At 46.9% G+C, this 70,731-nt stretch overlaps 2 protein-coding genes across 2 annotated transcripts; one reads left to right on the top strand and one right to left on the bottom strand.

The window, feature by feature from the left end:
* Positions 1-4,351: 4,351 nt before the first annotated feature.
* Positions 4,352-14,811, bottom strand: MRPS11 (mitochondrial ribosomal protein S11). Its single transcript, XM_059371607.1, has 6 exons — positions 14,476-14,811; positions 14,245-14,367; positions 8,716-8,814; positions 6,486-6,615; positions 5,432-5,497; positions 4,352-4,739 (listed from the first exon to the last, which is right to left on the bottom strand). The coding sequence occupies exons 1-6, from the start codon at positions 14,538-14,540 to the stop codon at positions 4,632-4,634; spliced, it is 591 nt and encodes a 196-aa protein (XP_059227590.1). The 5' UTR covers positions 14,541-14,811; the 3' UTR covers positions 4,352-4,631.
* A 68-nt stretch (positions 14,812-14,879) lies between these two features.
* MRPL46 (mitochondrial ribosomal protein L46) lies at positions 14,880-23,839 on the top strand. Its single transcript, XM_059371608.1, has 4 exons — positions 14,880-15,140; positions 16,419-16,608; positions 17,353-17,526; positions 23,489-23,839. Exons 1-4 carry the CDS (start codon positions 14,913-14,915, stop codon positions 23,737-23,739), a joined length of 843 nt encoding a protein of 280 aa, XP_059227591.1. The 5' UTR covers positions 14,880-14,912; the 3' UTR covers positions 23,740-23,839.
* Positions 23,840-70,731: the final 46,892 nt, after the last annotated feature.

Here is a 70,731-nt window from a genome sequence, read left to right on the forward strand (position 1 = left end):
TGTGTGTGGGGGCAATGTCCCCTGGGTGCTGTTTGCAAGGACGTTCTGTTCCTGTTGTTGGTGACCAGTTGAACCCTGCTGTCCCTAGCTTCCAGGGGGCACGCCTGTCACTGGGAGTCTCCCCACTGAGACTTCCTTTGCCCGTGCTGAGGGCAGCCTCTTCCCAGATCCAAGCCACCTCCCTCTCCTCCCTGAGGCCAGGGCGCCTCCCCACCCTGAGTCCCGGCCCTGCCATGTCTCAGGGGACAGTGCTGGTGTCCTGGCACATTCCCTGTTACCATGACACAGCCTTTACTGGAAGGAAGGCTCGCACGGCCTCTTTCCTCCCCTCCCCCTCTCTCCCAGTCGCTCTCCCTTCGGCAGGTGGTGACCTCTGCGTTGCCAAGTGCAGGTGGCCTTGCCCAGTCCCCATCTGGCTAGAGCTCTCAGCCACAGCCTACACTCTGTGCCTCGGCTTCCAAGACACCACCCGCTGCCTCTCTGATCACTCTGTCCCCACCTTGTTTGCAGCCTTGTCTCCCTCTGGCATTTGTAACTCAGCCTCTCCTTTTCCTGGGCAGTCTCACCCCTGCAGTGGCTTTGATTGGCATCATTTGGGGAATGACGGGCATTTTAATTCCCGTTTCTTGATTACTAGTGAGATTGAGCATCTTTTTTTTTTTTTTTTTAAAGAATATTTTATTTATTTGACACAGAGAGACTGAGACAAAGAGTGAGCGCACAGGCAGGCAGAGCAGCAGGCAGAGGGAGAGGGAGAAGCAGGCTCCCCCCTGAGCAGAGAGTCCGATGTAGTGCTGGATCCCAGGACTCTGGGATCACCTGAGCCGAAGACAAAAGCTTAACTGACTGGCACCCCAAGACAGAGCATGTTTTCATAGTTTCTGATCTTTGTGTTCCTTATCAAAGCAGGTTAGAAGCAGAACAGGTTCCTGTATAGGCCAGGGACCTAGGTTCCTGGGCAGACTGGAGCTATGGCAGGTCCCTTCCCCGCCCCCTCCAGGTACCACCAGGCCCTTCTGTATGCACCCCTTTTTGCATCAGGCAGCCCTGCCCCAGCTTGTGTCTACCCTGGGATTCTAGCTACCCGCCCGGCCCCTAGAGCTCAGTTCACTCAGCTCTGCACCACCCACGTGCAGCGGCCACGGGTGGGGATCACGCCATCCTTGTCTCTCGGCAACTCCACTTTGCTTGGGGACCTTTGACCTCACAGCCGCCTTCTTCTGTCCCCTTCCCTGACTTCCCTTTGCAGCTTCAGCAGTAAGACTGACCGCTTTCTTTCCCCAAGCTCATGGTTTCTTGCCTTAAACCTCTGGGATTCCTATTCCCACTTGGTTTTAGACGCCTACATACCTCACTTCATCGCCTGTAAAGGAGCGAGCTTCAAAGTCCCTAACGCTCCCGTCCCTTCTTGTCTAGAAACTTCTGCACACCCACCTCCCCTTCTCCACATGTGCTGAACCTGCTCTTCATCCTCGGTGTTTGACTCCTTCCTGTTCTCTCACCCTTCGGTCAGCTTCTCTTTCCAGTTGTCTCCCTGTCTGGTCTGAACCGGGGACCCTCCATGCCAACCAAGCCATACCCCGTAAGCCAGTAACCCCTCCCCCCTTCACCTGGGCGTGTTGCTTCACCAGCTTCCAAGCCTAAGGACACCCGCAGATCCAGTTGCTTCTTTTGCCTGCCACCTCCTCCAGAAAGCCTTCCCAGCATCCCTTAAGCTGAGGGGGCCATTCGTGCTTCTTTCCTGGAACTTCTTTCTGACTAATTCGGCCCCATGTCTGTCCAGCTTCCTTAGACTGTGAGTTGCATACAGGACAGTCAAGCAGTGCCCAACCTGTTTGTGCAAAATAACCTATGTTTGCTTAATTTGGTTGAGTGGACAATTCCTGCCTTGGCAGTGACTGCTCTCCATCACCTGGCACGGATACTACTCAGATTTAAAAAGCAATGTGTCTAGCCAGTACAGGAAGAAGGGAATTGAGAGAAAGCATAAAGGAGCCCAGGGGGAAGGGATTATGCAATTTTTTTGTTGAATGGACATGTCAGAGCACGGTCGCAGGCAGAGGCGACTGGAGAAGGGCTTCCCCTTATGTGCAGTGATACGTGCATCCAGGGACTCTAGTGGTAAGCAGGCTTATTTTGGTGGTGACGGTACTCTTGGGTCAGGTGACGACCTTGGCTCCAAGAAGGGAAAACACAGCATCAATGCAGAAAGGAGAGAAGCTGTATTTGTCCTTTATGGCTTACGTAGAGGCTTCCCTGATGTAGCCAGTCCTGGGCCACCAGCTCCGAGCCTGTAGGAGTAAAGCTGCCCACGTACTCGTGGAAATAATCTGAGCCCCGGGTGCCGGGGAGGGAGGGAGGGATGTATTATGCAAGCTGATGCCAACAGTCTGTGCAAACTCGGGCTCCCCTGCCCAGCTCTGCCTCTTCATTGCCCTCTTCTCTGCCCCGGGCAGGTGCAAGCACACGGCCCTGTGTTCTCGAGGCTGTGAGGAGGGGAGGGTCTGTGGCAGCAGGGGGCAGGGTGGCCAGCATTTTCAGTCAGTGATGACTGCCTTAGTGGGTCAGGGGCCGGCGAATGTACCTCAGTTTTCCCTGGGATGGACTAAGACCTAATGAGGGAGAGGCAATCGTTTCAGAGCACCCCAGCCTCACTGGCCGCTCGGAGCCTGGATGTGGCACCGAGTTCACCATAAGGCAGTGTGTGTTCTCCAGCACCTTGACCCTGGGCACTGGCGGAGGTGCCAGGCATCTGCTTCTGGGCCTGAGACCGTTGATCTTATGCGGCTCCCAGAGTCCTGTCCGTGCTTGAGCATTCCCTTCCGTTTCAAAGCCCTCTCGTAAATTAAAGAACATTTTCTAACACTACAGTGTATGGAGGGTTTCAGGAATGAGAGAGGCCACCATTCCGTGGCCTGGGAGGCTGACCCTCCGGAACCACACCAGCCTGCTCCCCTCCCTGCTGGCTTCAGGGTTCAGCCACCGGGACGCCTGCAGGTGATTGGAGGGTGGGAACAGTCTGGGCATTTCCTTCCTTTCTCAGCCAGGCCAGGGTTTGGCCTCGTGGCCCAGTTCTGGGAACTGTTCCTGCTCCTGTAGGGGGGATACAGAGGGGATGGCTTCCTGCTCTGGCTGGTCCTCGAGTGCTATTTATTCTCTCAACCCTGCTCACACCTCTGTAGAGAAAACCTCATTAACCTTCTCAACCTTGGGAACCATCTTGCTTGGTCCTGCCGGATAAACTCTCCAACTGTCCTCTGTTGCCCCCATAAAGGCTAAACCATATCAAATCGTGAAGTGGTTCTCGGGAGCCGTGTGAGTGAGCGCTCATGTTTTTTCATGAATCATGTTTACGGGTTAGTTTGATGGTGAGACAGCGTAACTCCTTCCAGCAATGGCCTTAACCCGACAGGCTTCCAGCTGGGTTTTAGTCAAGGGTCACAAGTGAACCTTCATAGGTCCTGCCAAGGATGGGAGAGAAGGCAGTAGGGAGACATTTCCCTTTCAAGTTCATGCCCAAGTTGTGGTCTTTCCCCGCTCCAACCCCACATAACCCAGCAGCTTTCCTGTCTAAAAGGGCACCTATGGATGAAGTCCCTGGAGTCCAGGCCAATCGCACTGCCCAGCCAGCTGGGCCCCGATGTGGACCACCGGCCTCTTGGCTCACCTGGCCCGTCCCTGCTCACGTGGGAGGAAGGGCGCTCCTGTGGATGTGCCTGCTCCTTCCTGACTGTGGTGCTCTCAGTTCTGGCCCTTTCTGCCCAAGGAGGTGGGGTCCCTCCTGTCAGGTCTCCGGAACCCTCGCCTTCGGTTCTGAGTGGTGTCCAGGGAGCTCAGAGGCAGTCAGTGAGCAGCTAGTCCTGCCTGGGACTCCCAAGCTGAGCCCACCTGTGTCCCCACCATCCCGGCTCCACACCAACTACTGCTCTTGCCCGTCCCTCCATCCAGGCAGTTTGGAGAGAATCCTTTCTTATTCCCCTCTCCCTCCCCACCTCAGGGTCCCTGGATCTCAGGTGCGGGGACTGCTCAAGTCCCCCAGCGCAGGGGAAGAGGTCACCGCGAGGGAGCTCAGGCAGTCCTCCCACACCGCTGGCACAAACTTAAAATATGCCTGCTAGTGGCGGAATTCCCACCACCAGAGCATTCCAGAGGGAGGAGGCAAGAAGCTCTCCATTTGGGGCCCAAAAGGGAACACCTGGGAGCAGGGAGGAGGCTGTTGGGTAAGCGGCGGCTCGAGTGTATGTTCCCCCCTCTGCCTGGGGTCTCACGCCTCCATTCACAGTCACCTTACATTCAGAAGTCAGCGGGGATTACTGTTCGCAACTCGGCAGGCAGAAACCTCACAGGTGACTACAGGTGGTAGAAAGTGTTTTATTTCTGCAGAGCAGAGGCAGCATTTACTGGTTTCGGAGTCTGGGCTGCAGGTGCCCTGGGGGTCCTCTCGAGTCCCTTCTGGACACTGGTCTCCAGTTGAATGAACAAGCAAGGCCACCACGTGAGGGGGCAAAGCTCCCCCTTGCTCCCCGAGGGTTCTCCAGCGAGCCCGGCTCCGGAAAGAGCTCCGTGTGCCTTCCACGACGTCCGACTGGACATGGGACTTGAGGACAGTTCAGGGACAGGCTTCCTTTCCATCACAGCCTCCGAGCCTTCCTGGGGCGGCAGCCGTTGTGCGGGATGGGTGTGTTGTCTGTGATTGAGATCACTTCCAGGCCCCCCATGGTGAGTCCCTTGATGGCAGACTGCAAAGAGAAGGAACAGCAGAATGCCATGGTCCCAGACACGATGGTCCAGCACGTGCAGGCAGGGCTTGGAGGGATGGGGTGGGGGCTCTGCTCCCTATGGTCCTGACTGTCTTCTCTCTCCATGGACTCCCAACCAAACCCCGTCACTGTGTCCTCACGGCCGTCCCTTTCTCCAGGAGCACCTGTCACTTCCTACCTTGTGCTTTATGATCCGAAAACTGGGACCACCTGTAAACCCCAACACACCTTAAGCATTACCCTGTGTAGTGTCCTCTGCCTGGAATGTCCCCTCCCTCCCTGCACACCTAACTAATGCCTTGCTGTTCTTGGAAAATCAGTATGGATGTCACCTCTTTGAGGATATACCCAGTGGGCTCCCAGCACCCTGGGCACGAGCTTTACCAGCTGGACCCACCGGTCTGTACTGGGGTACCCACTGTGACAACCCCACGGAGCACCTTCCCATGCCCAGTGCCTGGCACGCAGCAGGCACGCCGTAAGCATCTGATGAATTAGACTCGGTGGCCTGGGCTTGCTTCTGAGAAGCTCAGTGGGTTAGAAGATCAGACAGAAACTCAAGCAGTCCTGGAATTCGAGGAGAGGGTTCTTCCCCTCTCCTGACTCTATGCTCAAGCCCCGTTTCTCTCACTAAGGAAGTGCACATGCCGCAGAGCCTCCCGGCCACTTACCAGGCGCCCTGGGCCCAGGCCCTTCACCACCACTCGGATGTGGGTCACACCCTTTCCTGCAGCTTTCTGGAGAGGAGGAGCAAGTGGTTAGTGCTGGGGGAAAAGGCACCCACATATGTAACCAGACAGCAAACACAGAAGGCAGCAAAGGACAGATGAATGCGGTGCAGGGCAGACACCAGCTAAGCACGGAATGGGAACGTGTCCAACTCTAGATTTACAGCCGCCTGTGTCCCCTGTTAACCCAGGGCAGCACTGCCACCTGATGGAGATTCCTGAACATCGCTCACATTTTTCTCAGTAAAGGCAGAATTTTAAGACCTCACTTAAATAACCCACTTAAAAACCGTTACCATTAAAAAAAAAAAAAAAAGCGTTATTGTTTTAAATTACTGAAAATTTTAAGTGTTATCATTTCAAATTTTCTTTCTTGATTATAAAAGCAGTTAATTACAGAAAGTCTGGAAAACACACAGAAGCCACTGTTAAGACTGACATTTTAAGTGTATACAATCCGTACTATATTTTGATGATCATTAATATACAGCAAATAATGTTTTGGGGCATCGGGCTTTGTTTGAAGGCCAAGGTTCTCCTTCAGGAAGTACTTCCAGTTTGGCAGAGCAGAGCCTCTGTAAGGTGGGCTGCATGGCAGACTGTACACAGGCCAGGGCCCCAGACCAAGGACTCAAAGCAAGTCTTGCTCTGGACCTTCCTTGGCTCTCAAAGACACGCGTAATACAGAGCGTCTTGAGGATTTAAGGTAATGAACGTAAACTGTCTGGCGTACAGCAGATGATCAATAAATATACTAAAATTTGAAGCTACTGCCAATTTGCTTCTAGAAAGGTCTGAATAGCTCACAGTGAAATCGGTGTTGCATGAGAGAAAGAGAGAGACAGACCTCTTCAGACTGCACAGGGTTGGAGTAGCGAACAGGAGTTGTCAGACACCACTGCTTCTGAATGACGTCGAGGAGAATCTTCCTCACGGCGATGAGCCAGGCAGAAAACAGGACACACCACAGAGCGAGCCAGAAAGAACACACACTTACCACCGCGGCAGCTATGCCTGCTGTTTGTGCGGCGATGCCCGTGGCCTTCTTGGCATTCCGGAATCCCTCTGTGCCACAAGAAGTGCGAGTGAGGGGCTGGTGAGCGGCGGAGACCACCTGGATCTGTGTGCTGGGGAGGCAGGGAGAGCGCAGGACATAATGACTGGTCAGGGCAGTTAGAGCACTAAGCCGGGCCCTCAAAAGCCCTCGCGAGAAAGATAAAAGCCCTTGCGAGAAAGATAAAAGCCCTCGCTTGGCTGCTCTCCTTTTAAGCTTCTCCGATAAATGCCTTTTGAGCTCCTACAGAAGGTGTCAGGAAAGGTCAGAATCACCCCCTAAGCCTCATCAAAAACAGACTCGTCATATCATCTGAGGACCGCTCTGTTATGGACTGCATGCTTGTGTCCCCCCAAAAGTCATCTCTGGGAGAGGAGAAGGTGGCAGGGCTGATGGGGCCCCAGAGAGCTCCCTCGCCCCTTCCATCATGAGAGGACACAACGTGAAGCCGGTCCCCTGAAACTCAGAGGACTTCTCACCAGAACCCCCCCATGCTGGCTCCTTGCACTCAGCTTCCAGAACTGTGAGGAATCTATGTCCGTTGTTTAAGCCCCCCGTTTGTGGTATTTTGTTTTAGGGGTCTGAGCTAGGACAAGCTGAGTGGTTAAATGTCAATCCAGAAGAAGTCTGGCACGTTTTCCTCCTGGTGTCTTCCCTGTGGCTGGTGTTTAAAATTAGATTGGATACCCGTGTCGGGCTTTTTTCCCCAAGAAGTTAGATGTTTCACATCAGGTCATTTAAAAAAATAAGGCTTTCATTAGAGAAAGTTTCAAATATACCCAAAAATGAAGAGAAGAGGATATGAACACCCATGGACCCAGCTTCAGGAACCATTAGCTCCGATCCGATTTAGTCTCCTCTATGAACTGTTTCCACTCCCTTCTTCCCCCACAACGGGTTGTTTTGAAGCAAATCCCAGACCCATCATTTCATCAGGAAGTATTTCAGTACCACATTTCTAAAAGATGATGGCTTAAAAAAATCCCATAAAACCATTCTCATACCTAAAAAAAGTGAGCAATAGTCACTATTGGGTCATTTTAATGCTAATGACACTCTGTTCCACGATCAAAAAGCTTTTTTTAAGTGAAACTTCTCTAGTCATCCCCAACTGACTTCAAGAAATACTTAAGATACGTTCGTCATTTCCCCTTGGCCAGTGTCTCTCTATCTTCTGGTCTAGGAGCTCCCTGCGGACTCCCGGTAAAGAGGGAGGTGGAGAAGCAGCTCCGGGGAGGCCGGTGGGTGGTCCCGGGTCCAGACCATCGGCTTGTTGGTCTGGCTACTACTGCCCTTTCCCCCTGGCAGGGCTCCCAGGTTTTCTGTGCCGAATAAAGCACAGGAGAACTGCTTGTCCCCGACACAACTTCAATAGAGACACGTGGGGTGGGCCATCGGCGCTTATACAGAGCGTGCTACCCTGTGTCCTTATCAGTCTGAGAAGGGAAGAAAAAGAAACCCAGTTTCTCTCATTTCGAGCTTATCACATGAATGCTGGACAAATCCTATGGCATCTCAGCTGTGCACACGCCATCCCCGACCCACAGTCCCCTGTACGGTTCTCTGAATCGCTTCCTGGGCAGGCTGAGCCCAGCTCGCAGTGGGGGCTGATCTGCAAAGTTGTCCCCGCGGTTAGCAAGGTTTCTGTTGCCAACATGCAGCTGGGAAGGCCCCGACACTCATCTGGAAGTCACCCGTTAAATCACGACTCTGCGTAGCCCTTCAAGGTTGGAGGTCAGGGCACAGTCGCCCAAAGTCGCTTCCAAGGGACAATACTTACGTGCAGATTTACATTTTGGTGAGTTTGTCAGTAAATCATAGACTCTGAAGCCACCGGTCTCACGTGTATCTCACGCATCCTCTGTCCCCAGTATCCATAACACTTAACACACGCACCCTAATAACTGCTCTCCGACTTCAGAGAACCAGGAAATACTAGTCCTAAGGCAGGCTGAGAAAGCTTAACACTAGGATCTGTCCAACCTAGTTAATGTTTTCATGAAATCTAATGAAATTTTATAAAGGCAGAGGTGGTTTCCCAAAATAAGGAGGAGGGGTGCTGGGGGACCCCTACATCAACATTAACATGCAGAGCGTGGCCCCCTGGGCTTGCCCTCCCCCACGAAGGGGAAAGAAGCCCCCCGAGATCTTCCCAGGTGCTCCTTCCTCTTACTTGTTGTAGGATGCTTTGATGTGTGCGATTGGGATCTCCTCGAATTTCTTCCCTGCCCACCTCAGAGGGCTCTCCTGTCCTGGAACTGGAGGGTAAATGCTGTAATTAAAGAAACACTTTAGGTAAATCCTGATTTTTCTTTTTTTTAAAGATTTTATTTATTTATTTGACAGAGATCACAAGTAGGCAGAGAGGCAGGCAGAGAGAGAGGAGGAAGCAGGCTCCCTGCTGAGCAGAGAGCCTGATGTGGGGCTCGATCCCAGGACCCTGGGATCATGACCTGAGCCAAAGGCAGAGGCTTTAACCCACTGAGCCATCCAGGTGCCCCAATCCCGATTTTTTTTAAGTCAGTGAAAACCAACAGCCCTGGACCCCGGACCTGCTCCCGGGATAGCTGTCCCCAGTCCATCTGGTGCTACTGCTGTTCCCACGAACACTGGGCTGAGGCATTCTTTCCTTAAGTGTCAACTATGGACACACCTAGTGACTTTCCACTAGGAGAAAAAGAGCATTTAATCCACCCTCCCTACCTTCCTGTGTCCCTTCTGGGACATTCAGATCACTGTTTTCAATTCTCTATGGGCCACTCTTTCTGCGACTAAAAAAATAAAAAAATAAAGTCAAACCTCTATTTCTGGTTTCAGATGATAGCTTGACTATTTTATAAAAAAGGACAAAATACAAAATAATTTTAATAATATTTGTAGTATCATTACTATAAAAAAAAATCCTGTATCCCCCATGATAGAAGTCAGCAAGTCTTTTCTGTAAAGGGCCAGATAGTAAATACTTTAGGGTTTGCTGGCCACGGAGTCTTTGTTACAACTAGGCAGTTTTGCCTCAAGTGCAAAGACAGCCACAGACAACGGTAAATTAATGGGTGTGACTATTTTGACTATGTTTCAGTAAAACGGTATTTACAAAAAACCAGGCACCTGGCCAGATTTGGGTAGGGACCCAGTTTGCCAATCTCTATCCTAAACCAGTAGCATTCCGTGTTGGCTGAACGGCAGAATCTCGTGGTTCTGATGCTCAATCCTGATGCCTCACTTCGGGATGGGGTCCGAGAATCTATTCCTAAAATATCCCCAGTGAACCAGATGCGAACCCAGGGTTGAGAATACTGATCTAGACATTATGTTGAGTTCAAGATCTTTCTCTGTCTCGGTCTAATCTGTCCTCTGGCTACCTCTAGGTCAGTACTCTAGGTCAGTGTGCAGGTTGAGAAACTGAGGCACAAATAGAACAGGGTCAGCAAGGGAAGCCAGACTTTGTGCCTAGGAGATCTGCCTCCGTTCAAGGCCCAGTTTGCCACGCTGTGCTTCCTTGTACTCAAACACAGCGTTGTCCTTCAACATTCCAGACACAAGTAAGCCTGCTGTCGCGTCCTGCCTATATGCATGGACCAGACCCGTGTTTGTACCTCCCCACACCTCCTGAAATTCAACAGACTGCGGTTCAGAAAATATTATAAGAGCGCTATCCTGGTGCCGAGCCCCACCTGCTTTCCTAGAGATGTTTTTCAAAAACAAAACAGAATATACCCAAATGGTCATCAAGAGTTACAAGTGTGTTCCTCCCTGCTAGGCCTGATGTCGAGATGATGGTGCCCTGAGCAGGCTGCTGGCTTTTCAACCTACAAGCCAAGATGGAGAGCGGCTGAGGCTCTCAGAGGACATGAGTTCCCCATGGATCACTTCCCTCCTGACTCAGGGGGTCCAAGAACTAAGCCTACTCAAGGGTGACCATACTAATACCATGCCTTCATATACAGTAAGGGTTTTGAACTCGGGAGGATTTGGAACTTGAACCACTTAACTGAAGGCACAGAAAAGATCAGGCCTCGAAACCGAGCAGGTTCAAGTACAAATGAGCGAGTGGTTCCCCGAAGGGAAGCCCAGACAAAGGAAAGACAAAGCCGTGGGGGTCTGCTGCCTTTTCATACCCGTCCTCAGAGTCGGGAAAACGGAAGGGCTGAGCACTGCAAACAGTCTCTGCTCTCTGCTGCTGAAGGGCTGGAAGGGAAGGCTGATGTCTACTGCAAGCAGCTCAGGCACGGGAGGGAGGGCGACCACCCTGAACGACCCCTGACAGTGCGCCAGACGCTGGGACCTGGGCCGGGTGTGCTGTAGTTCCACTTCCAGATAAAGAAAGCCTGGCCGCACAGTCTGCAACCCACGTGCTAATGGTGGCTAGAGACAACTGTTTAACAATGCAAATAAATGTAGAAAAATGCAGCAATGAGAGCTCCTGGCTCACCACTCCTGTCACAATGAGACGTGTGGCGTCCACAAGATCCTTCCAGCTGTATGCGTTGTTTCTTGACCTCCTTTTCTCCAGCGATCCTGTGTCCTCTATCCTGGCCTGCTGCTTCCTCCTGTGGTCATTCCTGGCCTTTGTCATTGCCAGGTCTGCAACCTCCTCACGACCTTGGTTTTAAGCAGCACACTCAGGCCACCTACCTTCAGGCACACCCATGCGACCCCTACTCCAGGAATGCTTCCCAGCCCACCGACCCTCCTGCTGGCTCACTTTCCCTCCCCGCCCCCAGGCCCTCACCTCTCTCCTGGCCTCCAGTAAATTTCATAACCAATCATTATCATCACTCCCTTGCATACCCCCTCAGTCCTCTGCCTCCTCTTATTTCATCGTACCTTCCCGGCAAACCCTAACCCCGGCTGAATCCATCCCTCCAGCCTCATCAAGGCTGGGCATGCTTCTATGCAGCTGGCCAGAGAAAAATCCACGCCAGTGTCGACTGGTCTCTCTACATATCATGGTTTCTCAACTTCAGCACTACTGACATGTTGGGCAAGATAATTCTTGGTGGTGAGGGGCTGACCTGTGCCTTGTGGGGTGTTCAGCAGCATTCTTGGCCTCTACCCACTAGTTGTCCCTCCACTGCCCTGCGTTGTAACAAGCAAAAATGCCTGCAGATGTTGCTAGAAGTCCTCTTGGAGGCCAAACTGCCCCAGCTGAGAACTACTGCTTTATTTTAATGACTTCTGACATCAAGTGGGCCCTCAGCACTGTACGCATGTCCCCAATTCAATCATCCTTCCAGGCTCCTGGATGACTACTTTATGCCTTCCTTTGTCCCCTGAAGCCTCTACCTCCTTCCTGTCTCCTCACGGCCAGCTGATGACCTTCGCAGAGAAATACAAGCAATCAGTTTCTCCCAGCTTCCACTACCAAACATCTGTGCCCACAATCTCTGCCTTCTCTCCTCTTGTGATGTTCCACCTGCGTTTGCCTCTCAAGGACATCACTCCAGCGATGTTTCCACCCCCGTATCATTCCCATCAGCAAAACATGTCCTCAATTCCCCAACCTAAAAACAAACAAAACCCTCTTTATCTCAAAGCCTCCCTGAGCTATTGCCCATTTCTTGATTCCCTCTCAAAGAACTGACTACACTTGATGTTTCTTTCTGTCTTCTATTCTCCTTGAACCCACCCCAATCAGACTTTAGCCCTATTATTCTGCCAGAAATGCTCTAGGCAAGGTCATCGACCAACTCACTGTTAAAACCAATGAGCAGTTCCATCATCAGCCTGGTAACTTCTCATAAAACATCTGACACAGCTGATCTCTCCAGTCTTGAACTACATTGAAAAAAAAAAAAATCCCTCTCAGTTTTCTTACTACCTCTCAGGAATTTCCTTGTCTTTTTTGATGATTCCCCTGGTCTCCTAAATTTCTAAATGTTAGAGGGTTCTAGGATTCAGTCCTTGGACCGCTCCTCTTGATCTACACTTACTGTCTCGATGATCTTGTACAGTCTTGTGGTTTTAAGCATCATCTGTATGATGAATCAAATGTGTGTCTCTAGCCCCAATCAGTCCCCTGAACTCCATTCCAAAAGCCGACACTGTACCTCCACTGGATGTTAACCGAGCAAAGCCAAGCTCCTGCAGCCTTCCCCATCTTAGGAAATGACGACTCCACCTTTCCAGCTGCTTAAGCCAAAAATTTTAGTGTTCCTTCCTTCCTCTCTTTTTCTCACACCTTACATGAACACATCCTGTTGGTCCCACTTTCTGTATGTCCTACACGGAAAGCTGTCATCCTGGTCCAGGCCACCATCATTTCCTGCCTGGAATGTTTCAAATATCAAACTGCTTAGAAGATGTCTCCCAGCTTCCATCCTTCCTTCTCTGCACTGTGATATCGACACGGCGGCCAAAGGGACTCTTTAAAATGAAGCAACATCATTTCAAGTCTCTATTCAAAATTCTCCAACGGCTTTCCATCTCACTCAGAGTCAAAGCTGGAGTCCTCACGAGGTCCTACGAGCTGGAACAGATGCAGCCCCAGGTGTCAGCTGCACGACTCCTCCCCATCCTCTCCTGCACTCCTCACTCCACACTGACCTCGCTATTCCTCCCAAACACTAGACAGACACACTCTCACCATCTGTCATACCCTCACGTTTTACATGTTTTCTCTTCACTGCCCCCTAACCACTAGAATTTAAGTTCTACAGGGGCAGGATTTTTGGGGTGTATGGTCACTGATGTGTCCCTAATGCCTTAAACAGTGCCTGACATTGTTGAATGACCCCCAACAGGATCTTGGCTTGAATTGTTTCAGCAGCTTCCCACTGTCTATAGTGGGAAGAGTCTGAAAGCAGCACTGTTACAGATAAGACCCTCAGCCTTCCGATTCCTTCTTTTGCTGGCCTCATCTGCCATCAGGCACACTCCTGAATATACCATGTGCTTTCACACTGCATGCCTTTACACAGAGTATTAGCTTTGCCTAAAATTATGCCTTCCATGTTGACCAGCTTAATTCCCGTTCAATTCAGTTCTTAGCTCTACATTATTTTCCTGGCAGTCTTGCCTGACTTCCTCAGGAGTGAGACACTCAGTCCTTCACACTTCCTACCAACCAGTTCTTACTCCAGCACACTACTGACCAGATTATGCCGAAAATGCTTGCATGACTGTCTTCTTCCTCTGTAGCCTGTGACCTACTGGTGGGGAAAGAATGATCTTTTGTATTTGTACTCCCAGCACCTAGCACAGTACCTGGCACCAAACAGGTTTTCAGTAAACATTTGTTGAATGGATGCGAATGAACATAGGGGTAGCAGCACTGATGGAAAGCAAGGGGCCAGTCCCTAGGGGTGAGCACAAAACCCCCCTGCCCCAACTCAATAATCTACACCGCGGTGTAGCAGCCCCTGCTCCCCCAACTCCCATTTTATATCTAAGGGAAGGCTGTTAGTCTGCCGTGACACCCCTCTCAGAGGGCAGAAGGTGGTATTTACTATACACTTCCGACATTAACTCATTCATTCATCTAACCGTTCACAGAGCGCCCACTTTTTGCCAAGGCTCATCTCATTGGATCCTCGCAAACTCTTTCGGCACCCTCTCCATTTGTAGACGAGAAAGCCGGGGCTCAGCGGCTCATCTGCATTAGGGTCTCAAAGACGTCAAGGGCAGAGTTGGGAATTCACTGGTTGTCGGGCTCCGGACCGCAGTGCCGGTGTCCCGAGGGCTGGGCTTAAGAGGCCCTCACCTGAACCTGCTGCGGCTCGGAGCCGGATCCGCCGCCTTCTCCTCAACCTCCTGCTTGGCCGCCGCGTCTTGCAGCTGCTGGGCGCCGGTGTGGATGGTGGAGGCTGGCGCCCCGGCCACGACCCTGCGGGGAGGGAAAGCTCGGTGAGGTGCAGGCGGCTCAGGGACACAGGCAGGAGCGCAGTCGCGGGGATGGCCGTGCGTTCGGGGAGGAGGTGGTGATCATTCTTACCTGGGCGTCGGTGGCCAACCCCAAGACCGCAAGAGCCAAGACCCCGTCTTTCGTACCACCTGCATGACTTGGATTGACCCCCGTCAGCTTCCGTCCGCGGCGACCTCGGAGGTTGGCGCAGCTGGAGAGGCACCAGCACCTCGAGTGCTCGTGGGGGGGACTACAAGGAAAATCATCTCATTCCACTCCTTGAGGTCCATTAAAGATTCTTTATTCCCATTTAAATGCTCTGCAATAATTGTCCTTTCGAGTGCTAACTGGGAGTTTCTTCCCTTTCCCCTAAATTCCTTCGCCTACCCCTCCATATTGGAGTGGTTCGTTCTGGTAGTTCCCGGGACAGACCTCTTCCGCCTGCCGCTCCCGCGCTGCCTTGTGGGAGCATGGGATTGGTCCAGGACCCCGCAGGGAGCCGCGGTACATTGTGGGAGGGCAGAAGCATGGCGGCGCCCATAAGGCAGTCTCTGTTTGGGGTGGCGAAGGGCAGGTGGCGGTTCGAGGGGCTCTGGGCCGGTAGCCTGGGTTCTCGCAGCCTAGCCCTTGCGGCTGCACCCTCGATCAGCGGGTCTCCATGGCGTCTTTTGGGCGCGGTGTGCCTGCAGCGGCCACCGCTGGTCTCGAAGCCGCTGACCCCATTGCAGGAAGAGATGGCGGCTCTATTACAGCAGGTAGGATTGAAGTGCGGCTAGCGGCTTCAAGGTGCTGTTGGGGAACCAAGAGAAGCACCGTGGGCCAGGGTTCGATCCCGTCTCCGGCACCAGTCTCAGTGACCTTGGGGAAGTCACTTCACCTCTCTGAACTTCAGCGTACTCAACCTGCGCGATGGTATCTACCTTACTGGGTTGGTTTGGTACATAGAAGGTGTTCAGTAAAAGTTTGTTTTCACTGGGATTCTTTGTTGTCGCGCCAGGCAGCTCTTTAGAGTTGCTTTTCTTTCTCGCTGAATATGGTAGGTACGCGGTGCTGAACAAGACGGCTTAGTTCCTATCGCAGGTAGTCTGAATGTCTGAAATTTAGAGTCTGATGTAGTGTTTTAGGAGAATATAATGGGCAAACATATAAGATGGCTGTGATAAAGTCTGTGTGTGAGGGGCAAGTGAGGAAACAGGGGCAAATACTCAATGTGAGGGCTGTGAGGGGCTTAAATCCCCATAGACGGTGATTGAAGGTTGTTTCGTTAGAATCTGAGATGTTTTTTGTGTTGGCTGCTGGGAGCTCCAAACTTCACTTCCTGCTTTTTACTTGGCTCATTAACTTATTCTGCAAATAGTTGATTAATTATTTTATAGATAATCATTTATCGCCTATTTTGTATAGACACTGTGCTGAGTGCTAGGGACCAGTAAGACAGATAAGCCTTTGGTTCTCAGAGTGTTCAGTCTAGTGGAGGTGGGCGGGTCAGTAACCAAATAATCACATGACTGTATAACTGCAGACCCTGGTAAGTGAAATAAAGGAAAACACAGGGTACAATAAAGGTTTTAACCGGGACATCTAATTTGATTTTGTGGCTGGTGTCAAAGAAAGTGGTACTTAAATCTGAAATCTGAAGGATGAGTAGCAATCTCCTAGGAGAAGAGCATGAGGGAAAACATTCTTGGAAGAGGGAACAGCATCTGTAAAGTCCCTGAGGCAGGAGAGTCTGGTGAGATCAAGGGCTGACAGGGCTGGAGTGTGGTTAAGTGGGCAGGCGGTGCCTGTCCCAGTTCTCTGTTCTTTGTAGCAGCTTGCCCTCCAATCACATTCTATCATTTTAGCAAATGTAACTCAAGCCCAAAGTGCAGGTGACTGTTTTTCTTTCTTTTTATTTTCTTGTGGTGTTTTAATTGTACGTCTGGTTATGCTGGGTGGTATGTCAAGTGGGCTATATAGCTCTGTTTTCTATTCTTGCCTGTTTTTTGTTTTGTTTTGTTTTGTTTTTTTTCTTGTCCTTTTAATTTTCTCAGATTGAAGTAGAGAGAAGTTTGTATTCAGACCATGAGCTTCGTGCTTTAGATGAAGCCCAGCAACTGGCAAAGAAGAAAGCTGACTTGTATGATGAAGAAGGAGATGAACAGAATGTACTGCTGACGCAGGATATGGAAGACGCATGGGAGCAGAAGTTCCTACAGTTCAAACCTGGAGCTCGTATAACAGGTTTGTGGTCTTTTTAGGCCAGCAGGAGAAAAGGAAAAGGGGTATTTTGGTTCTCAAAGGACATTTGCTTAGCCTCTGCTTTGTATTTTAAGTAGCAAATGGTTGCAAAGCTTCTTTGGGTGGGAGAAAAATAAAATCTTTTCCCTGTTCCTCATTTCCAGCTGAATATAATTTTTAAAGGCCAGTGCTATTTTTGAGTGGGAGGTAAGGGTGTTGGGATAACCTATTCTTTCTCAGTTAAACTTCATGAATGTATCTGAGTTTACTTCCTAGTGTGTGGGTGAGAGTGGGAGGAAAATCAAGCCTTTCCCGCTAGTTTTTTGTATGTCATCTGAAATTTCTCCCAAAGCAGAGGATTGAGTTCTCTTATCTCAGATGAAGACCGAAGAACAGAGAAAGTGGGGCCAAGTTAAGTCAGTAATAGTGTCAAAACGAGTGAAGTCGTAGTGTTTGAAGTAGTTTGGGTATAGCTTCTTTTCCAAAGGCTCAAAGTACCTGCACAAGGTAGTGCTCTTCAAAGGAGAAGTTCAGCTTTTGGTCTTCTCTTCTTTCATTGTAGTTTTCTTAAGATTGTGAGACTCTACCCCGAAAGAGGTCTGAATTAGAGAGATGGGTCAGGGTCGTAATTTGATTTTAAGATGGTAAAGGTTGTAGCTCTACCTTAAAGGAAGACTGTAAAACTGTTCTCCTTGGTTCTGGCAGATCACAGTCTTTTTGTCTTCTCTGATCCCCTTTTCTTCATAGAAGCCGATAAAAAGAATGACCGAACTTCACTGCACCGGAAGCTAGACAGGAACCTTGTTCTGTTGGTCAAAGAGAAGCTTGGAGACCAGGATGTTTGGATGCTTCCCCAGGCAGAGTGGCAGCCCGGGGAGACCCTCCGAGGAACAGCGGAACGAACCCTGGCCACGCTCTCAGGTGAGTTCTCTGCCTCTCTCCGAACCTCACAAGACTCCTTTCACACTCAGCCTTGGAATTTGCAGACTGGCTTGTGATGACGGCTGGAAGGATTGGAGGGGGGTCTTAATGGGAACTTTGATATCTATAAAAATTTCACCTAGAAAAAATTTTAGGTCAGGTGAGAATCTTTGTTCCACTGAGATTTTTAAATTTTCTTTTTTCTTTCTAATATAGCACATGGGTCTTATTGATGGTAGAAAAAATAATTCTTTCATTATAAAAAATATATGTTTTTTGAACTCTGTATTTTTTTTCCCATCCTTTGTGTGAGTTGAGTTTCCCCCCCCCCCCCTCCTCCCCCCCCCTCTTTGTTTTTTTTCCCCCCCCCCCCCCCCCGCCCCACTTAATCTGCTTTTTCATTCACCAAGTAATAATATCCACCACAGCGGCGGCTGCTGCTTCTGAAAGGAAAGCAGGAGGTCTGTCAATAGGTTTTGATCTGGAAGTTGTAGTCAATGGCTCCTTTCTACAGGAAGACTCTGCTTGGTCTTAGTTCCAAGCCCGGGGACGTTGGCGAAGCTGCTGGATTGGTTGAAGAGATCCTCTTGTTGGGCCTTTACCTCCTGTGCAGAATTGAAGAGTGTGGTTTTAGGTCCTTCCTTCTCCCGTGCCTCTCTTTAAGCAGGTCACTGCGGCTTAGGGGCCCTTTGTGGCTGCCTCACTGAGCAGCTGCTGTCCTACCTGAAGGATGGAGAGCTTCAGTTTCTGCTCAGTCAGCTGTGTCTTCCTGACAAAGTACAGAACTTTCATTTCCAGGTTTCCACAGTTTTGCATATTCCATAGGAATGGATCATTCTAGTACCTTTTCCGGTTTAATTGGCCCACATCTTCCCTTGAGCCCGTGATTGTAAGATATTTCATTGTCATGGGTAGCCATCGCAGGTCCTGCTGACTCAAGGGGTCCTACTTACCTTCCCATTAATGGCATTTCTGTCTCTGGAACACCAGCGGAACTAACCGTTCAGACAGGATTCCCAACCATCAGTATTTACAGTAAAATGTTTTCCAGTTTCTATACCACTGAAAGCTTCATTATTTATTGTTCGTAAAAATGATCATGATTTGCTGTTTGGTTTTTATCTTTTCTCACGTTTTTGATTACTTTAATCTATGGATTACTTGAGGAAGTGGATTTTATTTCACCTTTGCATAGGATGGCTCTTTTCCCGATCTGCTCTGCATAGAGTTACCCTTTTTTTTTTTTTTAAAGCAACATACTGTACTGAGAACTTGAAAGTGTGTTTAGTTCTTTCATATATGGAATATGACCCGTCACTCCTGATTTCTCTTTAGCCCATACTTCAGATGCTAAAAAAGGACTTGGTGTCTCAGAACACCTGTGTAGATAATCCACTGCCTTCTCAAACTGATTTTGAAATTTTGGTCTCTCTTTGAAAAGGAGGACATTTTGCATTTCTTGGCTGTCTGGTGTCATTTTGAGGAAGACGTCTTGGTGACTCAGTATTTGACACTCTGTTACCCCTGATAAAGCTCTTTCTGCTCTGATTTAGGTTCTGCCCCAGGGCCCAGCGCGGGCAGCCAACTGGAAGGTGCCTCCTAGACTTTCTATGAAAGAGGCTTATTTGCTTCTCTTAATGGTTGGCTTGAGGGGCAAGTATTCAGTTCCGCACACACCTTGGGGTCTGCTACAGTACTGTCCGGGGAGGTAGGCTGGCAGGTGCCATCCCCATGCTCTCCCTGTCCCTTGCTGAGATTGAAAAACCAGTGTGTACTCTCAAAATTGACAGTGCTACCACTCGCAGCCTGTGCCTCTGCTTGTCCCCGCGGCCTTGCTTACTGGCCTGACAACGCATTTACCCAACTAGAAACCTCAGGATCTCTTGACCTCATTCTGACATCCTGAAGTTCTCAAGTCCCTCCTGGTCGGTTCTAAATATTTCTTTTTTTATTCCCACAGCATTAGCTATCACCCTTTTGTCAGATTAAGTTTTCTCATCCTTGGCACTGTTGACATGTGGGGCCAGGTAATTCTTTGTGGGGGCTGCTCTGCGCATTGAGGGAGGCCGGCTGCATCTCCAGCCTGTGCCCACTAGGTAGCAGTGGCGCTGGCCCATCTCCACTCCCCCTAGTGTAACAACCAAAATTGTCCCTAGACATTGCCAGATACTGCCAGGGAAGTGAAGTCACAGTGGTTGAGAACCACGGTGCTGGACCTTTGAAGTAGGTGCCAAATAAGTTCCCTTTTGCCTTCATGTTGTGCCCCTCAGCGCTGCCAGAGTGAGTTTTCAGACACATCCCCTGTCGTGTCTCTGCCTAAAGGGTTTCCCATAGAAGTTCAGGCTTTCGAGCACGGCCTACAAATCCATTTGCTCTGGTCCTGAGCTTGCCAGTCTTCCGTCTGGCCACACACTGACATATAGTCTGAGTTCAACCGAGCAGACCTTCTACATTCCTCCAGTAATGTGGTTGTTTGTGCGTCTCTTTTGTGGCATGCTGGCCTCTGAAAATGGTTTGCTCCTCCTTCGTCTGACGACTCCGTTTTGAAGACTCAGCTTGTACGTTATACATTCTGTGCTGGAACCTTCTCCAAGCCTCCAGGTAGACAGAGCTACTCCTCCCTCTAGGTTCCTGCAGCATTTGTGTGTGCGTTTATTCACCTTCTGCAATGAAAGTTTACTCTGAGCCTCCCATTTGCTGGACACCGTGCAGGCAGTGGGGTCACAGATGAACAGGACGCCGCCCTTGCTCCGTGGGAGCTCATGTTCCGGGGGGAACACCTCTTTCACTTACTGCAGTGTCCAGTAATCGGTGTATGGCACATTTCTCCTCCCAGCTAGAATTCTGACTCCCTTGAAGGTCCAGACGGCATCTGTTCCTCCCCATCATCCCGGCTCTCCGCAAAGTGCCTGGCTCACAGTAGATGCTCGCGGAATGTTTATCGGACATGTAGATTTGGCAGGATCAATGCTGCTCCATTGGCCCTGTCGCCAGCACAAGCGCCTGCTAACAAAGCAGCAGCCGCTGTGTGCCCCCTTGCTCCTTGCCCACAAGGGGCCTGTGTGGCCTGTGAGAGTGGGAGTGAGACACGATGGCGTGGGTGGGGACCTTCCCCGTGCTTCCGTGGCCTCTGCTGTCCTCTAGGTGGTGGCGGGATCACTGTTCAGATGCTCAGCTTCCCTCACACACACGACGGCCGCTCCACTGTCCCTCCCGTATGCCACGTGGAAAGGGTTTCTACCGCGGAACCCAGTGTCCTTGTAATGTTCCCGCTGTAATAAATAGATGCGAAAGGAAAGCTACGAAAGAGATTTTGACATTAAACAGGAGGATAACAAATAAAACATGTCATTTATTGCGGAGTTATTAAAATGGCAAATAATAGAAAATAATTAAAATGGCAAAGGAGAACTCAAGAAATGTAAAAATGTGTATATGTACATCTCTGTGTGTGTGTGTGTGTAAGAGTCCATTTATTTCCTCCCCATTGGCACCTCTCTTCCTAAGTCCTGCAAGACGGAATTCCTTGAGGTGGAATTAATGGTCAAGGAGGGACACATTGACGTTTTCCATGGGTCTTGCCCACTTGTCCTGCAGAATGTACATACCGTTGGCCATTCAGGAGGGCCATAGAGAAGTGCGCATTTGTCCCGACCCCACGACACATGGACGATTCTTTTTAATTTTTGCCTGTCCAAGTCAAAATGATCTCCTTTGGATTCGCATTTTCCTGATTGTTAGTGAGATTGACCATATTGTCATGTGTTTATTGGCCACGTGTATTTCTTCGTGATTCTTTGCTCAGTTTGTAACGAACTGTTCCTTTTTTCATCTTGATTTAACTGTATTTTAATAGAGAAGAAATAGAGAAGAAAAATAGATAATAGAAAAATAGAAAAATAGAAAAAATTTTCCACATAATAAAAAAAATGGGAAGACAGAAAAATATTCAGTGAAATAAGTGGAAAATTCAGGAAAGTATAAAGAAACTTGCCAGTGTAATTCCACCACTCACAGATACCCCTGCTGGCATTTTGTGTTGTAGGTGAGCTCACATATCAGTTCCTTCTCTGATGCCAATAGTAGTTTTGCTTCGGTTCTGTTTCTGTTTTCGTTAGTACTGAGAGAAGCAGTTCGTTATATATGGTTAAAAAAAACTATCAATATAGTGTTTAGCGAATGTAAGATAGGGCGAGAAGTGATTTTCCTGTTTCAGAGGCATCCTTCATTAACAGTTTCTGGTGTATTCTTTTATTTTTTTATTCATTTAATTTTGGGGGTATATATATATATTTTTTTTTTCTCTTTTTTGGTATATCTTTTTAAAAATTACAAGCACATACATACTTCATCTGGTTTTTCTCCCCCATATGGAGCCTGGTTATATACCTTTGTTTCTCTTCTGTGCGGCATTTAAGCATCTCTCTGTATCAGCGTGTGAAGCCATACCTTAACGCTTTCTAACCCCAGCATAGATGTTATAATATGCGTGTGCTGCAGTTCACCTGTCTTGTTGCTTTTACAAATACGCTGTAATGAGCGTCCTTGTGTACTCAGCTTACACAGGCAGAGAAACGTATCTGGGAGGCTCAGGTTCTAGAAGCAGAGTCGCTGGCGGAAAGGGTTCACAGAATTAAAACTGGTGACTCTTGCCAAAGAGGGCGGTTCACGCTAACCTCTCCCCCCGTGATGGTGTGTGAGGGCCCATTTTCCTCTTGTCCTTGACAAGCAGAGGACAGCTCAGAGTTTTGGGACTTCAGTAATAATGACATGTCTGAATCTATATTTTTTAAATTGTTAATAAGATGGAACATCTTTTCATGAGTTTATAGGTCAGTGGTGTTTATTTTTTTGTGAACTGTAGGTTCATACGCTTAGTTCACTTTTCTTTTAGAAAGTTTTCCTTCTAAAACTTTTTCCTCATTGATTTCTCGTACTTACACCTGAAGACACTCTTCCTTTGTGGAGTGTGTTGAAAATATTTTTCTTAGTGTGCCGTTTTGTCTTTGACTTCTTAACGCTTCGTTTTTCCTTGTAGAAAGATTTAGTTTTATGTAAATAAACACTTTTTTCTCTTACTGGTTTTAAAAATTTTGTGTCTTGGTGAGAGGGCTTTCCCTCTCAAAAACGATCCAGAGAGTATCCCACATTTTTTCTATTTTTTTTTCCACATTTTTTCTAGTACTCTTTTAGGTTTATTTTTTTTCCCTTTAATGAAAAATTTGAAAATACAAAGAAATTCAGAAAGTATTAAACATCCATGAAACCATCATCCAGAATACTCAGCCTTTTTATGAAAGTGAAATTTCTGTTGTTCCGTCTTTGATCCGTGTGGTATCCGTTCGGAAGTGAGGGCCGAGGTGGGTGGACTCCAGCTTTATTTTTTCTGTTTAGCGGGCGGCTTCCCAAGTGCTGGACTGATCTGTCCTTCCCCCTTCCTTTGAAATGGCTTGGTTGTGGTTAACCCTTTGTTACAGATTCTAGATAACATCCAACCATCTGTCTTTGTCTTTTAACTTTGGTTATGATGTTTTCACCCCACAGAAGTCAAATTGGGTCCTTTTTATGCTTTTCAAGTGACAGTCCCTGTGAAAGGCTCATGAGCTTTGCTTTACAGATAACTGAGCGTCTTGGTCCTTCATCAGCAGACCAACGCCGGTGGCTGGTGGCCGGGCTGAGTCTAGAAACTTGGGGCTCTGACTCCAGCTAGTGGTCTCTGAACAGCATCGCTGACTTCCTTCTGAGAGCAGTAGCTTCACACACCGGATGGACCCAGGGAATGTGGAGCCCGTGAGCCCATGGATGGAGAGGCGGAGAGCCTCCTCAGGAACAACCCTCATCCTCACTCTCCGGGATTGCTTTACCTCAGGCAGGAAACGGCTCTCAGACCCCCGCTGACTGGGGGAGCCGCAGTAAACAGGTGGGTCCATCCTCATCTTCCCTGTTCACCTCTCCCCTTCAGAAAACAACCTGGAAGCCAAGTTCCTGGGAAATGCCCCCTGTGGCCACTACAAGTTCAAGTTCCCTCAAGCAATGCGGACAGAGAGTAGCCTCGGGGCCAAAGTATTCTTCTTCAAAGCACTGCTAGTAACTGGAGACTTCTCCCAGCCCAGGAAGAAGGGCCAGCGCGTCTGGGTCTGTAAGGAGGAGCTGGGCGACTATTTGAGACCCAAATACCTGGCCCAGGTACGGAGATTTCTCTTGGACCTCTGATGGGTGGTGCGGCCTGTGGACATTATGTGCTTGTCCCGTCTTTGTAGGGAACAGCACGCAGCCAACTAAATGCAGAGAAATAAACGAGTTTATCATCGTGTGGGTCTCGGCTGATTTGTTCTTTTTTTTTTTTTTTTTTAAAGATTTTATTTATTTGATAGAGATCACAGGTAGGCAGAGAGGCAGCCAGAGAGAGAGGAAGGGAAGCAGGCTCCCTGCTGAGCAGAAAGCCCCATGTAGGGCTCGATCCCAGGACCCTGGGATCATGACCTGAGCCCAAGGCAGAGGCTTTAACCCACTGAACCACCCAGGCGCCCCTCGGCTGATTTGTTCTTTAAGGATGACTGGCTTTTCCCTGTGCAGAGAGAGCTGTCTCTTAGGGTGTCTTTCCCTTGTTCCAAGCTGATAGTTGAGTGTTCCATTGCTTCACAGTGAATCAGCTTCCTGGATGCAGAAAGAGAGAACTGAAGGAAATGAATTGACCTCCTAAAAGCCCGGAGTTGTGTGAAAGCTCCTAGACTCATGCAAAGAAACTAGTTCTATGTAGTTCCTTAGTCATGAACCATTTTGTATTTTCCTCCCTTTGTACTTGACATGAAAGTGTTTCAGCCTAGCCTAGGAAATAATTTCTTCCTTTTTCCATCTCTTTCTTTTTTTTAAAAAATATATTTTATTTTTATGAGAAAAAGTGAGCGAGAGCATGCACACCAAAGTGGGGGGCGTTGTGGAGGGAGACGGAGAAGCAGATTGCCCTCTGAGCAGGGACCCCTGTATGGGGCTCTGTCCCGGGAACCCAAGATCATGGCCTGAGCCAAAGGCAGTTGCTTAACTGAGCCACCCAGGTGCTTCCTTTCTTCTCTTTTCTTTTTTTCATTCCTTTTTTTCTTTTTAAGCATTTAGTCCTATCTGTTTTGAAACAGTTGTGTGAGATAAGCAGGGTTCAATTGTCCTCTCCATTTTACAAATGGGGGAATCATGGCCAGATGCGACTTGGCTAAGAGTCTTACATCACTCATGGTATAGGAGGAGAAGGCTGATTTCTCGCTTCTGGGCTGGGGCTCTTGATCCCTCCCTGAGTTGCTGGAGTCCTCACTGGTCCCAGTGCCTGGCGCAGAAGGCACTCAGTGAACGTTTGCTAAAAGAGTGGAAGGGAGCAAGAGTCTCAGGCCTGCCTCCGTCTGCGTCTTTGCTGGATGGTGGTTCTGGTAGCACGGCTACGTCCTGGATCCCAGCTTCCTGGTTTCCACTCAGCGGCCTATGTGATGGAAGCCGGTGAAATGGAATTTCTGTTTCTGCTTCAGAAGGAGCCTTGTGTTCTCACTCAGAGTTGGGGAAGTTGCTTTCTGTGATCAAAATTGAGGTTCCTGGTCCCGGTATGCCCTACTTCCCCTGTACCTGCTCATTGCAGAGGGGGGACGTCCCCGAGCTGACGCTTGCTGATTTCACGGGCAGTCGGGCTGCCCTGGGAATGAAACATAGGTCCGAGGAGACGGCAGACATAGGGCCAGGGGTACATTTCTCTTTCTGGGTTTCGGATGAGTCATAGATGTGAACTCTAGTGCGTATTCGCCTCAAGGACCTCCGGTCTAGAAGAGAAGGAATCATCAGAGTGAGGTGGAGACTATTTTCAAGACTGTGATACTGTGATACATAGTAAGAAATAGATATTTATATTTGGTCTCTGCACAAAACTCCTAAAACCTGTGGAGTTTCCTGTGCTGAGAGCAATCAGGGTGTCTTGCGTTACGTTAACGAGGTGAGTTTTAGAAGGCCCCTTGGTAACCTAAGGATTGGGGGTGGGTGCCAGGGAAGCCAACCTTGACTCAAGGACTCAAGTCCAACCCCCTGATTTGGGAAGGAAGAGGCTAAAGATTGAGTTCAATCACCAGTGGCCAGTGCCATGAAATGAAGCCTTCATAAAAATCCAAAAGGATGGGGTGTTCAGAGAGTTTCTGGAGTTGGTGACCCCTTGGAGATTTGCGGAGAGTATCACCCTCCAAGACAGCATGGAAGCTCTGCACCCCCACCCCCACATCTCACTTTGCCCTGTGGATCTCTTCCATCTGGCTGTTCCTGAGTCAGGTCCTTTTATAATAACCTAGTATTCTAGTAAGTAATACGTTTCTCTGAGTTCTGTGAGCCATTCTAGCAAAGTAATTGAACCCTAGTTGGAGGGGGGTTGTGGTCCTTGGAACTTCCAATTGAACCTCTTGTTCAGAAGCACAGGTTCCTGGACAGGTGATTGGCTTCTGATGGGTTGGGGGCATATGGCGTGGGGGTGTGTGTCTTGTAGGACTGAGCCCTAAACTTGTTGGATGTGAGGGTCTTTCCAGGTAGATGGTGCCAGGATTGAGCTGAATTATAGGACAGCCAGCTAGTGTCTGAGAATTTCTTTGTGTGTGGGAAGAACTCACACACTGGAATTGGTACCAGAATCTTAATGACTGTTTTTAAGATGCTTTGGGTATAAAGTTGTTTCTTTAATGGGAAATAACATATATAATTGGTAAAGAGAGAAATGGTGTCAGGATAACCAGAAATTAAGTTAGTTCCTGTAACATTTTCCCCAGAACATTAATATTTTGAAGTGGTCAGGGACCGGATTGAATTACCTTAAGAAAAAAAGCTGCACATTTTATAGAAGTGCCTTCCTTTATTACGAATAGTGGCTGGTTTAGTAGCTTCAAAAATCACTATTAGCATCTCCACTGTGTTAGGCTGTCTAGGGAAATGGAGTGGAAAGACAGATGCTGGGAAGGCACCGCCCTCCCCTTTGTTTTACAGAATTGATGAAGAAGGTCCCTTCCTGGATCACGTTTTTTATTTTGATAGAACTAGTCTCTGCGTGTCAGGAAGAAGCGTGAGCCCCAGGAGTAGAGGCACAAGGACCAGTGCACATGGCCAGTGGGAGCTTAACTGCATTTCCGTCGCTGGGCTTGGTTCTGTTTTATTTGTGCTCTGGCCTCAAAATCCCATAGTTTCTGTGTGGTCTGCCCTAACCCCCTTTTCCCAGAAGCCTTGCTATTTTTGGAGTGTGATTTTACAGAATGCAATCTTGTTTGGCATTATGGTCAAAATGACTGAATATTGCTGAATGCCCGCCCGAATCTTCCACTGGCTGCCAAACATGACCAAGAACTTGTTTCTAGTGTATCCTCTGGGAGAAGATCACCAGGAACCAAGAGGTGATGTTCTCTGTGTTTCAGGGGATGGGCACCTTCCAAGAAAATGGTGGGAGGAAGAAAGAGGAAGTTGTGAAAGGTGGGAATTGGGAGTTGCGGTTTGAGGTATGCTGGTGCACCCTCAGAAGAAAATGCCACTGTGTGTGTGTGTGTAAGACACTAAAACAGACTACTCAGCTCACTAGAAGCCTCCTCTCAAAGTTTAGCTCCCTCCTGGTCCTTGTCTTCCCAAGTGATTTCTAGTCACTTCTGTTTTTTACCTTTGCTGGTACCATGGAAAAAAATACCATTCTTTCGGACTTGTTTTCTAGGAACTTTGCCGCAAGAGTACCTCCTGGTGTGCCTTTTCTGTACCAAGTACATGCTTCTAGACTTAGCACTTTACAGGGCAATGAGTTCTTTGGCTCCCACACCTAAAACTTCCAGATCCTAGGGAACAGCCTGCCTCAGTGGCCACAGTTTAAAAAAAAAAACCCCTGAGCACTGAACTTGGGAATCAGGAAACCTGGGTTTGAATTTGTTTTATGACCTTGGGCAAGTGTCAGCCGAGAAGGCATTCCCTGAAAACGGAAGCAAATGGGAGTTTTGGTTGGGCATTTAGTTCTGCCATTTGGGATGCCCAGTCCCAGGCCAAAACCTCACCGCGCATCCTAAGGAAGACAAGGAAGGGGCTGAGCGGAAAAAGGCCAAAGGTGGCAAGGGCCGCTCTCATTCAGGGCCTCTATGCAAATCGGGGATTGAAACTAGGTTAATGCAAATGAGGGACTGAATTGGCTCTTTTCAAAGTGAAGAATGGAAATGATTCAGGGGTGGTGAGTAAGGGAAGTCCAGGCCCAAGGCTTGTAGCTGGGAAGAAGTTTCTAGTTCTCCGCTGAGGGATGAGGGCGGGCCCAAGTTCCTCCACCCTTGTGGCCTCCCAGCCCTATTTTATTTTATTTATATATTTATTTATTTATTTATTTATTTTAAGATTTTATTTATTTGACAGAGATCACAAGTAGACGGAGAGGCAGGCAGAGAGAGAGAGAGAGAAGCAGGCTCCCTGCTGAGCAGAGAGCCCGATGCGGGACTCGATCCCAGGACCCTGAGATCATAACCTGAGCCGAAGGCAGCGCCTTAACCCACTGAGCCACCCAGGCGCCCTATATATTTATTTTTAAAATTTATTTATTTTTTTCAGCCTAACAGTATTCATTGTTTTTGCACCACACCCAGTGCTCCTTGCAATCCGTGCCCTCTCTAATACCCACCACCTGGTCCCTCAGGTTGTTTTTCAGAGTCCATAGTTTCTCATGGTTCACCTCCCCTTCTAATTCCCCTCAACTCCCTTCTCCTATTTTAAAAGACAGGCTCTAGGGGCGCCTGGGTGGCTCAGTGGATTAAGCCGCTGCCTTCTGCTTGGGTCATGATCTTAGGGTCCTGGGATCGAGCCCCGCATCGGGCTCTCTGCACAGCAGGGAGCCTGCTTCCTGCCCTCTCTGCCTGTCTCTCTGCCTACTTGTGATCCCTGTCCAATAAATAAATTAAAAAAAAAAAAAAAGATAAAAGACAGGCTCTAGGCAGTGGGTTGAGCCTCTCACTCTCACCCCTTGATTTTGGGTCCGGTCATGATCTCGGGCGGGGGGAGGGTGTGGGATGGAGCCTCACCTGGTCCTCTGTGCTCAGCACTAAGTCTGTTTCTCCCTTTCCCTTTGTTTCTCCTACCCCCATCCCCCTGTGTGCATGCCTGCTCTCGCGTGCTCGCTCTCTCTCGCAAATAAATGAAATCTTCAGAGAAATAAAAGACATTCTCTGGGGGCGCCTGGGTGGCTCAGTGGGTTAAGCCGCTGCCTTCGGCTCAGGTCATGATCTCAGGGTCCTGGGATCGAGTCCCGCATCGGGCTCTCTGCTCAGCAGGGAGCCTGCTTCCCGCTCTCTCTCTCTCTCTGCCAGTCTCTCTACCTACCTGTGATCTCTCTCTGTCAAAAAAATAAATAAAATCTTAAAAAAAAAAAAAAAAGACATTCTCTGAACTAGGCTTGCTTGCTCCATCCTGAATCTTTTACACAAGTTACTAGTACTGGCCCTATTGGCTGAGCAGAGAAACAGTGCTAGGACCCCTGCCCACAGCATACGTTTCTATCTAAACCGGTAGGGCAGGCAACATTAGCCTTAGTTTATGGAGGAGAAAACAGAGGTTAGTTAACTTGCTTAGGGTGACTCACTCACTGTAAGGCGTGGGGTCAGCGTTTGAACTCAGATCTGTGCACAAAGCCAGTTCTTAAGTTTTCTTAACGTTACCTTCCTCACCTGTCAGAGGAAGATGATCGTCTTTCTCCGGTAATGTGATCATTTAGTGAGAATACCTCGCACTGCACGTGGCTTGTTGTGAACACTGAGCAGATGTTCGCCCCTTCCAACACATTAGGCTCCTGACTTCTCCCGAACCCACCTGGATCATCCTCACCTTTTCCAGGTGAAACCTTGCGGCAACCAAGCGTTTCTGACCTACCTGGACAGGGACATGGGAAATCGTAGATTAATGGATTCCAGCAGCCTCCTTCAACATGGGGGGGTGGCAGGTCAGTCCCCTAACCACATCCAGCTGGGTGGGCACGCCAGCCCCGTCCCACCAGGGCCTGGCAATCCAGAGCTGTTGGTAGGCTCCTGCCAGTGGAGTACTAACACTGGAATGGACTCGTGGACGCCTTCACTACCCCGGAAGGGGGAAAAGCAGAGCTAAAAGGTCAGTGACCCAATTATTAAGAGTTCACAGATTACTAAGCTGCAGTCACACACAGCAAGATAAAGGCTGTTTGCCTAAAATCTTGGGGCAGCCTCTGTCCCCCCTTCTCTGCTGTATTTCCTAGAAGGCTGGGTGATAGCCAGTCCCTGTGGGCTATGAGGCACCCCCCCACCTGCCTTGGAATGTTTGTGCTGAGGCCCATGAAAGGGAAGGGGGGACTTGCTCTGCTTGCTTCCAGGAGAGATGTCCAGAATACACAGGCTCAGAGGTGGGTCCAGGCAGCTGAGTCACTGCCTCAGCTGAGGTCCTGGCACTGCGGGTTACAGATGGCCAGGGAGGGCATTACTAGTCCAGAGCAAGGAATAGGTGCGTGTGCATGTATGCTCACTGCCAGCTCTCCTGACCCAAGTCATCCTCAGATGGGCCAGAGGAGCCAGCAGCAGGCCTGGCTGAGATTTGGAAGTACAGACACAACATTAACTGCCGAAGAATCAGGCCCGGAGTAGCTTGTGGGTGGCAGGAGAAGGGACTGAGGAGGAAGGCGAGACCCCCCGGGGTTCTCCTTTGGCCCAGCAGGGGGAAAACAGCCCTAACACAGCCAGACACGGACCGTGGAGAACAGGACTGGTAGACAAAACAGGGGACATGCTGGGGCTATAGGGTTCGGGTCCTCCAGGACACCTCTAGGTCAGGAACACTTGGGGTAGACAGGGCTGAGAAGAGAGGACCCCTCCCCCCCAGCAGCCTGGGGGTGGGGGTGGGGTGGAGAGGGCTGAGGTGGGGCTTTTGGATCGGGGTGGCTTGGATCTTATGCATGAGTACCACAAGGTGGCAGAATTTGCTTGACAACCACTTTGTTTCTTGCAATTTCACAGCATCTGGCCTTAGGCCACCGCCTTGGAGAGATTCCCCGCTTAGGTTCTGCAGAACCCCCAGTGCCACGTCCCCTGGGGTCAAGGGGCAGCCTGAGCCGACGTGCCACCGGCCAGCACAGGTGTGGGCCATGTTCACATCCTCTGCTTCCCCTGGTTCTCTGGGAAGCCCTACACAGCGGCTTGTATTTGCCCCACGTTTTTGTCAACAGACTAGTTCGGGGAAGTAAAGGGACAAAGACCTCATAGATTATGTGTGGTGGAGCCAAGACTGAACCCGGGGCCGCCCACTGGCCCGTGCTGCCTAGACAGTTGTCTTTGCATCATCGAGTTCCCGCCCCTGTCACCAAGGGCCAGTCTGCTGCAGGCCCACGGGGGCCTGGAAGGGCCTGAACGGGTGTGGTTCAGGAGCACGGGAAGAGGATTTGGAGTTGAGAACAATGAGAATGAAGAGGCTGAAGCCCCTGAACTTGGAGAATGAAAGAGTCATGGTCCCTTTCTCCAAGGGAAGTTGATCAGTGTCCTTTGGATGAGAGGCAGTAAGCTTGGAATGCAGCAGGAAGGATTTGGGGGACGACAACAGAAGAATTCCTTGACATTTAGGCTTATTAAACATCGGAGTGAATTCCTGAAACATTCCAGTGACCATTCAGCAAATATTTGTGGAGGAGGTGGTTTGACTGCCAAGTACTGGGAATAAAATGATGATCAAAATACTCCAGGCCAACGTTGTCTCTATGGGCTGAGAGTGGGGGCAGGAAACAGACCCATCAACCAGCAAAGGGCAAGTGTGCCATGGGAACGCGAGTGCTGTGCCCCCAGCCTGGTCTGGGGTTCAGGGAAGGCCTCCTGGACACATGGCTAAGCCGAGGCCTAAAGAGCAAGGAGGGGTGAGCTGGGGGAGTAGGAGGAGGGGGGAGCCTGTGCCCACAGAGGCCCGAAGCCCTGTGAGGCTAGAGTGCAGTACACACGGGGATTATTTTACAGTGTCCTGAATATTCTTAAGAGTTGTGTTGTCTGAAGGATGACGTCCACCCTTCCATCCTTCCAACCAAGAGAACGGGTTCCATGATCTCTTGTCACAGTGAAGCCACATCTTCCCTGGAGGCGAGATTCTAAGGCCGGTGCACACATCATGTGCAAAGTTACTAATGAACTATCCTTTGGAAAGACTTCCTGGGAGTTTCCTCCTGTGATAGAACCAATCATCGTTGGTTTGGTTTAGTACAGCCTTTTTTTTTTTTAAATTTTATTTTTATTTATTTATTTGTGTGTGAGTGTGTGTGTGAGAGAGAGAGAGAGAGAATGAGAGGGGAAAGGTCAGAGGGAGAAGCAGGCTCTTTCTTGGGAGAAAAAGCCTAAACTGGGGCAGTTGGGATGAACACATTCAGACCCCCACTGGGTCATCACGAGATGCACACACAAAGACGGGTGTGCAGGATCCAAGATGGAGTTGGCTTCCCCGTCTCGGGCTCATTCCAGAGCAGGAGCCCGTGGGAGCAGGAGGCTCATTTATGGTGGGTGGAAATGCCTGCACTGTTTACACATTATTAGTCTCACCTTTAAAAATCCCTGAGCAGTAGTTCGAATTCTTAAGAGTCAAAGGTTTATATGATGTGATTCTATGGTATTTATCTGGTTCGCAGTTGTTTCTGTAGCTCCCTGGACACTCTCTGCAGTGGCTAATTATCAAGCAATGAAGCGTATGTTTTAACTCCTATTCCCCGAAGAGACTTGGCCTTAAGGGTGACAAATTCACAGTTTGGTTTTTTTTTTTTTTTTTTTTTTTGGTTGGTTTTTTAAGGAGAGAGACTTGGCTTTTGGCAAAGTTCTTAAGCCAGAGTTGGGAGTGTGTAAGTGATTAAGTTGGGTAATTGTAACCCCAGCCAGTAAGAAGTGGGGTGACGGTAGCAATGATTGTAGATTTTATGTACGGTGCACACACTGGCTGAAAGCAGGTCCTAAAACTTCCCTGAGCCGTAGCTGCATCAATAAAATAAGAGTTTCAACTTTTTAAAAGGTGATTGGTTGGGGGCTGTTCAGATGGAAAACTATGTTTGCTAAAAAAAAAAAAAATTGATGTTTCTTATAGTCCCACCTTGTATATATCCCTCTCCGAACCCCATCCTTCCTCCTAGGCATTTTGTGTGCGTCTGTGACAATGACAAGTTTTGTATACATATCTGTCCCCGACACACACACACACACACACACACACACACACACACACACACTTTCTACCACGCCCATAAAGAACATTTCTGAACACTTCCTCCCTCCTATCCCCACTTCTCACCAGTCTCTCTCTCTCACACACACACCCTGGAACATCATGTCACACAGCTTTGAGCATTCACAGCACACACACACACACCCCTCCTTGAACATTTCCAGCACAGCCCCCTCCCCAAGAGCTTTAAATATTCTCATCACATATACACGTACCCTTGAACGCTCACATCGCACACAAACCCTCGGAGGCTGCCTCCTATCACACATTCATACAAACCCTCGAAATCCATCTGATCCACACACACCCCTGAGCAGCACTAAAAGACGCACAGGCACATTCTATATACACACACATACAGACACACAGACACACACACACACACCCCCTTCGCACCTGCCAGCGCGCATGCGCACTCTGGAGCATTCACATCACGCACAGACTTGAATATTCACCTCACATGCTGTTCGGGTCACTTGCCTGTTGCTCTCCAATCCGCTCCTCACTCTTCCCCCGTGGTGCTCTGGAGCGTGCGTGTGCACATGCGTATGCACGCACGCATCGAGGCCGGTGCTGACCCCTGAGGATTGCATTTTCCAGGTTTCCTTGCCACTGGGTTCCAGTTGGGTTTGGCCAGTGAGTGGTACTGGTGAGGGATGGGAGGGTGGAGGAAGGGCCAGGTGTTTCTCCTCCTCCTTTGCCTAGGTGGCACTGTCCCCTCTGCGGTCCCGCCTCCCACTAGCCGCCTTCTTCTTGATTCCAATTCCCGCAGGACACCACCCCCCCCCCCCAGTCCCGCCATCCCGGGGGTGGTGGTGGCCTCTACTCTGGCTCATCTCTGGGTTGTTTCACCGTCCCGTTTTTGTTCAGCCTTTCCAAACCCCTGTTTAACTAGTTCCCTGGATCACGTTCCCTCTTCCTAACCCCCTGGCACGGGCGACTTCCCCTAACTGGACCCGCGTGCGCTTTGCATTGGAGAATATTCTTTTCCCTGACCAACAGACGTTCTTCCAACTGCGCTCGGATGGATCTTTGTTGGATCAAATCCTCGCGCGGAGTAGGTGTTCGGTATTTGTGGAGTCAATGAGTACGGTGGCCCCTCTTCCCTGTTCCAGGATATTTTGAGGTCGCAGCTTGTGGTATTCCTGATTTGCGTGGCTCGGGGGCATCTTCACCCCCTCTGGTTGGGTCACCAATGGCAGCAGTGAGCCCAGCCTCATGGGATCCTGATCATCCCAGCCAGAGCCCATTTGGAGAGTGGAGTGTGGACAGCCCTTGACTGAGTCATGGAAACTTTCCTGTTGCCCAAGGTGTAACCAGGTTTTGCATCAGTAAGGTAGATATGGTTTTGGAAACACAGAGGAGACTCTCAGGGTCTGAGATAAATAGGAGAGAATGGAGATCTCTCTTTCCCTAATGGTTTGGGCGCACCTGAGCTCTGAGCACTGGCCCCCAGGTCTAAGTTCCTAGCTCAGAAACTGGCCGGGCACGCTGCTCTTTGTTTCGGCATTCTTGCCGTGGAATCGGGAGCAACTGTTACCCAGCACTTATTCCTGTCTACAGAATGTCTAAGGAACTGTCTGATTTTGGACAAGTCAGATGCCCTCGGGCGAACCTCGGCTTTCTCTGTGGCAACATTAGGAGGCTGGATTCACAATGCTGGCGGGCTGGGCGGTCCTGGGCTGGTGAGGAGGCGCCGCTGACCAGGCAGAACCCGTATTGTCCACAGGGGGGCTCCACACTCAAATGCACGCACAGCCCCAGACCTTCCAGGGCTAAAGCTATGCTGCCCCAGGCTTCAGAAAGCCGGCGGTGCCCTTCCGCACGGCCTTCCTGCATCCCTGGGCCTCTGAGTGGCCAACTGTCTGTTGCAAATTGAGTTAAGGCGCTGAAGGCCAATGCAAATAGGCAATGATAATGGGGAGGCAGAAGTCACCGACTAAGGCGTTCACACCTTAGCCTGAGCTCATAGGATTAGACAGAATTATGAAGAGGTTGTGGGAACTCAGGGGAGGTGAAATTCGAAAGGGAAGACAGAGATGGGGGAAAAGGTCATGATGCCAGCATCCAAACATTTTCACAGGTATTTGATTCATTTTAACCTATTTTTACTTTGAGCAGACCGTTACGCCACATCCTCTGTTGTCCAGCGTCCTACACGTGTGTGACCTTTACAACATGCCTGGGGAGGGCAGGGCCATATCGGTATTCCTAATGGACAGACTGGGGAGCCAAGAGCTGGGGAATAAAGGGTCGAGCTGGGACTTAATCCAAGTCCTCGTGAGTCACAAGGGACAGCCCTGGGTATCAGGCACAGTCAGTAGGGCGGCCACCTGCCTCTGGGTGGGCTCCAGCGATCCTATCTGGCCAGCAGCAGCTCCTGACATGGGGCAAGGAGGGGGTGCCGGCAGGATTCTCACATAGCAGTGGGCGGAGCAGGTGAATTCCTTTACATTTAGGGCAATGAGGCCCAGAGGAGGGGTCTCTGCTTTTAGGTCTCATGCAGAGCCAGAGGCAAAGGGAGGAGACCCAGGGAGTCCTGCCTCCCAGCCTGGGACGTATGTCTAGACACCATGTGGAGTCTGCCTAGCCACAGCATGACATCCAGTTCCTTCTGGAAGGCTCTGAGAACCAAGGAACTTCCCCTCTTGTCCTCAAATTCCAGGCTCCGAGGAGTCAGCAGGGCCATGGTGACAGGCTTTCCCCAGCTGCCTGGCAGGGCTCCTTGGCCTTCATGACCCCCTCCCAGGAGAGCAGGGATTACCCAGCACACCAGCACCTGTGGAGGTAGCGAGAGCCAGGCTCTTTGCTCTGCACAGCTTTCCCTGGGATTACAAGATAATGCATATGGAGGAACATTAGCTCATCCAAGTTTATGGATTTTGTGGAAATCAAATTGTAGTAATCTCTCTGGCCATCTGGTCTTGGCGCCGCTAGCCAGAATCTCCCAGAAACTTTCTGAGGTCTCCATGCAGGGCTGGACGAGATTGTTGTGCCCAGCGCCAGGCCAGGATTGTCCAAGGGGTCTGGATGGGTTTCTGCACCTGGTACCTGAGTGAGGAAGGCAGGACGGGCAGCGGCAGCTCCAGCAGGGCTGTGGGTGCCCGTTCATTACCAGCAACACCGCGTGTGGGTGGCCCACCTGTTCGCGTTATGAAAACTCAACCTTGCATTGTAGAAGGCATCATCAGGCACATTTCTGGGGTTAGGGTGGGGGGGAGGGGGATTTTCCTCAATGAGATGCCAAAGACTCCTGTCCTCTTTAAGAAATGTGGCCCCAGGAATGGAGTGTGCTTCCGAAGGCCTGGGCTTTCCTTGCCTGTGAGGAATGGACGTCAGAATTTCTGTAGCTAGTAGTCTGGTCTCTTCATGGCTGACAGAGAGCCCGTAGCCCACCGAAGTTTTTGAGGGAGGAAGAAGTGCAAAAGGACAGGGTCCTAAGGTGAAGCACATGGACTCTCGCTCTAAAAGGTCAAGTTTTCTGTTTTGTTTTAGAGAGGGAAGTGGGGGAGGGGAGAGGGAGAGGGACAGAGAATTTTAAGCAGGCTCCACACCCAGCATGGCGCCAGACATGGGGCTCGATCTCGTGGCCCTGAGGTCATGACCTGAGGTGAAATCAAGAGTCAGACGCTTAACCCACTGAGCCACCCAGGCGCCCCTAAACGATCAAGTTTGAACTCAGCTCTGCCACTTAATAGCTGAGTGACCAATAGCTAAGTGGCCTTGGGCAAGTCATTTGACTTCTGTGCACCTCAGTTCCTCCCCTGCAAAATGGGAATATAAAGAGGACACACTTGTGGGGCTCCTTAGTCACTCCCAGCAGTGTGCAGGCGATGAGGTGTTTGGAGGTGGTGGGCTGGGGGGGGCGGGGGGTGGGGGCGGGAGTGCTGCTTTGTAGTTCCCGCCAATCTCCGTGGTGTAAACATTCCCACTGTGGTCAGTTTGGAGCCACGAAGGAATGGGAAGTGGTGCCCGTATTTGGCTCTCAAGGGTTGGCGGGAGCTCTGGCCCAGGACCAGTGGTAGGATGAGGCTGTTTAATAGATACTACACATTTTCACACTGGCAGGTAAATAGGTTCTGCCTCGGGAACCCGCCTCCTAATCCGTTAGCCCCGCCCCTTTCATCACGCTTCTCGCAGACTCCCACCAGCCGGTTAACCCTGTCCCCCTGATTTGGCCGGATCCGTTCTGAACGGTCAAGGCTGGGCCTGACCAGTAGGAAAACCACTTGAATATCACAACTCCACAAGCAAGAGGCACCAGGCCAATAGGCTGAGTGACCCTGCCTCGTGGACGTGATGCCCCGGCCCACGACTGTCAGCTTCCTGCCCGCGGTGCCCCCCGCACGGCCACGACACAAAGACAGAGGCTCTGTATTTGGAGGTTGAACTGGGCAACGGGGAGTGCCCATTACCGACAAAATCGCGTTTGCATATGATTTGTTTAAGTGATTAAGAAATGTAATGGATAGGGGCGCCTGGGTATTTCAGTGGGTTAAAGCCTCTGCCTTAGGCTCAGGTCATGGTCCCAGGACCCTGGGATGGAGCCCCACATCTGGCTGGCTGCTCAGCAGGGAGCCTGCTTCCTCTTCTCTCTCTCTCTGCCTGCCTCTCTGCTTACTTGTGATCTCTGCCTGTCAAATAAAAAAAAAAAAAAAAGAAAAAAAAAAGAAATGTAATCGATATGAACGGCTTCACCAGGTTGGAATGCAAATACTGTCACATTTCTTTAATTTCTCCAATTAATTGCTTGAGCATCCTTTCTTATTCTGAAGTTTAGGATCTCTCTTTTGAGGCTTTCTGCCCCCTTTGGATTATTGGCTCAGCATGAAGGAAGGAGACCTACTTCCTAATGCCGGACAGAAAACAACCAGAGTCTGATTAGTCCGCTAGCTGGCAGTCTGGGTAGGCGGTCGCTGTGGTGTCCTTGTTTAGGGCTCCGGTCTTGACCCGTGTGCTAAAGTGGTTGGATCTGGGCCCAGGCAGGCAGCAGAAATAAGGGGGATGGATGGGGGTGAGCAATGGAGAGTGGTGGGGTCTGTGATTAAGTGGCCTGTGCTCTCCCTCTGCTAACTGTGGCCAAATGTGGGCTCTGTGTTGCCAGATTTTCTCATGCTTTCAAAAGAAATGAGATATTTGTGGGGTTTTGTTTTTGAGGCACACTTTATGTACAATAAACTGCACAATTTTTCATGATGAATGCTATACTTTCAAATTTCAATTTAATTTGATGTAATTTTTTCCCCTCATGAATAGTGCACTTTTTCTAAAAAAAGATTTTATTTATTTATTTGACAGAGAGAGATCACAAGCACACAGAGAGGCAGGCAGAGAGGCCCGCAGAGAGCGAGGGAAGCAGGCTCCCTGCTGAGCAGAGAGCCCAATGTGGGGCTCGATCTCAGGACCCTGAGATCATGACCTGGGCCGAAGGCAGAGGCTTTAACCCAGTGAGCCACCCAGGCGCCCCATGAATAGTGCACTTTTTTATCCGAATCCCCTGTTACAGCCCTCCCCCTCACTGCCCCTCTGGTAACCAGCAGTTTGTTCTCTAGGAAGAGTCTGTTTCTTGGTTTGTCACTTTCTCTTTTTTCTTTGCTCACAAATTCCACGTATGAGTGAAATCATATGGTATTTGTCTTTTTCTGAGCGTCTTATTTTGCTTAGCAGTATACCCTCTAGCTCCATCCACGTTGTTGCAAATGGCAAGATTTCATTCCTCTTTATGGCTGAATAAATAATATTCTGTTCTATCTGTATCTGTATTTATATACCACTTTTTCCTTATCCCTTCATCAATCGATGGACACTTAGGCTGCTTCCTTAGTTTGGCTATTGTAAATAATGCTGCCATAAACATAGGGAAGTATGCATCTCTTTGAATTATTATTATTATTATTTTATTTTGGGGGTAAAAACACAATGATGTGATTCCTGGACATAGAGTTGGTTCTATTTTTAATCTTTTTTAAATTTTTAAAAAAAGATTTTATTTTTATTTATTTGACAGACAGAGATCACAAGTAGGCAGAGAGGGAGGCAGAGAGAGAGGAGGAAGCAGGCTCCCTGCTGAGCAGAGAGCCTGATGTGGGGCTTGATCCCAGGACCCTAGGAACATGACCTGAGCCAAAGGCAGAGGCTTTAACCCACTGAGCCACCAAGGCATCCCTATTTTTAATCTTTTGAGGACCCTCCATACTGTCTTCCACAGTGGCTGCATGGATTTCCATTCCCAGCAACAGTCCCCTTTCTCTGGTAGAGAATAACACTTGTTATTTCTTGTTTTTGTTTTGTTTTGTTTTTGTTTTTTGTTGTTCTAGCCATTCTGAGAGTGTGAGGTGATACCTCACTGTGGTTTTTGATTTGAATTTCCCCAACAATGAATGAAGTTAAGCATCTTTTCATGTGTCTGCAGGCCATCTGGTTGTCTTCTTTGGAGAAATGTCTGCTCATTTCTTCTGCCCATTTTTAAAATTGGATTATCTGTGGGGGTTTTTTTGGTGTTGAGTTTCAGGTCTCACCTTTAGGTCTTTAATCCACTTTGAATTTACTTTTGCATATGGTGTAAGAAAGTGGTCCAGTTTCATTCTTTTGCATGTGGCTGTACAGTTTTCCCAACACCATTTGTTGAAGAAACTGTCTTTTCCCCGAAAATGCACACATTTTATGGAATTATTATGTGTATACATTTTACATATGTAACCACCACCCATATAAAGATAGGGAACATTTACGCCTCTCAGAAAGTTTCCTGTGCTCCTTTCCAGGTCAATAGCTGCCTATTTCCCACCAAAGTTGACCAGTGACTTCTATATTCATAAATTAGTATGCCTGATCTTGAACTTCCTGTGAATAAAATTTTAACAGTGTGAATTCTTTTGTGTCACACCTCTCAATATAATACTTTTGAGATTGTCCATCTTGCACATTATCAGTAGTTCATTCCTTTTATTCCTGGGTAATGCAAAATACCATATTTTACTTATTTATGCTCTTGTTGAGGGATATTTGGATTGTTTTTACCTCTTGGCTATTGTGAGTTCAGCTGTTTATGAACCTTCATGTGTACATCTTTTTTCTGGACATATGTACTCATGAGATATATATACATATACATATACATTTATGTATATATATACACACATATATATATATATGAAACACACAGGTGTAGGAGAGGTATCGCCAGGACATAAAATAGGTCATGAAGCTTTATTGGAAATGGACAGTTTTCCATGAAGATTATGTCAATTTACATTCTCATCAGTAACGTGTGAGAGTTCTAGCGGCTCCCTATCCCCACCAGCATTTTTGGCTGTTCCAGTGAGTGTATGGTGGTACCTCATTATGGTTTTAATTTGCATTTTCATGATGAATAAGGATACTGAGCACCTTCATATACATCTGTTGGCCATTCAACATTTTGTTTTGTGAAGTTCCTTTTCAATTCCTTTTCCTCTTTTTAAATTGGGACAACTTATTACTATTTTATGTATATATATGTATCATAAAAAATATGTTTCATGTATTATATGTATTTGTTTTCTATTCTTTATATACTCTAAATACAAATCCTTTGTCAGATATATGTTCTGTGAATATTTTCTCCCAGTCTATGGCTTGCCTTTTTACGTTCTTTGTTCCTTAAATGTTTGGTAGAATCTATCAGTGAAAGGGCGTCCGGTGGCTCAGCTTGTTAAGTATCTACCTTCAGCTCAGGTCATGAACTCAGGATCATGGGATCGAGCCCCACATCCAGCCCCCGCATTGGACTCTTGGCTCAGTGGGGAGCCTGCTTCTTTCTCTCCCTCTGCTCTGCCCTCCGCTTGTGCTCTCTCTCTCTCAAATAAATTAAAAAAAAAAAATGAGTCTATCAGTGAAGCCATCTAAGTCTGAAGTTTAATCTTACAAGGTTTGTAATGACAAATTCAGCTAACAAAGATGGGATTTTCTCTTTCTTCTTGTATGAGTTTCAAAAGGTGGTGTTTTTCAAAGGATATTTTTTATTTCTAAGTTATCAAATTTATTAGCATAAAGTTTTTCGTAATATCCCCCTATTATCTTTTCAATACCTGTAGGATCTGTCATAATACTCTCCTTTTTATTCCACATATTAGTATTGTATTTTATCTCCTTTTGCCTTGATAATTCTTACTAGACATTAACCAATTTTGTTAATTTTAAATAACAAATTTTGCTTTGTTGGACTTCTCTGTTAATTTCCTTTTTTCAATTTCATTGATTTTTTTTGCTCTCTTATTTTCTTCCTACTCCTTTGGGTTAAATATATATTTTTTGGTTTCTTGTGGTAGACTTGTTGGCCATCTTGATTCTTTCCTAATAGATGCCTTTAAAGCTATGCATTTTCCTCTAAGCATTGCTCTAGCTGCATCACGCAGATTTTAGTATGCTGTTTTTTCAGTTCAAAATATTTTCTCATTTCCTTGAAATTTCTTCTTTGATACTTGGAGTTGTTTCTGTTGTTATGAAAAGTGTTTAGAGATTAATACTTGTTCCTACATGTTTAGAGATTTTTAGGCTTTGCTTTGCTAATGATTTCTATTTTAATCCATTGTGGTCAGTGAACAGATTCTGTATGATTTTAACCCTTTGAAATTTATAAAGACTTGATTTATGTCCCAGCATATGGATTATTTTCATGACTGTTCCATGTGAGTTTAACAAAAGCTATAACCTGTAGTACTGAATCTTAGTTTTTATAAACATATTTATTTATTTAAGTAATCTCTACCCTCAGTGTGGGGCTTGAACTCCTGACACAAGATCAAGAGTTGCAGGCTCTACTGACTGAGCCACCCAGGCACCCCTGAATATCATTTTCCATAAGTATTAGTTAGGCCAAGGTACTTGTTAATATTTCAAATCCATATATTTCTTGAAGTTTTTTTATTAGTTATTCTATCAATTATTCATCTGTGATTGTGGATTTGTTTATTTCTCCTTTTATTTATGTGAGTTTTTGCTTCATGTATTTTGAAGCTCTCTTATTAAGTGCATATGCGTTTGTGATTATTGAGTCTTCCTGATGAATGGACACTATTATCATGATAACATCTTCCTTTTATTTCTAGTAATATTCTTTGTCTTGAGGTCTATTGTTCTGATACAAATACAGCTACACCAACATTCTTCTCATTAACATTTATATGGTATGTCTTTTTTCATCTTCTTACTTCCAAACTGTGTCCTTATATTTAAAGTTTGTCTCTTGCAAGTAGCATAATTTGAGCTTGATTCTTTATGTAGACAATTTTTTAAATTGTTTCATATATTTACATTTAGTATAATTAAGGATATGTCTAGCTTTAAGTTTTCCCTTTTACTACGTGTCCCAATTTCTGTCTTATATATTTGTTCCTCATTTCCAGCCTTCTTTTGAATTAATCAAGCATTTTTTAACTATTCCATCTTATTCTTCTGTTGGCTTTTAAACTGTACCTTCTTGTATTATTTTAAATGTCTACTGTAGAAATTATAATAATCATACTTAATTTTTTCACGTTTAATAAATCATAATATTAATCAGTATTATTACATTTAACAATATGAGAATCTTAGAAACTATGATTCCATTTACTTCCTCTCCCACATTTCTGCTATTTTTCATGTATTCTACATCTGGACACAATATAAACCCCACAATTCAATGCTATTATTTTTTTGCTTTCAATAGTCATATATATACGTATGATTGCCAATATTTATCCTTCTTTGTAGTCTTTATTCCTTCCTAAAGATCTGGGCCTCCATCTGTTCCTCAGCCTGAAGAGCTTCCTTTAGTATTTTTTTTAGTGCAGTCTGCTGGTGATGAATATTCTCTTTTGTTTTTCTGAAAATGTCTTTATTTTGCTTTCATTTTTGAATAATGTTTTCAAAGCATATAGAATTATAGATTGACCATTTTTTTGTAGCATCTAAACAATATCATCCCATTGTTTTCTGAGACCCACTGATTGTTGCAAACAATGTTTACATTGTTGAGATGTTTGCTATAAATCTTATGGTTATTCCTTCAAATTTAATGTCCCTCTTTTCTATGGCTGATTTAAAATTTTTCTCACATCTTTGTTTTTGTGGTCTTACCATAACTTGCTTAGTTGTGTTATTTGTATTTACTCTCTTGGGATCCATTGATCTTCTTGGATCTGTGGGTTGGTGTGTATCACAAAATTTAGAAAATTCTGGTCATTTTGTCTTCAAATATTTCTTTTGTTCCAATTCTCCCTTTCCTCTCCTTTTTGGAGTATGCTGTTTATTTTATTTTTGTTTTCTTCCCCCCACAGCACTCTGGTGCTGCATTCTGTTTTTAAAATTCTTTTCCATTTTAAGAAAAAATAATTTAGTTTTACAATTTTTCTCATTGACCTAATTTTGAGTTTACTGATCCTTTCCTCTGCTTTATCCAGTTGATTATGAAGTGATTTCTTCATATATATATATATATATATATATATTTTACAGAAAAAAATATATATTTTTATATATTATATATATATATATATATATATATATATATATATATATATATTTTAGGTCTGAAATTTCCATTTGGTTCTTATTTAGAATTTCTCTTTCTCTGATGAAATTATCTTCTTAGCCATTGTGTTTATACTTTCCACTTATTCTTAAAATATTTATAATTATTATTTCAGAGTTCTCTGAAAATTTCATTATCTAGGTCATCTATAGGTCTGCTTCTATTGACCATTTTCCTCTTGATTAGAGTTGTCATTCTGCATTTATTGTAATTTTGGATCACAAACTATATGTTCTGTGTAAAAGGACAGAAGAACCTGAAGTAGGTAATATTTATCCCCAGAAATGTGATGTCCTTTCTTCTCTCAGCAGTAAAATAACAGTTTCATCATCATTGGTTTCAAAGCCTTAAGGATAGGATCAGGCTTCTCCTTGATATCTAAATGTTAAATGATTATAAGATCCCTTTCTGATTTCCTTTCATGCTTTCACATTTTCATTCTGTGGGAGAATCTTGCTCTGCTGTCCAGCACAGGTCCACATGCTGCTGTATATTTCATAAACATCTTTTGGGGGAGAATTGGTGGGCAGTGGGTGCCATCTCTACATGAGGACTCAGTTAGAATCCAATCCATCATGTCAGACCTTATATGTCATTATGAGTGAATCCAATTTCATCTTAATTCAGCAAAGTACCCCTCTCTATTGCAGATTTGCTTCTCTGCCTCTGCATGTCCCCAAGAATAAAAGTAGCTGCTAGTCTCTATTCAATTATTAAAGACTTATCTCTCTTTAGGATTTAGTTCGTTTAGATTTCTTTGCATCCTTAGTTCTTTGTTGGATTACAAAATATGATTTTATGGTTTACTTGATGTTTTCTCATTGTTAAGGTAAGGTTGATTATCTTTCATGACCTCCATCTTAACTGGAAGCCCAGATGATTGTTCCTTTAGTGTGAAATCATCTCATTTTCAAGGTAGCAAAAAAAATCCCAATATTTAAAAAATGTTATGAAGGCTGAAGGAAATATTTCTGTAAGCCAGACTGCTTTTAGCCTGTGTTTGTAGCTCTGATCTAAAATTATTTATTGATTAATAAATCATTATTGATAGAATAACTATAAATTACTATAATATCCTACTTATTTCCCCAAAAAATCGTTTGAGGTTTTCATTAAAATCTATCATGCTTAAGTTCTTCACATCTTTCACAGGTGTTATGATGGTGAAAAATGTTAAGAATTTGCTTGCTTTTGCTGTTGGTGCTCATGGTTGATAGTCCTTCAGTCACTTAAATCCTTGGATCATAACAAGGCCTACCTTGAGTGCAAACAGGATGGGATCTCCTGGAGTGGAGAAGAGAAGGAACTGAGGCTGCTAGGGTTGTGTGTGTGTGTGTGTGTGTGTGTGTGTGTGTGTGTGTGTGTGTTGTGTGTGTTCATGTGTGGTGGCAGGGAGCAACTGGCAATTGGAGAAACTAATTAGCTAGGTAGGGCTATCCAAATCACCAAGTCCAATATGGTGTGTAATCCCACTTACCTGGACAGAATACAAAGCTGTCCTTTCTACAAGTCCAGTAAAGACCAAAGGCTTGGATTAAGAAGTCTATCAGAAGGACCCAAAAGGTAGAGAATGGCTCCAGGGTCAGGGGCTGATGGGAAGTGAGCCATACCCAGTGTCACAAACATACTTCATTCTAGCATATCTCACCTACTATTAATAAAATCACATTTTTAAAATCTGTCTCATTGTGAAAAGTTAATCTTATTCTTCTCAAATGTAACTCTTAATGAGCTCAATAACCGAGGTCTTGAAAGAGCCAATTATTCTTCATGATTTGAAGTTCTACCACAAGTTTTTCTTTTGGGCCTGCAATCATTGAATAAACCAGGATCTTGTCCTTTTGAATATGTAGGGCAAAAGGGGGAGTTAGAGGTGATTACTGTCTGAGTTCACCGTGATACTCATTATTTGTTACATCCTATCTTAGGCCCAGGCATGCTTATTATAGCTTGGGCTGCTGTAAAACACAAAATATAAAATACCACAGACAGGGTAGCTTAAACAATAGACATTAATTTCTCACAGTTTTAGAGGCCGGGAAGTCCAAGCTCAAGGTATGCGCAGATTTGGTTCTTGGTAAGGGCCCTCTTCCTTGCTTGCCAATGGCTGCCTTCTTCCTGTGTCCTTGTAGGGTGGAGAGAAGCAGCTCTGGGGTCTGTTTGTCTTCTTTAAGGGGACCAATGCTATCATGGTGGCTCCATCCCCATGACCTCAAAATTAAACCTAATTATCTCCCAAAGGCCTCTCCTTGTAATACCATCACATTGGGTATTCAACATGTGGCTTTTGGGAGGACACAAACACTCTTTGTTCAGCCCATGACATTGATTGATGACTCATATCCTGAACATCTCTTCGTCTAGCAGTTCTGCAGCATTTTCTCTTCTCCTGTTTCTAGTTCTTTTTTCCTCTCTGCTCTCACACCTCTGCTCCTCTGCTTCCTGAGCACTGTCCTTTATTTCACTGCTTCTCCAAAGCTGTATAAGCAGTTACTTTGTGGTTGTTCAGAGTTCTTACATTTGGCTAGCCATCTCTACCCTTCTTGAAAATGAGAAACTGTCAATTAATTAAATGAATGCACAAACACACAAATTTTGATTAAGCAGATAAATGCTCAAAAACAATGCAATCCTTGTGCATATTTTTATGTACTACATTAAGAGAAAAAGAAGTGACACGCTTAGTGAGGCACTTCGCAGAAATTCAAAGGTTAATTTAGGAGATTAAGTAAATACTTGGAAATGCATACAGTTCTTATAAACAGTTTACATACAGTTCAAAATAGGTGACACATATTTAATATCAATGCTGTAAAAATTCTAAATTTAATTTTTAAATATTAAGTAAACAAATGCTCAGAAGCATACCAGTTCTTCCAAAGGCAATCACCAAACAGAGAAGCGTGTTTTCCAGTGGCTGGACTCATATTTTAAAAATGTGTGCTCAGCGGAATCTTAAGGAAACAAACCTTTGGATTTTATATGTCAATAAATGAGGTTCATAACTCAGCCTTGCCCTGGCCCCAGTCTCAGGAGAGGCCTGAAGGGTGGCAGGAGGTGGGGGCATTAAGAGAGGATCAATGAGGTCACCTAGTATCACTGAGTTCAGCTGACTCTTTATTGTTGTCCCCAGGACACATGACATGGTAGCAAGACCTTCTCCAGATCCATAGGGAAGGAGACCCTGGTGGCCAGCTTGGTGGGGGGTGGGGAGAATGGTTTATTGCATCTGAACTTGTCTGGGCTGGGGCAGCAGGGACCCAAACTTTGGTGCTCATGTCCTTTCCTTGCCTCCTTGCCTCCACACTGTGGAAAGGAAAGAGCCCATACTTTAAAATGAGAACCCTGGGTTGAGATTCTGCCCCAATACTCATCAGTTGGGCAAGTCGCTTGGAGTTGACAAGTTTCTTAGCTTCACTGATTTTTAGTTTTCTCATCTGTAAAAAGAGGCCAATAAAGCCTATTTTTCCTGGGTGTTTGGGAGGATGAAATTGGGTAAATGGATACAAGAGAACTTGGTAAATTATCTAAAGGCTGCGCACAGTGCTGTGTGCAGGTCTGTGTCGAGGTCCTCTGCAGATGCTCAATTCAGTTCAAGAAGCAGGTATTAAGCATTCTTTTTTTTTTTTTTTTTTTTTTTTTTAAAGATTTTATTTATTTATTTGACAGAGAGAGATTACAAGTAGGCAGACAGGCAGGCAGAGAGAGAGAGGAGGAAGCAGGCTCCCTGCTGAGCAGAGAGCCCGATGCGGGACTCGATCCCAGGACCCTGAGATCATGACCTGAGCCGAAGGCAGCGGCTTAACCCACTGAGCCACCCAGGCGCCCGGTATTAAGCATTCTTGTTTACCAGACGGGTCCTATATTATGCACTTCAGGTGTTAGAATGATTGGATAGGAATCAGCCCTTGGGGGGCACCTGTGAGTGGCTCAGTGGGTTAAAGCCTCTGCCTTCAGCTCAGGTCATGATCTCAGGGTCCTGGGATCGAGCCCCGCATCGGGCTCTCTGCTTGGCGGGGAGCCTGCTTCCTCCTCTCTCTCTCTGTCTACTTGAGACCTCTGCCTATCAAATAAATAAATAAAATCTTAAAAAAAAAAATGAATCAGCCCTTGGGAAGAGAATGCAGTATGTCCAAAGTATCTGTGATGGGATCCCTTCTGCGTGGATTTATGTCTGCAATGGAAATGCCCCGTTGACAAGATGTCCAGTTTAGGATAATTTTCTGCAGTGGCCACAAGTTATTTGCTTCTCAAGCATCCGCTCCCCATTTTTCTTGTAACAGTACTTTCTCATTTTCATCTGAGGGTCGACTTCTCCCTCTCTTTCTACTTTGAGTAGACTCTATCCCCAGCCCCAGGGGTGGGGCATAAGGCTCAGGCTTATATAATGGCCGAGTTTTATTTCCCTGCTGACAGCGACTACTTTGGAAAACTAAATTGTTACTCAAGGCAGGCCAGTCAGAATCCTTGAAATTGAACTCCAAGATTTTTATTTGTTTCAGTACTGGGGAAGCAGACTCACATTTTCTTGTAGGTCTCAAACCTAGAAGTATGTGGTGTGGGAGCCACTGTTGTCACCTGTTGTTCTGTCAGAAGAGCCCTGCTGAGAGTAGGTCCTATCCAAAGAAAGTAGACCTTAGAGTTGAAGAACCAAGTTTTGGTGATTCTCTTTGAATACCCAGCCATGTCCGAAGCTCGCATTAATTCTGAACTTTTCTGTTCCATGTGTTGCTAAATTCTCTTGGCTTAAGGCTGTTTGGGTGGGGTTTCTGTGCCTTGTGACGCTAACTCTCACTGGAATACCAGGAAGACTCCCCAGTAGACTTTCTGGACGCCTTGTAGAGAAGACCATGCACATCAGATATTTCATTTCCTGTCTGCACCCTACTGCTACAGCTCTTCCCTATATGTACGCACACCCACTGGAGACTTGAGGCAACATCAAGACCTTTCTATCTTTATTGAGATATAGTTGGTGTTAAAACACTGTCTAAGTTTAAGGTGTACAACGTGATGATTTGATCACCACAACAAAGTTAGTTAACCCATCCTTTGCCTCACGTACTTACCTTCTTTTTGTTATAGTGGTGAGCACACTTAAGATCTACTCTTTCAACTTTCAAGTATACAATACAGTATTGTTGAATGGCGATCACTATGCTGTATGTCACATCCCAGAACTTATTCATCTCATAACAGAGTATATGTACTCTTTGACCATTTCCCCATCCCCCAACATCTCCCCATTTCCCCCTCTCTACTCTCTGTTTCTGTGGGTTCAGCTTTTTAAGATTCTGCATATAAGTGAGATTATGCAATATTTGTCTTTCTCTGTCTGACTTATTTCACTCTTCAGAACGCCATCAAGATCCATCCCTGCTGTTGCGAATGGCAGCATTTCCTTCTTTTTTCATGGCTGACCATATCTTTCAACAGCAGGATACCAGTCCCTCGTTCAGCCACAGGTACCAGTCCCATGAGAGTGACACAGCCCCTTCTCCCAGGTGGCATCTGGCCTGAAAACTCTTCCCAGTTTACTGCCCTCATCCCTCCCTCTTATTTATTTATTTATTTATTTATTTAAAGATTTTATTTATTTATTTGACAGACAGAGATCACAAGTAGGCAGAGAGGCAGGCAGAGAGAGAGGAGGAAGCAAGGCTCCCCGCTGAGCAGAGAGCCCGATGTGGGGCTCGATCCCAGGACCCTGGGACCATAACCTGAGCTGAAGGCAGAGGCTTAACCCACTGAGCCACCCAGGCGCCCCCATCCCTCCCTCTTTTAACCAATTCTGGGACCTGACCTCCTTCAGGGAATTTTTTCTAAGTAGGGGAAAGTATGACTCATCTTTCCTTGTATATACCACCCCACTAACTCTGTCAAGAATGACCCTCAACCAAACAAGCTGGGAAGGCAGGCCATAGAGGTCATCTAGATACAAAATGAGACAGTGGCTTGTCCACCCTCATTTGGTTGAGCTAGTTTCAGGGTCTCTGCATTTCTAGTTCAGCCCTCCTGCCACCACTGTGACTAGCTTCTTTTCCTTTACATCCCGTATTTTTGCATCATGAGTGATCTTAGCTGCTTTTAGATCAGTGTGGTGTGTGTTGACAATGCTCCTAGGGAGCAGGGATGGTATTGTTTGGTTGGGTCATAAAGCCACCTCTAATATGGTAGTCTGCTCATGTAACATTACAGCAGGAGTTTGTGATGATAGGCTGAGGATGGAGGGGCTATTTGGGGCCCCAGGCCCCGGTAGACCGAATGTCAGGCTGGTCACTGGGGGACAAGGGTTGGGTCAGTGTGAAATGTGGGAGTTTGCTCCTGTAGGGCTCCAGCTGAGTTCCTTTCCTGACATAGGGACCTGGTGCTTTGGATTCGTTCCTCTCTGGGAAATGGGACTGTGCTTCCCTCTCATCTCCTTGAAGGAGAGTCTACTTAAGGTCAAGCTCTCCCAGGAGATGGTGAGGTTTTTGAGAGCCAGAGCCAGTCTGCAGTGTACATGTGAGTGAGTTTGTGTCTCTGCCTCTATAACCTACTTTTTCCATCTCATGGGCTTCTACTCACTGGAAGGGGCAGTTCTTTGTTCCATGTTGTCTCTCTCCCTTGACCTTAGCTGATTAGATCAGGGGTGGACATACGACCCAACATGATCAGATCTGCCCTCAAGAATTTGAAATTAAGATTCTGGGGGGCTGAGTTGATGAGCTGGGACACTGAGCTGGGGCTCCTGTGGAGTCAGACCTGGGCACACAGTCATGACACCAGAAGCAGGATAGAGAGAGGGAGAGAGAAGCTCTGCATGGGGGTGGGGGAAACGATTTTCCAGCTCCTGTGAAGATGACTTTCACTTCCTTCTCAATACTTCCTTGAGTTTTCTTGATAATCCTTCAATAAATCCCTCGGGTAGTTGAGCTCATTTGAGGCATTTCTAGTCCTTGCAGCCAAATGCTCCCTGATTAGAACAGTGTCTCACACCTCCTGCATCCCCAGCTCCCCACAGCAAACCCTGCCTGTTAGCTGAATGCAAACGTGCACCTCCAAGGGCTGTGGTGCACGATGGAGGAACATCAGCAAGTCTGGCGGGCCCAGGGCAGAGACTGGGGGAAGACACAAATGCTTCTTAACTGGACCAGGGATGCTGGGGAGGGGTAAGTTGCTGAGTGTCTCCAGGATTTTCTAAAGGGAGGCCTGGTTTCAGGGACAGAAAGCAAATAGTCTAGCATCCTCTCCAGAACCACACAGGACCAGGTCTGCAGTGGTCTTACCTACATGCTTTTAGAGCCCTCATGCCTCCCCTTTCCTGTGACCCAAGGTTCTCAAGTTGCTCCTCAGTCCCCCTTGGCTGCACTCAGTCTTGTTCTTTGAGTCTCAATCAACAGCAGTGTCATTCTCTCTCTTCCTGTTCTTCTTCCTCCTTCTCCTTTTCTTTTGATGTTGAAACCTGTACAGCCAGCAGTCAAAGAATCTGTAATACAATGTGGATATACTCCCTGCTTCAGCCTCACATCTTTGGGGCACAGCCTTCCTCCTGATCTCCGGTAGGGAGATGGTACCAAGTCCTCTCTTAGGCTGCAACATTGGTCTCTCATCCTACTCTGTTCCCCTCATGTGACAGGTGCTTTGGCAACATTTTGTGGAATTGAATTTGGGGGAATATACTTGATAAGATTGGATGCTCTTCTAGGGAGATATAGGCAACCTGAACGGAGCTGGGGAACTCCAAGCCGTTGGGGAATTGGAGATGAGGGGACAGAAGTCTGGGAGGCAGGGATGTGGTAGGAGGTGGAAGCAACCAAAGACATGTTTTGGCAACTGAACTCATCAGGGTGGACCAGCTGCTCTAGCCAAGGAGCTCAAGATTGCCATGTCTCACCACAATGGAGGTTTAGTGTCTGCTCAGGTCGCAGTATTGATGTGTGTCTGAGAGGTGGCCTCCCAGTGGTAATTCAAGCATGCAGCCGCCTTTCGTTTTATAGCCCACCATCTCCCAGGGCCTCAGAGTCCTCTGCTGGGTGGGATGCTCTAGTCCAGCTCATACATAAGGAGAGAGAAGGTGAGGCAGTCAGGGAGGAGACAGATTGAGAGGCTTGTGTGGTGGGCTCCTACAGGCCAGCCCTGGAAGGTGTTATCTTTTATTGCTGATCACATTCCATTGGGAAGGCCAACAAGTAAGGAGCTGTCTGCCACCAAAAACAGTATTACTCACAGTTACCAAGAGCGGGGGTGGGGGGGTTACTCCAAATCCATGGGGACAACACAGGGAAGCAGCAGGGTCAGTTGGGAGGCAGAGGGAGGGTGAAAAGCCTTTATTGTATTTTTCGTGGGGAGGGATGGGTGAGGCAGAGTAAGCTGCTTTAGGATTGGCTAGTTGGAATCATTTTAGGGGCTCAAGATGTAGGGGCTGGCCCTAGCTGTTTGATGCCTGACCCTGGGGTGATTAGGGCAGAGAAATAGGGTCACGCAGTCTAAGAGCCAAGAAGACAGGAGATTGGGGGTTTGGGTTTGGACTGGTTAGTTTGCAGGTAACAGACATGCTCTTGGGAGAGTTGACTATGTCTAGAAATCTGCTAACTCTTGACAGGGCAGTTCCCCCAGGGTCAGTTAAGGCTCCAGATGTGGAAACATCAGAATAAGAAGACATGCTTAATTCAATGACACAGTTTACTGTAAGAAAGGCAGGGAAATGGAATCTAGCTGTCTGCCCAGGGCCAAGAGATCAATCTTGGTGAGCACATTTAGTATTTACCCCAGCAGCTTAATTAAGTGGAAAGAGCTTCTGGTTTGGAATAGAAGACATGGATAGAGTTATAACCCTAGGACACAGAGCTGTGTGAGCCTGGACTGGTCACTTTCCAAGAACACTGGTTCCACCAGCTTTCAGAAGAGGGAAATGATTAGAGCCGCATTTCACTGCAGTTGTGAGAATCAAGTAAGATGTCATAGAAGGTGCTTTCAGCCAACTCCAGGGCACTGTTCAAATGTTAACTGTAACTGTGTGTGTGTGTGGGGGGGGGGGGGATCTTTCCAAGTTTGGGGGCCCACAGTGGCTCTTGGAGGTGGAGCTCTGCTGTCATTTACACGCAGAGCCCGCCCCCAACCTGCCGGGAGTGAGACCAGAGAAGCAGCTGGGATGACCTGTTTGCCCAAAGCCACACACAGAGGCTCAGAGGGTCTTTACAAGGATGGCTCAGGATTAACAGATGCGGCTGGGGGAGCTCATGCCATATCCAGCTGGGAACACATGCAGCTCAACAGGAAAGATGGTGATTACTGCCTCTGCCAAAGCTTTTAAAAAATGATTCTTTCCCCCATTTTAAATCAGTACATGCTCATTAAAGAAATAGGGTTAAATATGGAAAAATACAAAGAACAAGGAAAAGCACTCCTGGTATCACCACGCAATCATTGGTAACATTTTGTTTCTGTTTTTTTTTTTTTCCTCCCCCCTTTTGGTGTTTTCCTACTGTGAAATGGCTTTTAATTCATTTATTCTTAATCAAAAATTCATTTGGATACATAGTATATACAAAATTCAGAAGTTGCAGCGAGTGTTGGGTGAAAAAGAAGTTCTCCCCCTTCCCACCCCTGCCTTGTTCCCTTCCTGGAAGGCAGCCTCAGTTACCAGCCCCTTGTGTTTCCTTCCAAAGTTAATCAATAGTATATGTAAGTATATGCATGTGTAGTATTTATTTTTAAAACACATTCTTGCATGGTACACACCCTCTCCAATGGCTTTGCTCTTCCACAGAATAATACATCTTAGAGAAGGCTCCCCTTCAGTTCATGGGAGCTGCCTCATTCATTTTAAAGGCTGTATAATATTTATTATATGGATTGTTTCATGATTTATTTAACTAGTCTGATACTGAAGGATATTTCATTTGTTTATAGTGTTTTGAATTTTTAATGATGCTGCAATGAATACCCTTATGCATATGCTATTTCACACACATGCGAGAATATCCGTAGGATCATCTTCTAGAATTGCAACTGCTGGGTTAATGACTCTGCACGTTTTAAATATTATGGTTACTGACTCCAGAAAGTTCACATGCGCGGAATGAGAGTGTTAGTTTCTTCATACCCTTGCCAACAAGCTGCTATTTAAGCTTTGTCAACTTGGCCAACCTGATAGGTAAAAATGGTACCTCATTTAAATTTTCCCATCTTTTTATATGTTTAAAATTCATTCTGTTTCAGTTACCGTTAACTGTTTTATCTTGTCCACACTTTTCTACTGGAGTGTTGTTCTTACTGATTTGTAGAAGCTCTTTATATGTTAAGGGAATTGGCCTTTTGTCTGTGATACATGTTGCAAATATTTCCCTCAGTTTTTACTTTTCTTATGACTTTCTCAGAAAGAAAATTTTTATTTTCGTGAAGTTAGTGTAATAATCTTTTCTACCATAGTTCCTAGGTTTGTATCATACCTTGAAAAAGGCCCTTCTCACTCCAAGAGTGTAAAAGTTTTTCTTGTACTTTTGTGATTTTATTTTACACACTTGAACTTTTCTTTCAGCAGAAATTTATTTCGGTATAAGAAATAAGGTTGAGATCAAACTTTTCTTCTCCAGCTAGAGACACAGTTTATCCCAACATCACTTCTTGAAAACCATGTCCTTTGTTCCACTGATTCAAAATGTCCCATTGACCTTGGGCTATATTTTCACCTAGATTTGGGTATGTTTCTGGAATCTGAAATCTGTCTCATTGCTGGATTCTTTAAAAGGACAGAGTGAGCGAGGAGGGGTCGGGGAAGGTCTGTGTGAGCATGTGACTGTTCAGCAAAGGCTAGCAGGTGGAGGAAACAGCACGTGAAAGGTCTCTGAGGCAGGAAAAGCCTTGGTGTGCTGGAGGAACCAGAAGACAGAAGCCTTGGCGTGGCTGGTCTTCAAGCCAAGAAGCAAGTGGTACGAGATGAGGCTGGAGAGATGCAGAGGGGCCTGATTAGTCCTCACGGGCCATGAGGAAGCTCTTGTACCTCCCCTGTGCAGTTGAGAGACTTTGAGGGTCTTAAGCAGGGGAGTGACCGAGATGTGGATGATATAGGCACTTAAAATCTTTCTTAAAAAAAAAAAAGCACAAGATGTTTGTTGAATGAATGAAGACATTAAGTGTAAGGTTCATTATGCAGGGCCTCTGGGGGATGGGGGAGAAGTGCCGGTCTTTCTTTACCCTTGGGGTTTCCAGCATAGCCCGCAGGCCTCCTGCTGAAAGCAGTGAGACCAGCATATTAGCCAGTAATTAGCTTTTAATTAGAAAAACATGGCTCTGCCTCCACGAAGGGACAAATACCTTTAAAAATTGAATCACTTTAATTGAATAAATCTTTTACCAGATAGTTTTGAAAATTCTAGTCCTCTCATTAGAAGACCCATCGAGCAAAGCCATTTGGAATTGCTCAGTTAATACAGCCGTCACGGGAACACCATCTTGGATATATTGTTTTTCATCACAAAGGGTAATCCAGTGCTTGGCTGAACAGTGCTCTTTCCCTGAAGGCTCCAGGCCTCCCTTGCAGGTGTGGAGCGGTGCTTCTCAAAGTGGAGCCCCGGGCCAGCTGTGGCACCCTGGGGGGAGCTTGCTGGAGACAAGAAATCTCAAACTCACTCCAGTCTCTGGCACTGGGTCCTGGAAGTTGTGTTTGAAGAAACTGCCCAGGCAGTCCGCCGGTCTGCTCAGGTCTATATTCAGAGCTCCGAAGGCCATCAGGAAGCACCGTCCCATCAGCCTGGTGGACTGCAGGCCACAGCGAGGCATTCTCGGGAGCACTTCTGAGCGTGTGTGCCCTCTACAAACAGGCACGGTGCCAGTTCAGACGCCAGGCACCTCCTAGGGATCTGGAAGACAAGGAGGTCTCCCGTGCTCCAGGAACTTAGTCTGGAGGGCTGTTTTGTTTATTCATGTTCTGTTTGTAAGAGTGTGAATGGAGTCATCTAAGAGGGAAGTCTAGGGTTCTAGGGAAAGGTCGAGAGGCACGCCTGAGGTGGGTATCTGCTGTTTCTCACTCTGCATCCGGTCTCACTTTGGGGGGACAACTTCTTATGCTTTGGGGGAACCACCTCCTTCCCATCCTCCATATTTATGTTTCAGACAGAGCTGAGCCCATGCTGGGCCCACTCACAAGCCAGGTCACAGGATTGTGGCCGCAGTGGGCACAGGGACTCAGACCACTCTGGAGCCATGAGGCGCAGCCAGCCTTCAGTGGCTTTCTGGCGCAGAGGCTCCTCTCCGCTGGATGTGAAGGTGAGTGGGTCTGAGGTCTAGAGCTGCCCCAGCCCTCTGGTGACCTCGACGGGGAGCCTGTCTGCGAACCAGACAACCGTGGAGGAGAACAGAGAGAGCCAGGCCAAGCGACGGAGTCAGCCCAGCTCGGTGATATTCTTCAGGCCCTTGCAACCAAACTGGGCCTGAAGCGGGCCCCCTCCCCTGGAGCTGTTGGCCTTGGGAAGTCAGCGTGGGCTGGGTTCTTAGCGCTGCAGCTAGCAGAATACTGATCAATATGGGGACAGAATGGTCATACCGTGGCCTAGTATGTATTTCATGCGAAGCTGAACTACTAGTGTTAATCCTGCTACTTTAAAACCAAGTATTTAAAATTCATTTTTAAATAATCAGTGACACTAAAACCTTAATCCCTTTCAAATATAAACTATATATAAACATATTACAAGACATCAACTGAAAGCATTAATTAAGGTATGAACACAAAACACACATTATTATTCTACTATCTCTCTGATATGTGATATTACCCCCCACAGCCTTGCTGCTTCCCTCCATCCTTCCCTCCTGGTCCTGCTGAGCACTCCCTGCTGGTCTCGTGGAGAGAGAGAGAGAGAGAGAGAGAGAGAGAGTGTGTGTGTGTGTGTGTGTGTGTGTGTCTCTCTCTCTCTCTATGTGGTTCAGGCTGCCCTCTGCCGCTAGCTGGCGCTGTCTCTCTTTGTTCTCTCGAAACCCTGCCTACACCTTTGTCACCAGTACCTTTATTAAACTTTTCTCAGTTAGCTAGTTTGAGTATGCCATCTGTTTCCCCATACAGGTCTCAACCCCAAAGCCAAAGCACTCTACCCCCAGGAGAGGGCTACCTGGTGCAGCATCTGGCCCGACTGTGGTGGGGGGAGGGTCCTCGGGAAGTCTTTCTGGGGTAGGAGCTATGTGCGCTGCTTTGGGGGAACGCATAGGAGTTCGCCAGGTAAATGGTGATGCAGCTCATTTCTCCAGACTGATTCTAGGATTCCCAGCCTTTGGGAAGCCTTCCTAATCTGGAGGAGTTGGAGGATGACACGGAAGACATTCCAGACAGAGCAGGACAGAAAGCCTAGGGAGATACGACAGGGCTGAGATCTGCCAGTGTTTCTGAACGTAGGTCATAAGAATGAGTGGAAGTAAGGGGCACCTGCGTGGCTCAGTGGGTTAAGCATCTGCCTTTGGCTCAGGTCATGATCTCAGGGTCCTGGGATGGAGCCCCATGTTGGGCTCCCTGCTCAGCGGGGAGTCTGTTTCTCCCTCAGCCCCTCCTCCTGCTTTTTTCCTCTCTCTTAAATCAATAAATAAAATCTTTCTAAAGGAAGATTTTATTTATTCATTTGACACAGAGAGCCCAAGCAAGGGGAGTGGCAGGCGGAAGGAGAGGGAGAACCTACCTGCTCTACTGTAGGTGTGGTTGTGTTGAAAACTGATAGGAATGGGCCCTCTTGATTGAAGAGCCAGACAGTGCAGAGCCTGAACCTGGTCCTGGTTCCGGCAGCCCCTGGCTGGGGGAAGCTGGACCAGGGCTGGAGGCCTCCCCTTCTTCGGCCCCTGCAGCTGCAGCCAGTGATGGCTCATGGTGGGCCCCTTCTTTCGGGGCTGGTAGCTGAAAAGCATCTGTTTAGACGATGTAGTGCACAGAGCCTCTAGAATGGATTTGAAGGAATGGCAGGCTTTGCCTTCTGTCCTGTGTTTGTTACCTCGTTCCCTGGACGAGCACAGAGTTTCTGCTGGGGACAGTCCAGTATCGAGACTTCCCTGCGTGTCTTAGGAGAGGCTGACAAGTAGACCAGCTTTCTGCGCCGTGTCATTTCCTCATCTCCGCCCTGCGCTTCCAGGCTCGCTCCGTGTGAGCTTTGACCCTGGTGACATCCAGAGCCGTGTCCACAGGTTTGCCGGCCCCTCTGGGGTGTCCCAGAAGCTGGCACCGGCTAGAACCAGCCTGGAGCCCTCTCTCCTTGCCAGCTCACATGCCACACGCCAGCCCGTTGAGCTTGTCCTAGCTCCTGAGCTTCCCATTTCTGACATGGCAGGTTCAGGCTTCCTTCTTTCCTCAACTCCATTTTGGGGCCTTCCTTGGCTGACTCTGGCCCTGCCGCAGCTCCTGGGCCCCTCCAGCCCGGGCAGTCTGCACGTACTGCACACCCACTAGGCTCCCTGTGGCTCGGTGCTTGGGACGTGGAAGTTAAGGCCTCCTGTACCATACCAGAGACGTGGTCTTGCTGAGGGGCCGCGAGGGTGGACAGGCTCAGACACGCCTGCTCTCAGGTCTGGTTCCCCAGTTTCACCAGTCCAGTTTGGGAAATGGGCATACGCTTTGGGTGAGAGAGTTGGGTGCCTCCGAGAAGAGTTCTAGAACACTGAGTCTGGAAAAGACCCGAGGGATTTCCTGCAGGTACGAAAGTACCCCTTTTGTGGATGGGAAAACAGGTTGAGCATATTTGATGCACACAACTCATTTTTGGCAGAACTGAAGCCAGTCTTAGACTCTCATTTTGATGCTCTTTGCCCCGTATTGCATGGAAGAGCAAATTTTTCTTTGGATTTAAGACACGTTTTGCTTTAAGAGGGATAGCCGTTTCTTGATGTCAGTCCTGAGCAAAGGAGCTGGTGGCAAAGAGCATCACATGTGGCAAAGAACTGATGCTCCGGTGGGGTGCTCAGTGCTCTTATAAATATCCCAAGGAGATCCTGGGATTTTTCTGGGTCCACTTTAAAGACACGGAAAACTGAGGCCTAGGGAGGACCAATGAGTCTCTCTAAGTGACCACTCATAAAGAATGGAGGAGAGCTGTACACAGTGGCTTTTTGTTTCTAAGGGCTTCCTTTTTTTGCTTCTTTCAAACTGTGTATGTACAGGTGAGGGTGTGAGCACATGTACATGTATGAGCAAACGTGTGTGTGTGTGTGTGTGTGTGTGTGTGTGCGCCACACTTGCCCACATGCAGGTGGATAGAACAGGAGCCCTGGATGGTGTGGCGATGAGAGAGGATGAGGATGCTGATTTTTGGAAATCCCAGGCTGGCCTTCCCATTCGAGCTGGTCCATGCTGGCGTGTCAGGACTGATCTGAAAGGGCCGAGTGGCCAGACACCCAGGCAGTGACTAGCGAAACCTCTGTTCTGAAAGGGGCTGGAGTCGATGGCACCTAGAGTCCCTCCCGGCTCTGAGACGTTCCCATGACTGTCACAAGGTAGCTGAGATGACCGGCGAGCCACGGGACTCTGCGTTTTCTCCTGGCAGGTGTGGTTGGCTGCTGTGGGTGTTAGCGTGTGTAGGCACAAGGCCTCCCCAGTGTGTGTGTCTTCAGGAGTTGACAGGAGCTATTTGGCTGGGCCTCTGGCTCACCAAGGGCTTCAGATATGGGCTCTTGATATTATTCCCCAAATGAGGTTATACACGCGGTCCAAGATATGCTGACAAGATGGAGAGGAGAAGACATTCATCACACGGCTCGAAGCACATTGCGTTACCCCAGCGCACTGCCTGCAGTGCCCCAAGAATTAATAGTTCATAAATCCCGTGATTATTTTGTGGATAGCACAATTACACTGCATTTAAAACACGTGACGACAATTTGTTGAATGTTAACATTTAGGACAGCTATGAATATGGGGACTGGGTTGTAGCGATTTCTCATTCTGTAATATTCTGGAAGCCTCAAAACTGCAAGTGGCCCGGGTCTCTCATGACCTCTGAGGACCCCCGAATGTGGATGTTCATGTTGTTACGATTATTTGTGTGGTGCTGGTGAACGAGTGTGTGTGAGGCTGTGTAGGTGAGCATTTGGTGGGGGGTGGTTCATGAGAGAGTGTGCTTCTGTGGTGCTGGGGACCAGGGTAGGGCTGTCCCTAGTCTACAGGGACAGTGGGAGGGGAACTGTCAGATCCCTGCAAAGCTAAGACGTCAGGGGCCTAACTTCATTTGATGATTTGGCCCAAGTAACCCTCTCAAAATAGAAAAATCAAGGACCAGCGTGGAGGCAGCCTGTCTGGGCTCGGGCTGGTAATGCAGGCTAACAAGGGTTGATGGAGCCTGGGAGCAGTGGGCTGAGATGGCCCCGAGCCGCCTGGCACCCTGGGCCCTGAAGCCACTCAGTGCTGCACAGCCCGGCCTAATGCTATCAGCCACGGAGATCCTCACTGATAAGGGCCAAGAGAAAGGGAGAGCAGCCTTGCAAGCCACAGCAGGACAGTCTACAGAGACCTGACAGGAGGCTGCTCTTCTATGCTGGCAAAGCTGACGCCCCTCGATGGAACTCTCTGCAGGGGACTGGGTCAAGTACCCACGAGGACAAGGGGCCTTACTTATCCTTTAAAAATATACCCCATAAATACATGTCCATTTTAGGGAACTTGGAGATCTAGATTATCATAAAGAAAAAACCCCAGCCTTACCCAGAGTAGCCCTGCTGTCCACACTTTGTTGAATAGGACTTGGCCTAGTAGGACTTGGGCCCCGGCAGGTAGAGAGGGGGGTGGTCCCCAAGGAGGATTAGGTCACATTAGGAGTGGACAGTTCCTCAGGAATGTGTTTTTATTTTTTTTTAAAGGTTTTATTTATTTATTTGACAGAGAGAAATCACAAGTAGTTGGAGAGGCAGGCAGAGAGAGAGAAGCAGGCTCCCTGCCGAGCAGAGAGCCCGATGCGGGACTCGATCCCAGGACCCTGAGATCATGACCTGAGCTGAAGGCAGCAGCTTAACCCACTGAGCCACCCAGGCGCCCAGGAATGTGTTTCGTTAGCAGTAGACACACCATCTCTCCATCCATACAACCCAACCATTTTCTTCTGGGTTGGGACCAGATCACTGTTTCGTTGGCTGAGCCCCAGAAAATGGGGTCGGCTTGCATTTAGGGGACAGGCCATCTGAAAAATGCACCCCTTGAACTTCGAGTCCCACTCAGCATGGGACAATGCTCACATTCTGGAAGGCAAATGGGAACTGAGAGGGACTGAAATGTCAGCAGCCTCGTGTCCCCATCTGACTCATGAGCTCAACGAGGAGGAGCGGCAGGTCACAGCCACCTGTCGAAGTTGTTCTGTCTCTTCCTCCCCTGCCCCTCCCCTACCCTGTGGCGTGCACAGCAGTGAGTTCAGAGAAGCTGAAGGCGTGTATGATGTGACTCCACTGTATATCTTTTGAATCTTTGTCTCTGCATATGAATACATCGATAAGATTGATTGATGAAAACAGGATCCTACTGTTGGTGCTCTATTCAGCTATTATATCCTGGCTATCTTTCTATATAATATCCATATCATGCTTGACCTCCATCATTTGTGTAGGATGTAAGAGAGATAATCCCACCATTTGTGTAATGATGTAATCAATCCTTTATTTCAGGGCATTTACTTTCAAACTTTTGTTATCCTAATAATTACTGCAATACATTTCCTCCTGTAGGAATCTTTGCTCTTTTAGCCAATCACTTTCCTAGAAGAAATGTTCGCATTGAGGAATTCCGTGTCTAACAAATTTGTGGTGTAAGCCTTTGGTCACAGCTCACCTGCTATTTTCACTCTTACCCAGGGAAGGGGAAGAGCTCAGAAAAATGTGAACCATAGTCAAGAAAAATTGGATTCGTCTTGTCTGTGTGGTGAAGGGCATATGACAGTGGGTCCAACCTAAACCCCTCTATTTTTCCTATCTCTTCCATCTACTTCCCATTCCCCATTGTTTGCAAATGGGATGAGCTAGACTCCGGGGTCACCCTTGGTTTCCTTGGAGACATGAAGTTGATCCATTACATTTATGAGTGCTTTACAGATTTTGAATCAGTTTTATGAGTTTTTTCCTGTTGAATCTTCACCAGGCAGGCTTTCATAATTCTTCACTTGGCAGAGAAGGGAATGGAGGCCCAGAAAAGTTGAGGGAGATTCTCAAGTTCATAGACATCATACCTGGAAACCAGGCCCTCTGAATTTTGGTCCAGCAAACCGAAATGCTGCTGGGATCCCACGGTGAGAAGAGTTGGGGCGTTCGCCTGCAGGCTGTGCCATCACCTCCCCATTTGTAGCTGGAAGAAGGAGCCAGAACTTCCAGTCTGGTGGAAGCTATTGCTTCTGGCCCACCACCCAACATCTTTTCTTTTAGTTACCTTCTAATTGGTGCTTGAGAGCTACCCTCAGGGTAGTCATTGTGAATTTTAAGCATACGCCACATTTTGCTGACACAACTTCAACAGGCAGTTGCTTCGTTCTATAGCCAGTTGCTTTTGGGTGATAAAATACAGGGGAGGAAATACATGGGAGAAATCTGTGGCCTCCTTCAGACTTCATCTTGTTCTCCCGCACATTCCCCAGGCCTGGCCTGTGCCGTCCCCTTGGCTGTTGCAGTTGGTTTAGGGATGTGACCCAAATTGGATCAATGAGGCTCAATTCAGGGACTCTGTTTTTTGGAAAGAGAAGCTCTCTCCCTACTGGATTGGAGGGCCCAGAAGCCGCTGCTGGAGTGCCGAGAACCTGCATGAGAAACCCAATCCAAGGAGGTCTGGTGTAGAGGAAAACAGTGCCTGCAAATGGAGATGGATCTAGCAAAATCTTGATGACATTATTTTATCATCTGGAAATCCTGCAGACGTCATGACCTTCTGCTCGAGCCCTGCAAGACCACCGATTGGACCTCCAGTGTACCTCTCTCTGTTACAGCTCCTGCAAATCTGCTGAAGACCTCATACTTGCTGTAGCCTCGCTGTGGCCCCTCTGTTTTCCGAGTCTCATATGAATGCACCTGCTGGCAGGAAGTAGTCTCTTGTCTAGATCCTATTTAAAAGGGAGGCTTGAAAGGCAGTGTTTTGACTCTATCTTCGAAAGGCAGGATTTGCAACGTGGAAGTCGATGTGATTACGATCCACTCCTTCGCCACCTCGCATCAGCATGGGCCCAGTTTTCATACTTCCATTTCCAGCCCTAATGGTAACAGTGACCTGTGCTTGCCTGATATCATACAATGATCACCTGTACAATGATAACGCACTTCCCCAAAGGAAGGACCCAAGTTTCACGAGTTGCTGCTGCAGGTGCGAGTTCCGGTTTGCTGGAGGATAGCCATTTCTCCTGTAGTTCAGCCATGATAGCATACTGATGGTCTGCAGCCTGTGGACTACACCGAAAACACACATGGACTATGATAAATGAATAGAGAAAGGGAGAAGGAAGAAAAAAGAAGAAAATTTACTGAATATACGTAGATATGCACATGACACGGCGGACAGGGAAGCAAATGTGGGTACTACTGCAGACCTAACTTCTGCAACTGGCCACGAGGCAGCAGCTGGTCTTCATAATGTCCTTTCTCTGCTACCCATCCCTGATCTCTTTGTCCTCTGCAAAAGCGTCCGTTGGCTATGATTCTTTATCTGGTGGGGTGACCCAATCTTCGTTCTTGGGGTAGCTGAATGCTTCCTGGCTTTGCCTGAATGGGGTTAGAATTTACCTTCTGTTAACCTTTTATCACTGGACATGACAATTTGAGAGGTACCCCAGGGATTCCCTCATGGTTTACAGAAATAGTCCTTTCTGCCTACATGGGTGGCAGCAGCCTACTTTGATAATCTGGATCAGTCATTTCGTCCGACAGGGCATGGTAAGTCTCAAATGTCCGGGTGGAAGTCTCCGGCTCTAATTCAGTGGATCCATTATTGTGTCTCCTGGTCAAAGTATCCCTCCCATTGGCTCAAAGACCTTTCAACCAACAGAGCCTAAAGTCATGGACAGCAAAAATTTAACAAGTGGTTCATCAGGCATCATAATGAAGGGAGCTACTCTTCCTTTTACCCTTAGTTTCATGGGGTGAGACAATGCTCATTAACTTAAAGAACAGACTACATTTTGTAGTGCAAACCCCCAGCCTCACCAGATGTCTGCTGGTGCCATCACTTCAACAGGTCACCCTCTACTCTATGAGGCCGGTTCCTTTTGGATGATGGAATATCTGGACAGAGCAGTGAATGTTATACACATGAGCCCTATCACCGCAATGAACTTGCTGTACATGAATTCCCTGGTAAGGAATTAAGAGAGTTAAGCTGTGCTTAAACAATGTCCGGATTTTGAATAAGGCATGCAGTAATTTCACGAATTATGTGATTTTTAGAAGCATAGTAGGCAAGGAAGATGCATGCATCTGCCAGGGCTACCATAACAACATACCACAGACTGGGTGGCTTAAAACAATGGAAACATGTTCTCTCAGAGTTCTGGAGGCTGGATGTCTAAAGCCTAAGTGTCAGCCAGTTTCGTTTCTCCTGAGGCCTCTCTCTATGGCTTGCAGATGGCCATCTTCTCAATGTGTCCTCTCATGGCTTTTCTTCTGTGCTCACATAGCTCTGGGGCCTCTTTGTGTGTCTGAATTTCCTCTTCTTATAAGGACAGCAGTCAGATTAGATTAGAGCCCATCCCAACAGCCTCATTTTAACTTCAGCATCTTTTAACAGACGTTATCTGCAAGATAGAGTCACACGCTGAGGTAGCTGCCATTACGGGTTCAACATGCGAATTTTGGAGAGACACAGTTCTGCCCAAAGAGACCCATACCCAGAATACGTGTCTGTTCCAGTAAGAAGAAATTACTGTCCTCTCCATGGAGAAGATATTGCAATGCAGTGGGGCTGCCTAGCTGTGGTTGGCTGTTTGCCAAGGTGTGTGATTGTCCTGAGACCCCAGGTGGTTATTACCACTGTGTGTGCTTACCAGTGTCACTTTCCCCATCAGAGGGAGTCCTTGTCATTGAGTGCATGGATAATATCCATCTGTGTCACCATGGCCAGGTTTTCTGTGAGCTGTGGAGCCATCATGAGTGGCTGAAGAAAGAGGCCTTGACATCCACACAAAGGCTTATTCGGTTCACCCCTATATGATGAGCTTCCTCCCCCGTAGGAACTGCGAAGTGCTCTCACTCTGTCCATTCTGAGAGGTCCATCCACTTACCTCTTCTCTAGTACTCATCATCACCAGTCCCTCCAAGTCTGCTCAAACCATTAGTTCCTGCCTTAAAGACCAGACCCCAGGGCATCTCTTTCCATCTAAGGCAGAGCCTTAGATGGGCCCTTAAAAGTCTGTCCAATGGGATAGATTTCTTTTCCTCAGACTATCTCTACATGGGGCAATAGCCCATTTTCATCTGATGCCTGCAGAGTGTGTGGAGCTACCTAAAGTGGGGCTCTAGTTTTTACCTTTCCACTCACCTGGTCCTTTGGAACACCTCTTAAGACCACCGCATCAGTGGAAGAAAGGATGGGAATGTGGAGGGGGTGGACACCCTGGGAATTGTGCAAATTTCTTGTGCCTTTTGGATCAGCTGAGGTTAGACATTGCCTATCACTTCTATCTGATCATGAAGTGTTTTTGAATACACTCTAATGCTGCTTGGCCATCTCTAGTTCACAATGAGCAGCTTCATTGGAAAGCCTCCAATTTTCTCATGGTTGGACTTTCTGCCTCTGCCAGTAGCAAGCTCTGAGCTATTGAGGTGACGTCAACAAGATGGCGTCACAGGTTCTGACTTTGCTTTCCCTCATGAGATGAACTAACAACACTTCATGGGCAAGATGCCCCTGAGAGAATCCTAGGACATGGGGTGAGAGTGAGGCACCCCTGGATCACAGAGACCAAGCCACATTGCAGGAGGGGAAGTGGAGCAGCTGCAGAGACCAGCTCAGCACCCCACAGAGAGGTCCCCTGGAGCCCAGGGTCCTTCCAGTGGGGGAGGAGAGCCCCCAGGGGACACCCAGTTTCCCCAGCATAATGGGTTGCTTCTTGGAAGTCCCTACTCTAGGTGTGTCCCACAGAGATGATAGGGGAACCTCAGGCCTCCCCTGGGGAATCTGACAGTGCTGAGAAGTGGCAAGGGGCTGGCAGCAACCTGCCCTGGGATCTAAGCAGACTAGGTTCCTCCCAACCAGCACTCTGCTCATCTGCAGAACCAAGTCAGTGATGCCATCTGGCCAGGCACCTGTAGCCCTCCCGTCTGAGCAGAAGGGCTGGCAAGAACACACGGAAGCTGTGTAGACCAAGCTGGGATCTGCTCATTTGCCCACTGAAAGGGCATGGCTTTGCCTCAACTGTGGTTCTCTTCTTGGAGCTGGCCATAGGCTCCATGTCGCTCTCAGTCAGCCAGGTCTGCCAAGTCACGCAGGCCTCGTGGTGGTTTTATGCTGTGTACAGAGCCTTCTCTTGCTTTGTGTCCCACACCAAGCAGGCAGCCTTCTGGATAGATATGACCTATTTCATCTACACGGTCATGTCCTGGGGAAGTAGCCCAGGTAGGACTGACATCCCACTCCAGTCACCCTTACCTCTTCAAGCCCCTACCGTAGCAGTGGTCCACAGCAATATTCTGTGTTGCTGGGGGTTAATATTAGCTCGAAGTCAGGGTCAAATAATCCTCCAAAGTCCTGGGAGTTTCTTTTTTTTTCCTCCCCCAGTGCATAGTTACCCCGAAATGTATTTTATGTCCCTTTGACAATAGTCTGGTGAGAGTTTGACGGTACGTGCTTGTGATGTTACTACATAACTCTTTCTTGAAGGTACCCAATCTCCTTTTCAATCAGGAAGCTTTGATTCCTTGAACTAACTTGGGTCTGGGAATTGGGAGAGTCTCTATAGTAGTGAAATAGTGAGTCTCAATAATTGTGGCTCAAGTCAATATTTTCTGCTTTTACTAAGCCTAGGGTTTACTAAGCCCCTAAGCCTAGGGTTGTTGTTGTTGTTGTTGTTGTCATATACATGAAGTAAAACTTCAGGAAATAGCCCATTTATTTCAGCCATAGAAGTCTAATTTGCCTCCAAACATATCTATGGGCAAAACCATTCTGTTTGTTATTTTGGCTCTGCTGCCTATTTTGGTAACATGTCTATGTTTTTTTCTGGTAGTTGAGTACATCTGCTAGGTCTTCGTCATTCTAAATGTCCATCCTGTCACTTAAATCAAGGAACTCATAATGGCATCATTTCCTACTTTTATATTTTACCTACAGTGGATAGCTACTAACTAATGTGATTTTAAAGGATGTTGCTGCTTTTCATTGACAATGTATTTTTCAGTATCATGGTAAAGAGATTGCCTTCTGAACCCTCTTGTGGATTATTTTTGGGGTAGGAATTGTGAACGTCTGATAGATCTGCTCTTATGTTCTTATCTCCTACAGCTTTTTGGGTTCTTTCCTCTATATTATATCAAGTTCTTTCTGGCATTTCAAACTCATATAGGCTACTGTTGACTCTAGTTTTAGTCCATCAACCAAGCAAATAAGTGGAATCTTTCCCAGTTGCTTGAGTCAATATTTTGCATCCAGAATCTCTGGTAGGTGTTCACACATTGAAAATTTAACCTAATCTAAAATTATGTTCCTCTCTCTCTGTTCCAGGTCCATGAAATTCCATTCCCACACATATTCGTCATAAATATTTAAAAAAAATTTTAAAACTAACATACAGTAAAATTGATTTTTATGGGTATATAATTCTGTGAGTTTTAACATACATAGATTCATTTAAATACCGCCACCGTCAGGTTATAGAATAATTCCATCACCCCCAAAATCTTTGTAACGTCCCTGTATAGTCTGACCTTTCCTCCATGCCAAACTCCTGGAAGCCATAGATTTGCTCTCTGTCACAGTGGTTTTGTTATTTGCTGATGTCATCTATATGAAATCATATAGTATCTGACTTTTAGAGACTGGCTTCTTTACCTTAATGCTTGAGATTCATCTGCATTGTTGGTATGTATCAATCGTCTGTTCCTTTTTATTGACGAATTTCCATTGTGTAGGTGTAGCACAGCTTGTTTGCCCACTCACCTCTGAAGGACATTCTGGCTGTTTTTAGATTTTGGCAATTACTAGGAGAGCGCGTCTAAACATTTACACGAGGGTTTCTGTGTGGACGTATATTTTCATTTCTTTAGGTTAAATACCTGAGAAGTGGGGTTGCTGGGTCACATGGTAGATATAGGTTTAATTTTATAAGAAACTGCCGAAGTGTTTTCTGGAGTCAATACACTATTTTGCATTTCTGCCTACAACATATGAAAATTTCACTTCTTCCCCACACTTGCCAATGCTTGATACTGTCAGTTTTTTAAGAATTTTACATTAGCCTTTGTAATAGGTGTGTTTTATTTATTTATTTATTTATTTATTTTTAAAGATTTTATTCATTTATTTGAGAGAGAGAAAGATCACAAGTAAGCAGAGAGGCAGGCAAAGGCGGGTGGGGGGGAGCAGGCTCCGGGCTGAGCAGAGAGCCCAATGTGGGGCTCGATCCCAGGACCCTGAGATCATGACCTGAGCCAAAGGCAGAGGCTTAACCCACTGAGCCACCCAGGTGCCCCAATAGGTGTGTCTTAATTTGTGTTTCCTTAAGGGCCAATGATATTCATCTTTTTGTGTGCATGTTTGTCATCCATATGTTTTCTTTGTCCAGATGTTTTGCCCATTTTAAAATTGAGTTGTCTGGTTTCTTACTATTGAGTTTTTAACGCTGTCTGTATTCTGGAAAGAAGTCCTTTGTCAGACACATGATTTCACATATTTTTTCCCTGTCTGTAGCTTGTATTTTCAGTCTCCCAACAATACCTTTCAAAGAGCAAATGTTTGTAATTTAGATGAACTAAATTGCTCTTTACGGATCATGCTTTTGGTGTCAGGTCTAAGAAAGCTTTGTCTAACCCAGGTTTTCTCTGATGTTTTCCTCTAAAAGTTTTATAGTATTAAGTTTTACGTTGAGCTTTCTGATCCATTAAAAAAATTTGGGGGTGGGTATGTGGTGAGGTTTAGAATGAAGTTAAATTTTTTTTTTTTTTTTTAGCATGAATGTCCAGTTGTTTTAACAAAATTTGTTGCATGAGATACTTTCTTTATTGAATTAGTTTTGCACCCTTGTAAAAATCAGTTGTCCCTATATGTGTGCTGATTTCTCATCTCCCTGTTCTGTTGTGCTGACCTGTCTGTCCTTTTACTATTATTATACTGCCTTGATTACCAAAGCTTTATATTAGGCCTTTAAATTGGATAGTGTCATTCCTACAACTTTATTCTTCCTTTCCAAAATTGTTTTGGCTATTCTAATTCCTTTGCCTTCCATATAAACCCTAGAACTAACTTGTCTATATCTATAAAAATTCCTGCTGGGATTTTGAATGGAATTGTATTAAACTATAGATCAACTTGATGAGAATTGGTATCTTTATATTATTGTCTTCCAATTCTGCCATGGGCCATCCATTGAGTGTTTTAAAAATCTTATTCAAACCAAAACAAAACCAAAACAGTTCACCCAATTCTTTAGCCCCTTAAAAGATACGAGAAGAATTAGCAGATGCCCTCCTATCAGCCTTGAAGAAGGAAACTGACATATTGTAAAGAGGACCATGTGGCAAGGACACAAAAGCAGTCTCTAGGAGCTGGTTGTGGTCCCTGGCTGACAGTTATGAAAAGAGAAACCTTATCACATGGCCATGGGGAAATTAATTCTGCCAATAACCTGAGAGGGTTTAGAAGTGGATCTTTCAAGTCAAGGCTCCCGAAGAGGACATAGCTGGCTGTCACCTTGATCTCCATGATGTCCTGAGCAGAGGATCTTGGTGAAATGTGGTGGACTCTTGCTTTATGGAAATTATGAGATAATTAATGTTTTAATATGAGTGGCTGTTTTAAGCCACTAACTTTGCGGCAATGTATTACCCAGCAGAGAAAAACAAGTGCAGTACACTAATGAGCTTACAGAATTTTTCAAGGTCGGGGACCTAACCTTGAAAGCCACAAAGCCAGAATCGACACAACCAAGAGCTCTGTCCATCTGTCCTACCATGAAACTGTTCCAGCTGCAGTCCTGCTGGTTCTTTCATCTGATGCACAGCATTTATGAAACCGAGGATCAAACACCACGAATAAAAGCTGTCCACTAGGGCAGGGCCCAGACGACGCATTATTAAGATGCTGTTTTCTCATCTGTGAAATAGGAATAGTAATAGTTAGAAGGATGAAGTGAAATAAAGCTTTTCAAGTATTTGAATAACACACAGCTCTTAATGTTCTGAAGACGTTAGCTATTATTATTCATAACTGACTTGCCCAAGGCCACAAAACCAGTGAGCAGGTACTACCCAAATCTCTCCTTTTCTTCATCCCTTCTTGACTTTAGCAGGAAGTGATCCAGGAACTCAGTTGTTAAGACTTTGCCCATTCCCATTCTTGGTCTCTCTCAGGAGAGAAAGAGTCACCTCAGAGATACAGAGGAAATTCTGCCTAATGGAGCATGAATGTTTTAGAAATTGGTCTTTACTGAGTAAATTGGAGGGTCATTAACATACTCATTAACAAGTGTAGCACTTTGGAGTTCTGAAAATGATTGGACAGTGCAGAACCAAATGAGCTCATGAGGACTTCTTGAAATTTCCTAGATCAGCTTCCTTACACTTACAATGTTCTCTCTCCCTGACTTCTGCCTTTGGTGTCATACGCCATGTTCCAAATATACATCTCGTTTTCTCTTTTACTCATTTTCTGGAATTCTTCTCTGCCTGTCACTGGGAGGAAAGGGTGTGAAAGTTTGGAACATCTGCCTTTACGTACACATCTGACGTATGTGTCTGTGTGTGGGCACGTGTGCATGTGTATTCATGAGTGGAGAGCAAAGCAGATGGGTTGTTGAGGATGTTAGAACTCATGTAGAGGAGAGGAATTCCGACCAATAGGGTGCAGATTGAAGGGGTTAGTGAAGCAGTGTCCAAACCAGGACATAAAAGGATTTCATGGTATTGAGAAGAAATAAATTTAGTAATATGCAGAAATAGAATTATTATAAAAATAAAATACTTGGGGTTCCTGGGTGGCTCAGTTGGTTGAACCACTACCTTCAGCTTAGGTCATGATCCCGGAGTCCTGGGATTGAGTCCTGCATTGGGCTCTCAGCTCCATGGGGAGTCTGCTTCTCCCTCTGACCTTCTCCCCTCTCATACTCTCTCTCACTCTCTCTCTCTCTTTCTCTCTCAAAGAAGTAAATAAAATATTTAAAAAAATAAAATACTTTATGTCAAACTGTTAACTAAAGAGTGAAAAATTGAAAGAAAATTAAAGGTGGTAGTGATCTGGGATGATATTTTCAGAGAGACATGAACAGCCAGTGGTTGTAGAGAAGTCTTTGAAGCCACTCATGTAGGCAAGATTT

This window comes from Mustela nigripes, chromosome 13 (genome assembly GCF_022355385.1).
Source record: "Mustela nigripes isolate SB6536 chromosome 13, MUSNIG.SB6536, whole genome shotgun sequence".
Classification (NCBI taxonomy): domain Eukaryota; kingdom Metazoa; phylum Chordata; class Mammalia; order Carnivora; family Mustelidae; genus Mustela; species Mustela nigripes.

Bases quoted from the DNA above. Each gene is read 5' to 3' on its own strand.
- MRPL46 (XM_059371608.1), top strand. From the start codon at position 14,913: ATGGCGGCGCCCATAAGGCAGTCTCTGTTTGGGGTGGCGAAGGGCAGG. The intron at 15,141-16,418 runs GTAGGATTGAAG...TAATTTTCTCAG, and splicing joins TGGCGGCTCTATTACAGCAG to ATTGAAGTAGAGAGAAGTTT. The intron at 16,609-17,352 runs GTTTGTGGTCTT...TTTTCTTCATAG, and splicing joins ACCTGGAGCTCGTATAACAG to AAGCCGATAAAAAGAATGAC.
- MRPS11 (XM_059371607.1), bottom strand. From the start codon at position 14,540: ATGCAGGTGGTACGAAAGACGGGGTCTTGGCTCTTGCGGTCTTGGGGT. The intron at 8,815-14,244 runs GTGAGGGCCTCT...CTTTAATTACAG, and splicing joins CCGAGCCGCAGCAGGTTCAG to CATTTACCCTCCAGTTCCAG. The intron at 5,498-6,485 runs GTAAGTGTGTGT...CCTCCTCTCCAG, and splicing joins CAGGCATAGCTGCCGCGGTG to AAAGCTGCAGGAAAGGGTGT.